We start from the raw sequence: 72,089 nt of genomic DNA, 5'->3' as shown, positions 1-72,089 counted from the left end.
GTATATGTACCGAGAAACATGTTTTCAAATGTTGAATGGTAATGGAGACATATATAAAATCCTCATTAATTGTAAATATGTCCAGATTACTACCTATTTGTAGAATTTGAATAATTTCTACCAAATTTCAATGAATGGCATAGAACAGTTCATACATATGTAATTTATGTGAGATGTAATTTATAATTTACATAATTTATGCAAGATGAGAAATAAATGGACAAAATAATAGTAATATGTTTTTCAAAAGACAAACATCTCAATGAGATGTACAAGTCGTTATGTCGAGAAATGAACTTTACAACTTTGGGGGGGATCGGGTGGGAGTTAGGGGGTTTGGAAAGGGATGGGAAGGGGAAACAGAGGAGGAGGCAACAATGCTTGATAAGAAATGTACTCATTATCTTGCCCATGTAATTGTAACCCCTCTGTACGGTATTTTCACAATAACAAAATAAAAAAAGGAAAAAAAAGACAAACATCTTTATTTTATGTATTTGAACAATTGAACTCTTTGTTTTATCTGAGTAAAGGTGAATAGGAGAGAAAGAAAGAAATGTAAAATGGCAAGAAGAAAGCAGAAGTAGAATTAATGATGGGAGTTGGGCAAATAACATTTATCCACATGACAAAAAAATGAATGATTTTTTGGCAGAAATATTTCATTAAGGTAGGACTGCGCCTTTTTTTACTCATTTATATTAGGTTTAAATGCCAGAAAAATGTTATTATTTTGCCTACTCTCATTTATTAAAATCACTTTTAAAATGCAGTTCCCAGACATCCATCTGTCATATCAGGAAATAAGCTAATTTTCTCTTTGTTTTCTTGTGTTTTTCCCCCCAAATATGCCAGAAGAAATTAGATAACACTAATGTAATGCAGTTAATTGCATATTTTCTTATAGACGTCTTAGAAAAACATTGAAAAGCAAAGGGGAAATAACCTATATTCCAACACCCAAATTAAAATATTTTTATGAATTTGAATCCTTTAATTTTTTCCCCTATCACTACTTATGGGTTTAAATGAACAATTTTGAAGATTATTAATCTATTTGGAGTTCACCAATTATTGAGTGCATTCTTCTTCTTCTTCACTGCTAGAATTAATAGAAGCAACAAAAAGTTTTAAGAACCCTTAGTTTGTGCATCTTGCTCCAAGTCCAACAGAAATACTGTTTTAGTCTAAACTGAGTTAATTTCAACCTTGCATCCCTCACTGCATTTGATGTACCCCACCATATGTGTGACAGAGCAGAGACAGTATATACTATTCCCAAGTCTTTCTCCCAAGTGCATTGTAACGATGATGAAACCCTGGAAGTATTATCAATGAAGAAATCCCACAATTCAGTGAGTGTTGGTGCAGAATAAATCTAATGAACTGAATGTCTCAGCAGGTGTCTGTTGGTTCCCAAATTCAGACAGGATCTGAGAAGAGTTTCTTCCCTAGAGACAACAGTTAGTGATACGTCTGTTTTGATTTTACTAGTTAAGTGTAACTAAGCTCAGCTTCGTCAAGTCTATTAACTTAGATTAAGGTGCTCTCCGCACTATCTAATCTTTTACCAAAGAAAGATGAGAAAAATATAGTCTACATAGTCTAAATGAAGTGGAAAATGGATGATTCTTTGTGAAATCTGAGTTGTATCTTACCAATGCATCTCCATGCTTTACTCCACTTTAAGTTATTACTATGTGACCCATTGCTTGAGGACTCAAGAGTTATCAGAAGTTTTGGTGAGAATAACTAGGTCTTCGAGTAATACACTGGTTCTTATTTCTTTGTCTGCAGCTGAACCATAAGAAAAAATGACATCTGGGGCTGGGGAATTCATGTTAAGTGATGTGGTTTATAGACTTCAACTTAACCAACTCAAATGACTCATCTATGTTTGTTTAGATGTTGGTGTTCTGTGCCTCAGTAAATGGGTAGCCTCCCCTAGGCAGGAAGAAATGATGGAAGGTTTAGTACCTTTGGCAGTTATTCCATTTAGACAATGAATATTTTCTTTAGGAAGGTGCTCTGAATTATATATAAGCCTACATGTATTGCATGTAAGATTATATATCATATACATTTATGCGTATATCATATACACATATACTCTCAAGAGTATATATATCTTGAGAATGTGCTAAGAACTTGATCATCCCAGAGACTATATAACTCAGTTCAGAATATCATCTAATAATTTTCTCTTGGTAGCCTGGATGATCTAATGTAGCTTCATAAGCTTCTCTGGAGTTCTTCACCTACTTGCAGATAATCAGAGAAGATCAGGTATGGTCAGGGGGCACGGCCATAGCATTTATTGCTGATCAGAAAAGTAGATTTTGCTGACTTCTGCTTTCTCTGACTTATGAATAATGTCAATGTTTGGATTGCACAGACAAATTCATTTCTTAAGGGTTTTATCACTGTCTTGGAACACAGACCTATACAGTAAAAAGGGTGGTGATCCTAGCTCTCCGTGGCCAATAGTTAGAACTGTATGTTATTTGATTTCCCTTTGAGAGGGCCCTTTCTTTGGCCTCAATTAAATCAAGTGCTGTTTATTCTTTGATGTAGTCTTGCTTGTATAGTCATTTTATTTATTTATTTACTTTTAGCAGGTATTACTACTTCTTTGGCTAATTAATGAGCCAAGGTAGTCTCTCAGAAAACTTCTTCCTCCAGTAAGTCTCCTTGGTTTCAGTTTCATTAAATCCATCCTTAGTTCCTTATATTCTCTTTATAGTTTGAACAAGATTTGGCAAATATTTTCTATACTGGACCTGATAATAGCTATCTTAGGTTTCACTTGCTAAGTAATTTTAGTCTCTGTTGCAACTTCTCAGTTCTTCCGTTATGACACAATTATAGTGTAACTGATATGTATATGAATGGGGAAAACTGTATTCCAATAACATTTTATTTGCATAAAGAGGCAGTAGAATGAATGTAACCTTCAGGATGCAATTTGCTGGATGATCCCCTGCTAGGACATGATCACTGTTGTTTGATGACATTTTGGGCTCATTAATAATTGAATAGTATTTATATTCAGAGTTACTTTGATTATGAGTCATAAGGAAAAACTAACAATAATAATATTTCTCATACACTTATTTCTGTTAAGTGTGGTACAAGATTTATCTCATTTCATGCACTCAAAGGCCTTAAGAGGTACATGATAGTTAAACTTGTTAGTTGGAATAAGAAATTCCTAGCGTCTCATTGAGTGATTTCCTAAGGTGGACTATAAGGCCTCTGATCTAATCAATACATGAATTCCTTGAATATGATAACATTATTGGGAGGTGGTCAGGGAAAAACAGGAAGTGGGGCTGATTGGAGGAAGTTGGATACTGGAAGTGTGCCGTTGGGGCTGAATCTTGCCCTGACTTCCTGTGTCCTCTTTCTCTACTTCCTGTTCTCCATGATGTGAACTTCTCTATAAACCACATCACTTAATTAACATGAACTCTCAGCCCCATAGCTCCCTTTATACAGTGACCTGAAGCTATTGAAACAAAAAGCAACATAAATAACTCCTCCCCTTAATTTGTTCTTTCAGGCACTTTAGATGCATTGACACAAAACTAATACAGGAAGGATGCTAATATTATCATACCTTACAAATGAGAAAACGAGGATACAGAGAACTTAAAAAATCTTCTTGAGGAGTACAACCCTAAGGAATCCAAATAGTGTGCCTCCCTAGCCTATGCTAGGAAGTATTGCTTAGTTATGACCACGTGTGCTGGTGCATATGCACCTAGTGGGACCACCGCATCACCATCCAAATGGGCCTGGGAATGTGTCCTGAATCACTATAGCCAAACAAGTGTCAGAAATGACATTGTTGGCCAGTCAATCCTCAATGATCAGAAAAGGTCAAGTGTGACTACCTTAGAAACCATAAAACATTTTAGCCAAGTTGCCTTTTGTTTATCCACAGAGATTTAAGGAAAACTAGACTAGCTGCTAGCAGAGAACATACTTTGTTCTTTGGAGTGTTGAATTCACTGCCCTCACTTTCCATTGACATGATTAATGTAGGAAGCCAATCATATGACTTCTGGTCGTAAGCCTACATTTAGGGGGGTACAGAGTATAAATAGTATATTCCTTCCTTGTAGAATACTGACACAAGATGAAGGGCAAGGTGTCCATATTAGATCTCTGAGGGTTCTCCCTTGTCCCTGTGATCAACAAGTGCATCATTAAGAAAAAATTTTAGTCTGCACAAAGAAGCTTACTCTTAAGTGAAATAGTTCAAGCACAGGCTGTTTATGGAAATGCCCTCAGACTTTTCAAGGCAATCTTTTAATGCAAAAATGAATAAATGAATGAATATTCTCCAATCATGTATTATTCATGAAAAACATTTATTCATTGCTTAATATGTAACAGGCACTGGGTAATAAAGGATAGCCAGTTTATCATATAATTAAAAAAACCAACAACCCTTGAAAAAAACCTAATTATATATATTTTTAAAGTTTATGCCGAAGATATGAAGAAGTAAAAGATTGTAGAAGAAATGTCTTAGAATCATCTTTAATGTCTCATCAAAGAACTATTGTTACTAATTTGATGTAGTTCCTATTTTTCTATGTCTACACTGTGTAATTACTTAAAGAACTTAAAATCTTGCTTACATCCTTCTTGTGCTATTTGGCATTATAAAGTGATAATTTATTTTGTATTTAAATGCCATGCAAAAAGTATCATTTTATTAGACAGAATTTAAATTTCACTCTATATTCTATTCCTGCCCTTTACATTAATATTTCCTGCCCTTAGGAATTCCTCTTCAGAATTATCTGCTACTCACTTAGCATCTTCATCAAAAAGTTTCTTAAGAAATGAGGAACCTTGAGACTTTTCCATTAAAATTGTTAAAATAACAATTTCACGGATTTAATTTTGGTTATCTGGAAAATTCACTTATGCAAAATTTATACTGGTAAATAAATGAGCTGTTAATGAATGTAGATCAAGTCTTGTCCAAAAATGTCTAGCTACATGACAGAGTCTAATCACTATTCCTTTAAATTCATGCAGACAGAGAGGCTGCAGGGTCAATAAAGCTGCCTTTTAAGAAGAAAATCCAAAGGGCTATAGGTACAGAGGCCAAATAGAAACAGATTTGATTACATGTTAGCATTAATTAAAATGAACAATCACAGTAATTAAGTTACTGGAGAACTTTTTTTATCATATTAACATTTTTAATTTTGCCATTCCTTTCCACATAAAAAATATATATTCACAAAATGCACACACAACTCACAAAATACACACAGAACACACATCACAAAGACATGCACACTGATATCCCCACACTTATATTCCTAAGTAAATCAATGCACCCGTTAGCTACAGAGTTTCATCATAAGATTTAGTGACAGCTTTTTTTTTTTTATCTTGTCATATCTAGCTTCAAGAATCACGTACATATGGTGAATTTTGGTGCAGAACCATGACCAGATTTTTCAAAAACACCAATCAAAACATTTTGATCTTTCACTTAATATAAGCAGTAAATCCTCTTACTTTACCTCTTTTTGTAACTGTTTTTTTTTTTCATGTAATTTGGGCGAAAGAGGTCTTCCCTGCATCAAAAACATCTTGAGTCTCTCTTTTTTCCTGTTTCCTTGAAAGTCCTACTTGAAATTCAGCTTAAATTCTGAGTCCAACTAAAATTCAATTTAGTAGTTAATCCCATAAGGAGATGCAATGGTTGTTACACATTCTGCCAGACTCAAAAAAAAGTCTACAAATTTTTTTACTTTTAATAATGTTTTCCGTGTCTCTAATTTCCTGTGTAAGAAAACATTCTCTTGGACAATTACCCCCGTAATGACCTTGTCAGAATCAATTTCAACTTTAGCTGTCTTAGAGAGTTCAGTACCAGTCTGTGACTTTTTCCCCCTACAAGTTTTATCTTGCTGCAGAAGAAACCTAAGCCTTTTTTTTCCATTATGATCTCACATGTTCCCACATATCAGTAAATACACATAGAAGATGCATATGTATTACAGCACAATATTCAGTCTGTCTCCAACTTACAAATGGGTTAAGCTCTAAAAACTCATTTTAGCAGTTAGTCATTTGAAGTCTGCTATATATTTCCCCAGAGAAAATGTGGTAGCACTAAAGGGAAGATTCAAAAAAAATTTTTTAAGTCAATCCTAATGCATCAGCATAGATCACTTTAAGCAATATTCTAATGGCACCCAGCTCCCAATGTTAAAGAGAAATTCATCCTGAATTCCAGTAACAGATCAGGAATGCATGTCGATCATTCAGCCGCTTCTCTGTGGAGGCCATAGGAAATGGCAGCGGGGTTGAGGGGGAAGCATGGGCACAAATAGTTCCAATTGCCAGTATCTCATTAACACTCTTCAACGTGAAAAGGAAACACATTTCTCCAGATTGGTCACATCCCAGGGGCTCCAAAATGAGGGACAAAGGATAACTTTATACAGAAGAAGTAGAAATTGTAATCAGCAATGTATTTACAGGTTGATAACTGATCAATATCAGTTTTCGATTCTTTTTTTCCTGTTTTCCACTGAAAACAAGGGGCAGGCTTAATCCTAGAAATGATATGAAGTATGACCTCGATGATCACAAGGCCTCCAAAGCAGCTCTTGTAGATTCATGTTGCATGTGTGAGAATTTCCTAAGTAGGTGTGATACAAGCTGGATGCACAATGGACAGAAAAAGAAAATATCACTAACTAATCACTTTAGTGAATACTGCACCACTGAGGGATGGAATGACTTCAGGGCACCCAAGCAGATATCCTCTGTTCTTGGGCCAGCATCATTTAATAACGACCACCGTTAACTGCTGAGCCACACTGAGATTTCAGGACCCTCTCCCCTTTCTATTAACCATATGTATAAAAAAGAAAATCATTGTAATTTACAATCTAAGCACCATAAACAAGGAAAACCACATGATAGCATCAAGTCAGGCAGGGGGAGAAAAGCATGTGATCTGTTTACTCATGAGAAGAATTTAGGAATAGGCGGAAATGTCCTTAATACAATATGATTTACCTAAGATAAATGAAAATGAATATCCATAGAAAACCATATATATATATATATATATATATATATATATATATATATGAATGTACATTGCAGTTCACGTGTAATAAACAAACACTGGAAATAACCCAAATTCCTGTTACCAAATGAATAGATAAACATACTTCAGTACAGCCACACAATGGAATGATATTCAATAGCAATAACATAAAAAGAATGAATTACCTGATGAAAAGGGACTAATTTTAAAATGATAGTCCTGAAGGAAAGAAGCCATACCCTAGTAGTACACATTGTGTGATTTCCTTAATATAAAATTCTCAAACTTGTGGACTATTCTAGAGTGACAGAAAGTAGATCTATGTTTTCCTGGGACCATGGGGTAAGCCATGGTAGGAAGCAATTATAAAGAGCTACAAGGAAATATATTCATTTGTCAAGCATTGTCAGATCAAATTGCATGTGCTAAACATGTGCAGTTTGTTGTATGTAAGGTATACATCCATAAAACTGTTAAAATACTTTTAAAAAGTCAGCATTAACTTTTCTCCAAAGCTTTGGAGAAGAAACCAATCAAATGGGCAGATTGTTTCCAAACAATCAGTACTCTAGAAAAGTTTCTACATGGGCATGAGGTTAAAGACTTTAAAAATCCTGTCTGATTGATCCACCACTTTTATATGTGAGTGTGTGTGCCAGTCTTAGGGCTTGAACTCAGGGCCTAGGCACTGTCCCTGAGCTTTTCTGCCCAAGACTAGTGCTCTACCACTTGAGCCATAGCTCCACTTCCATCATTTGGGTGGTTAGTTGGAGATAAAGAGACTCACAGAGTCTCCTGCCCTGGCTGGTTTCCAACTACGATCTTCAGATCTCAGCCTCCTGAGTAGCTAGCCTTACAAGGTGAGCCACTGGCACCCAGCTTAAGTCACTAAATTTGACAAACTCTATAGATCATTTTTCTTAAACTAAAGGAAAATTAAACAGGCTATTGTTAGCCATAGTGAAGGAAACGGTAATGGTGCAATGATCCATCTGGGCCTCCTCCCCTATTCTGCTACTAGAGCTAAGGAGCATCATCCTAGGATTCCTAAGACCTACAATGGATGCCTTCCAGAATTCTCAGGAGACTTCTCACCTCTAGAATGCTGCAGAGGCTTCCTCTAATATGCCCACTCTTTCTGATCTGTCAAATCCTAATTGTTCCCTCTCATAGAGCTTCTCACCAGCTAAGCTGATGATAGTGAAAGCTATTGGTTTGTATTTCCCTCATCCTTCCTTGGGAGAATTTAATCAGTGTATAAGTCCCCACCAGTTCTACATCTAATCCTTGCTAACCACCACAGAATTAGAACAGGTCAACACTCCCCGAATGGTCTCTCTTGCCAGTCCTGAAGGTGATTTAAAAACCCTAGGCAATACACTATAGCAAAGTCCCCTAGAAAAGCTGAGCCATCTCTTCTTTCCCAATCCACCAAGGGAAGATGAAAACTGAATTTTAACAAGTTTTATAAACACAAAATGGCTGTATCAACTTGGACACGTCACAACTTGTCAGTCTTTGACGTCCCCAGCTGTAGGAATGAAAAGATTATACAGAGTGATCTCAAAGGTCTCATTCAATCCTATGCACACACATATGTTCCCAGGCCTTAGTGGGTTTTTTGCAATCTGGTAGGAGCTGAAGACTAACCATCCTGAAAAAACAGCAAGCATTACTAGAGAAAATATAATTAGGTGTTCAATTATGTGGTGCAGATTCTGAGTGTTCTAAGAATTTCGCCCACAGTAGTTTTTGAGGTTGGAGAAACACATGAAGGCTTCATGGAGCAGGTGGTTTGAGCTTGGTCTTAAACATGACTTATTAGCATTGTGCTTCCAAAATCCATTGGGGCAGTGGCTAATTTTCAGGGCAGGAACTGTATCTTCTTAATTCTTGTACTTTTCCTCTCTGGAGCTCCTCATCTACACCATTGGGTTGAGCTCCAAATCCACTCTATCTTATCCTATTTACTGTGGGCTCATGCATGCTAGATCAACTCTACTGGAATTCTCCTTTGTCTATGTGCAGAGTCACCGAACCTATGGTTCAACTCAGGACTCCATCATACTCGTTATGATGCAGCTGTCTCCAAAACCTCCTCAGAGAACTTAGTGAAATTTGTACTCCAGTATACTTTCAAAGGAGAGTTACTCCACTAGAGAGGAGTGGTGGTAATGATGGCTGTGTGGATATTACATGAACAGCACTCAGGGATGAACGTTTGGATTGTGGGTTGACTGTAAGAACTGGATTTCAGGGTTTGTGATTGTTTTATTTTTGCTATGTTCATGTAAATACTCTACCACCTTTCTTGTATATTTGCATTTTCGCCATTGGCTCCACAATTAACTTTGTCTCATGTTATTAAACATTTGTAGTTCATTGATAACTGGGTCTACCATTCTTCTCTCCTTCCCTCCTTCCTTTCATCCCTTCCTCCTTTCCTCCCTTCCTCCCTCCCTCCCTCCCTCCCTCTCTCTCTCCCTCCCTCCCTCCCTCCCTTCCTTCCTTCCTTCCTTCCTTCCTTCCTTCCTTCTTTCCTTCCTTCCTGCAGGTCATGCACTTGAATTCAGGGCCTGGGCACTGTCCCTGAACATTTTTGCTCAAAACTAGCACTCTATCATTTGAGCCACAGATCCAGTTCAGCTGTTTTGGTGCTTAACTGAGATAACAGTCTCATGAACATTCTTGCCTCAGCTGGCTTTGAACCATGATCCTTAGATCTCAGCCCCTTGAGTAGCTATTACAGGTGTGAGCAACCAGTGTCCAGCTCTCTACCCTTAGTTAGCCTTCAGCGTAAATTGGGCATAGAGTAATGAAATTGTATTTTATCTACTTATTTGTCCCTTAAATTTATTTTCGGTGGGTAACCGAAATGTATTAAATCTTAGTACAGAGTCTTACAAACCAGGAGGAGAAAAAAGCTTGTTGGGTATCACTAAGATTTTGAGGTCAAGAGATACACACATTATTATGATGATGACTGATGCTAGGGGCTTCTCTGCAGCCATGGAAAAATGAGACTCATCTCGAGCGATAGTTCCAGTGGTCAGTCACCTCTGCTATAACAATGCTGAGATCTAAGTTAGGCTTTTTGTTCAGATTTTCTGACTTCTCAAGTCCCCTCTCCTTGCTATTTGGAAGCCCTGATGAAGTTTAAGAGCTTCTAGAACAAATGGTAGTGGAAAGTCCTCTGATGGAGACACTATATTTCCACCTAAAAGGGAGAATTATGGGAGAAATTATAGAGTTCAAATGACCAATTAGAAATGAAAGGGTTATGGGTGGGAATAACCTTCTAAAGACTTTAGTACCCTATAAGAACTTCATTTCATCCTTTGAGAGAGGATGGAGGCCCACGGCAGGTTCTGAGTGAGATCATAATCTGTGTGGTCTGAGGAAAGGGGGTAACAAGGACCAGTTAGGAGACAGGTGCACAGACCCAGGCTCCAGGCAGTAGCTCAGCTACCATGCTGTAAAGAGGCATGGGATAGGAAGGACCGAAAGGATTTTGTTGATTAATATATGGGGGAGGGGTGAGAAAAAGACAGGAGTTAGGATTTTTATTTTACAAATACTTACATTTACTTTCAATCATCCAATAAACATTTATCAATAGAATACTACGAGCCTGGCGTTGTGCTAGTTCCACAGGGCCTGAGAATTTTTAAATGCCTTCTTCTCATTTTGTAGCAGCCTGTCTAGGGGCAGTAGGGGGTGGGCAAGAATGCAAAGGGAGCCAGTGAATAGGTGAAACACCCACCACAAGACAAGTATTACATGGTAACTGACAGGCTCAGCAAATTGTTGGGTGATACAACCCAATGCATTATCTCTTCCTTCTTTTCCAGTACTAGTGCTGGACATTTATTGTGGACATTTCCTTGAGTTCTCAGGAACTTCTCTCTGCTATCCTACCAAGAAGCACTCATCCAAGGATAGTGGGAATGCAAATTCATGCAGTCACTAAGGAAATTGGTATGGAGCTTTCTTACAGCACTGAAACCACCATGTAACCCTGCTCTTTGGCACTTCTGGGCATACTTCCAAAGAAATGTAAGTCCGTATATAGTAGAAATCGCTGAACACCTGTGTTTATTACGGCACTATTCATAATAATGAAAGCAATGAAATCAGCCCAGTGTCAAATAACTGATGCAGGGATAAAGAGAATTATGTACGCAGATACATCTACACATTTACAAATATGTGGTTATGTAAAGGGCTATTATTCAGATATGAAGAAGCACAAAATCTGTATTTTATAGAAAAATGAATGGAACTAGAGATCACCATGTTAAATAAAATAAACTAGACTCAGGTGGCCACTGGTAGTTCCTGCCTATAATCCTAGTACTTGGGATACAAAGATCAGAAAGATTATGTTTCTATGCCAGCCTAGGGAGAAAAGTGCACAAGACTCAATCTCAAGGAGAGAAGCTTGTCATGATGCCACTCCTACCATCCCAACTATAGTGTGATGTATAAAATAGGAGGGTGGAGATCCAGGAGCAGGTGCGTGATCAGTCAGGAAGCAAGATTTTATCTCAAGTGCAAAAAGGTATTTGAGGCATGGCTCTGTAGTAGAGTGTATGCCTAGCAAGCATAAAGCACTTCACATAGATCCCAATACAGAAAGAAAGAGAGAAAGAGATGGAAAGAAAGAGAGAGAAGGAAAGAGAGAAAGAAAGAAGAAAGAAAAGGGGAAAAAGAAGGAATAGAAAAAGAGAGAGAGAGAAAAAGAAAGAAAGAAAGAAAGAAAGAAAGAAAGAAAGAAAGAAAGAAAGAAAGAAAGAAAGAAAGAAAGAAAGAAAGGAAGGAAGGAAGGAAGGAAGGAAGGAAGAAAGGAAAAAAAGAAAGAAGGAAAGAAAGAGAAAGACAGACTCAGAAAAACAAATGACAAGTTTTATCTCAAATGACAAGTTTTATCAGAATGAAGACATTATATATGTTTATTAAGTCATATATAACGTTATAATTATTAATTTATTAGGATATCTATGACATGAATGCAAATAAAGAAACTGAGGAGGAACCAGCAGGAGTGGAGGGAAAAGGGAGAGGACTGTAGGGGCAAATATGATAAAAGTATGTCATATGCCTGGATGAAATCAGCACAGTGAAAACCATTAAAATTATATGAGGAAAAAGGAGGGGGGGGGGAGAGAACACAATAGGAGGTAGATAGGATCAAAGTATTCCATGTGCACATACAAAAAGAAATATCACAGAGAAGCCCTCTTGTACAGGTAATAGATGAACATTTTTTTAAAAAGGAGAGAGATACTGCTTTTTTTCTCATAGTTGACAGGTGAAAATGTATGATTAAATATTCACAGTTTCTGAGGTTTCCCTTGTAGATACCAGTTATTTTAAGCTTTTAAACACTGGCCACTAGTTTGCATTCTGGTGAGGGGTGTTGCTTTATCAGTCAGGTGGTGGGAGTGAGTGGCTTCTCAGAACCATTGGCTCTCTTCTTCATGCCAGGAGGACTGGGTCTCTCGCTTGCTTTCTCATTCAGTACAGGACATGATCTCAACCCACCCCAACACCACATTAGATAAAATGTTCTGTTTGTGGCAAATTGAAGACTTTGAAAACATGCATCCTGCACTCAATCCTTAGCCACAGCTGGGGACCAGGCTATGATGAGTTACCTAGCTGCCTACACCTTTGTTTCTTACCTTGTAAAAAGGAAGATGCTCTCAATACTTAAAACGTTGCTGACAAGGATCACGCAGATACACTATGAATTTAGTCCCATGCTTGCACAGAGTTGTTCAATAGCATTAAGCACTTGATCATCGGATGTTGAGTTTTGATTTTACAACTCGAAGTTTGACCAGTCTGGAGCCTAGGGTGATCACATGACAGGTAGGCGGTGACATCTAAGATCCGGTCAGCTCTGTTTCATGATGCTTAGTATGTAAAGTGGATCAGAGAATTTAACTGTAGACGTTTGGTGAAGTGTCCACTAGGTGGCAACATGTTGTCATAGTTACCGTCCCCTCTCAATTCGTAACCAGGATCCAGAGATCACATTCACCTTCTTAAGACACTGAAGACTTCTGTTATTGCAGACAAAAACAACCACCACCACCACCACAACAAAATTATTATCTGAAAAAAAACTCCAATTAGTGAGTTCTTGTTTTAAAAAAACGTTATTTGTTATTCACATGTTAGAATTAGTTTAGAACTCCTTAAAGTATAGTTGAGAAAACTGGAAACTCGTGGTTTAGCAAGGACAAAGTGTATCATTGTTCATTAAGCAAATATTTAATGACTTCCTGATTAGATGTCAGGGATTCAGCGGTCCAATACGCTCCATCTCCGTGCTCAGGATTGCTCAGAAGAACATATACTGAGCAAACTGTTGTACTGAGTAAAGTCATGAGGGAAAAAGCAGGTTACTTCTGGAAATTTGAAATAAAAGAAGAAAGTTTTCCCAGCATTGGTGGCTCACATCTGCAATCCTAGAAACTCAAGAGACTTGTGATTTGAAGATCATGGTTTGAAGCTTGCCCTGAGACTTTATCTCCATTTAACTGCCTATAAAGCCAAAAGTGGAGCTGTGGCTCAAGTGGTAGATCAATAGCCTTGAGCAAAGATGCTAAGGGATAGCACCCAAGCCCTGAGTTGAAGCCCCAGTCTTGAAACACACACACACACACACACACACACACAAAGTTTTTACCAGAGTACACACTGGATTTAAGTTTAATTAATAATTGCTACACAGCTATCACTCAAACAAACCCAGAATCCCATATGATTTAGTGTAACTAGTTGCTATTTTTTCAAATAGACATAAACATATTATATTGCTAGTTCTCTAATATCCTGCTATGCTTCAAAATATCAGAGGCTTTGTAAAAGGAACTTTATCTGATCCTCATTGAGCTGGTAGCACTGAATTCAGCCTAGCATCCATTCTGTGGACAGCACCTGTAAGGCCCTACTACTCAATGCTGGCAGTAGGCTGGGACTAGGACTCCAGCCCCATTTTTCATATCGGTGAGTAGTGTGCTTATTAGCTATCCACTACATCGTTTTCAACTCATTTATGAAAGTTGAACTCTACATTTTCGTTTTGTAATTTATTTAAATACGATCTAACCTAATGATTAATTTAAAAAGGGATTGATGTATGAAAAGAAAATAGAGTACTCTGAAGATACTCAAAGAGGAGTTGCTACATAATTTTGCTCTCACGAGATATAACAGGCTTTTCAATCCTATGTGAAATCTGAGAATGTTCGTCTCATGAAAGAACAGAATCCAATGGCAATTACTAGAAACAAGAAGGGGTAGGGAGGAGGGAAGAAAAGAAAGCTCGGGGAATGGGTACCAACACATAATTAGATGGGAGAAAGAAATTCTAGTCACCAATAGCATAGTAGGGTGACTCCAGTTTACAGTACCGTATTATTTATTTATAAGGAACCAGACGAGCTCATAGATTCTAAAGAAATGATCAATGTTGAAGAAGATGGAAATGGTGATCACCCTGACTTGACCATTAGATGTTGCATGTATGTACTGAATTCTTACACTGTACCCTCCAAATATGGATAATTAAAAGTACTTTGCTCTCCAAATAGGAATAGGTTTTTAAAGTAATAGATTAGGAGTTCCAATTCAACATGTCAGTTTATATATACAATGCCTCTTGATCACCTCTTCTATCTTTTCCCCTCACAAGTGTGTTTAATTCTTCAAGATTATTTTCCCCTAAAAGAATCGAGGCTGGACATTAAAGCCACGCTGTGTTCTGTGTGCTTATTTAGATTGAAGATACATACGATTCATGAATGTTCAATCACTCAAAGACCTGTCTCAGAGAACTGGATGGTCAATACACACTTATGTCTTATGTTAAAGTCAAATATTTAAACTATTTATATATATATACATATATGAATATACATATATTAAACTGTTTATATATAAATATACACACATACATATATATAAAACTTTTAATAATTCGACCACTGTGGCTTCCCAAAATAAATTTTAAAAGATTCACCCAATACAGTCTATTATCATATTTGAACCCTTCTTATTTCTTAAACCCATGAGTCAAGACTTCAGAGATCTCAGATGAGTCCTCCGACATCTTAACCGCAGGAGTCCATGTGTCTGCTCTTCCCCACTTCCATTTCCTTTGCCTCCTCTCAGTTGCCTGTTGTGTCTACGTTCAGATAGAAGCCTCCAAATGGCCATTGCCTGCAGTCTGCCTGCAGGGCTGCTAGACGGTCTTCCAGTTGTGGAGTTCTGTGGTTGCCCAAGTCCTGCTTTGAATGTGTGTGGGGTCTAGGGGAGGAATGTCGGTGAAGAAAAGGAGGCAGAGGAGAGGGGGGGTAGGAAAAGAAAATGCATGAAAGGGTTCCGGAGACAGGTTGAACCGAGCATGAAGACCAGATTGGTGAAGTTAGAAGAAATTTCCAATGACTGTTAATGGAGATTAGGGAAAGTGTTCAGAAGTGGAGATGAAGAAAAGGAGGTAAAAAATAGACACGTGAAGAAATGCTCAACATCTCTCACCATAAAGGAAATGCAAATCAAAATTGCATTGAACTTAAACTTCCCCACCATGATAATGACCGTTATCAAGAAAACAGACAATAACATACGCCAGAAGGACGTAGCCAGAAGGGAACCCTAATATAATACACTGTTGGTGGGAGTGTAAACCTGTTCAACCACTCTGTAAGGTAGTGTAGAGGTTCCTCAAAAAAATTAAACATTGAACTATCTTATGACCCAGCAATTCCACACCCAAAAGATTGCAAACCAGGATACAGTAAAGCCACCAGCAAACTATGTTTAGTGAAGCATTATTCACTATAGTCAAGGTATGGAATCAGCCCAGGTACCCCAAAATGAATAAATGTATCAAGAAAATATGGTATATATACACAATAGAAATTTACTCATCCATTAGAAACAATATTGTACCATTTGTAAAAAAAAAAAAAAAAAGAGAGAGAGAGAGAGAGAGAGAGAGAAACTTGGAAAAAAATATGTTCAGTGAAGCAAGTCAGGACCAGTGAGACAAAGGATCCATAAACATTGTATGTATCAAATTCTTAAACTCTACCCCCCAATATGGACAATAACTATATGTGTTTCCTTATATGTGGAAGCTAGATTTAGCTTACAAACTCATAATTAAGTATGTTGGGTGGTATGTAAGTGTATACAAATGTATTAACTAAAATACAATAGATTCAAGGGAGGTCTCAAATAGTGTAATTCCTTACAAAGTCAAAATCCAAGTTCAGCAAAAATAAAATACACCAGGAAGCAGGTACTCAAATGGGGTGGGGTGGGTCAAAGGGAGAAAATGCAGGTAATAGTCTAATGTATATGCAACAAAATTAAGATGAGTGAGGGAAGGGATGGGTAGGGAAGGGATGGGTGGGAAAGTTGAAAGGGATGACATTCAAGATGACGGGATTCATAAACTGTTAAATGACAATTCCTTTGTACAACTACCTAAAGATAATCTTTAAAAATAGTAATAATAAAAGAAAGATGATGTGAAACGGAGTCAGAGGGTGGAGAAAAGAATGCAGTATTGAATAGTATTGAATTTGGTGTAAGGAATACATAGCTCGGAATATCAAGGCCAATTGGGGCTGGCTACTCCCAGGTGCCCAGGCTTGGAACTGAGGTTGTTGAGTTTAAGAGTTGTGATACTTCCCTGGTCATATACTTGCCTGTAGATATTCCTTTGCAAATGATCTGTCCACACAGCATGTTCTTTTGGTGACACTGTTGACTGAGAAATTCTTCTTAATTTAGGCCAAATGATGAGCATGTGTAGACCAATAAGGTGCTTTCTCTTTTAAAAACCTAAATCTAGGATAGAGAGGGAAAAAAAGCAAGTAGAGTTGAATTACTCTAACATCAATGCCTTGAAAAACATCCATGGGGTCTTAGTCATTGGTCGGTGGTCCTTACTCCAGTACAAGATCTATTTCTCCTCTTCCTCAGCCCAGGTTGCTCAGCTTTTTCTTTGATTCTACGAGCCCCTTTCCAATGAGCTAATTCAACGAATTCTGTTTGTGGGATAATTTCTGTTGCCTACATTGCAAGGCTCACTGACTGTTTCTCCAACATCAGCACTATCCTGAGCTGAACGCCCTGCATTTACAAAATTATTATTATTATTAAGTAGTACAAAAGATTTCGGTTCAACATGTCAGTTTATGAGTACAATTCATCTTGTCCAAAGTCACCTCATCCCTCAGTCTCTCCCATCTTTTGTAACCCCCCACCCCCTCAATGCTCTTAGTTCCATTTTTACATATTGTATCGTCTATTTTTTGTTATGTATACATTTAATATTTCCCCATGACCCCAAAATGAAGTGTCTACTCCTCACATGGAGCCTAAGCCCTAAAAAATAAAACATTTCAGTGTTTCTTGACTTACGTTCTCTGTCCATCAATTACCCATATTCTCAAGCTGTGGTAAATCATTAAAAGAAGGCAGGCTGTGACTCATGGTTTTGGGTATGCACCCTTTGTGTTGTGCTTTCTGCCTTTGTGCTGGCTTGGCCAAGTGATTTGCTTTGGTGAATAAACCTTAACACGTAATGATAGAAGCAGAAGTTTGCAAAGGATAAAATATTTCAGGTAGAAAGAGTCAGTCCCATAGAGCTACAGCCAGCCAGTGACTATAGTTAGTGACAATGTGTTATAATCTAGAAAATTGTCGGGAAAGTACATTTTAAGTGCCCTTATCATAAACAAAATAAAGATAGGGGTAATATATACGATTGGACTGTGTTTATCTGCCAATCAGAAGTCAACAATAAAGCAACAAGAGCAGCAGAAACCATTGGAGCTTGGACTCTTAGAACATGACTACCACCACTGAGAGTGAGTGAGGTTCAGCTATCCTAGATAGCTTAATAGGTCCTTCCTCTCAAGCTTCAAGAGTGAGCAGATTTTAATCAGGAGATCAATCTGATCAATCATCTTTATTTTAAGCTACTAGCCGGTGGACTAACATTTTTTGTTGTTTAAACCCAGCAATAAATAACTGAAACAGGTTTTCTTCTCCTCATCCCTAAGTTCATTATTTTTAAAGACCTTGAAAAGTATTTTTCAGGTAGCAGTTGGGCCAACTGTTCCAATGTCATGGATGCGGATCTGCGGGAGATCTCGTTTTTCACTTTTCAACTGGAGTTTCCTCCTCGCTTTTCGAGGTTCTTTTAGTCTCCTCCATGCAGCTCTAGCCTTTGCCAGCCATCTGATCAACAGGCTAAGGCTACTTGATTTCATGTTCTGTTGTACTAACACCAGCAGTTTAAAGGCTCCAAGTGTTGTCTCCGTTGCAAAACATTGTAATCATGTTTTAAAGGTAATATAACAGGTCTAAAAGGTGATAATAAATGTCACTTCATCCATGCAGCCTGCTGCTGGGAGGAAATTCACATGTAACTGAACAGCCTAGGTTTTATCTTCTAACTCTAGTGTTTAGCTCAGTGAGATGGTAGTCAACTCTCACATAATGTATCCACTTGGGGCATCCATTATCAACACTGAGTCACAGGCCTCAACTTTCAGTGTTTGTGATTCGGGGAAGCTGGGTAAGGCACAAGAACCTGCTCTTCAACCAAATCGTAAGATACCAGTGTTGTCCTGGGAACTCCACTGGAGGACTCCATTGCATTATTGTCCCATTTATCTCATGGTCATCTCTGGTTATTGCCAAAATCAGGAATTAGAAGAAAACTTATGAGTAGACTCTATACCTATCTTCCTTTGCAATATTGAAAACAAGAAAGCCTTGTCATGGAGATGAGGGTTAGCTCAAGGTCAGGTACATGGGTAGGAAAAAAAAATAAGTTTCTCCAATGGGTGCCAGTGTCTCACACCTGTAATCCTATTTATTCAGGAGGAAGAGATCTGTGGTTTGAAGCCAGTCTGGACAGAAAGACTGAGAGACTCTTACCTCCAATTAAATCACAGAACAAGTCGGAAATGGTGCTGTGGCTCAAGTGGTAGAGTGCTAGCCTTGAGCAAAAGGAGCGTAGGGATGTCGCTCAGGCACAGAGGTCAAGCCTCAGGATTGGCAAAGAAAAAAAAAAAGAAAAGAAAAGAAAAAAAAGAAGTTTCTCATTGAATACAACCAGCTTCAGTTACCTATAGGGCGCATACCCCTCTCTTTTGGAACAGTGGGAAACTTGGCTTATCTCTATAAGACTATGGCTCTAACATGGCTGTCCCATGGAAACATGACATGAGCCACATATGCAATGTTCAAACATTTTAGTCACTGCATTAAAATAAGAAAAAGATGAAATGAGTCCAACGCCGGTGGCTCACGCCTGTAATCCTAGCTACTTAGGAGGCTGAGATCTGAGGATCACGGTTCAAAGCCAGCCTGGGCAGGAAAGTCCATGAGACTCAACTGCAATAAACCACTAGAAAACCAGAAGTGGCACTATGGCTCAAGCAGTAGAGTGCTCACCTTGAGCTGAAGCATGCAGGGACAGAGCTCAAGCCCAGAATTCAAGCCCCACAACCGACAAAAAAAAAAAGATGAAATGAATTTTAAAATATATATATTTATTAATTTATTATGTAAGTCAACATATTCAAAGTACCACCAACTTTTCTATAATCACTATTTTAAAAAATAATGAAAGCATATGTGTTCATTATCCCATCTAAATCTCTGGAATCTGGAACCTATTTTATAGGTACAGCACATCTCAACTCTGATTAGCCACATTCCAAATACTCATTAGCCACACGGGTGGCTCTTTTTCAAGCGTGCTGCTTGACACCGCTGGTTGACCTTGAACTTGAAGGTACAGGAGATATCTCCTGTTCCTCTTTGAACACAGACTTGGACTGGTACCCAGGTAACTTCTCCTGTGTTACTTTTCTTTTCTCTACATTTCTCAGCCCATTCTCTGCTTCCTTACTCTTGTATCTTTGCTCCAGGTGAAACTTGTAACTGTGAAGTAGCAGCCCAATCAAGGTGACTTGTAAATGTGAGCGTAAGTGCAATAAATCTTAGCCTTGGATGGGTTTTCCTGACACCCATGAAGTTTAACTGAAGACTTGGTCCAAGAAGCCCCAGTGAGCTATTGTTCAATCTCGGCTATGAACCTTGAGAGCCAGACAGACTTAACATTCCCCTAGAATAGTTATCTTCAAACTCATCATTTTTGTTTCTGAAGAAAATGGCTCCATTTAAACAATGCAAACAGAAGAGGAAGAATTACCCAAGGGTTAATTGCTCAAAGTCTTCAATTCTTGAGTTAAATAAATAAATAAATAGATAAATAAACAATTGCTTTAATTGAAGTCATTGTTCATGTTTTATCACAAGGACATGGTAGAGTTTCACATTTTGGAAACATTTTACTTATGAAAGTAGCAAACTGTTCTGTAAGTTCATAGTTGTTAGCAGAGAAGACATTCCTTATTAAACACATTACTCTATGGGACAGAAAAGAAATCTGCACAGATTGGTCTGTCTTCGCAGTCTAGGAAGGTTCAGTTAAGGTCAGTGTAGATGCATTGATCAGTGAGACCCTGGGGTTTGGCTATTTTAATGGGCAAGTATTGATGGAATTCTAAAGCTATAAACTCTGTAGTCATCAGATTTATGTCTGAGGTCGTAAGACATGAGTTAAATTTAACTTAGATCATTAAACAGATGAATTTTAGACTAAGATTTTAGCTGTAAACAATCTGACAGGGTGATTGGCAGCTTCTCATTATAGAGGCGTAGTGATTAATTAACACAGAGCTTAATTAATTTTGTAAGGCGAGGAACAGTATTTCTTTGCAATGAAAATCAATATTTGAATACTTGGAACCTCTGCTTGAAGCTAATTTCACTCAAGGATTTAACCTACTTCAAATTCTCCATTTTATGTTCCGTGGTTCTCCACTATTAAGGTAATTGGGAATACTTATGATATTCCAACCTTGAGTTATTTTTGGAAGAATGTGCAATGTAAATGACTATATTCTTTTATTCTTGTTTTGATTTTAAAGGCATGTTTGTATTACTGCATGGTTCAAGATGCTAAACTCCATAGTAAGGAAATAATGTACATAGAAATGAGTAGGATAGGGGCTGGGAAGGTGGCTCAAGTGGTAGAGCGCTAGCCTTGAGCTGAAGAGCTGAGGGACAGCACCCAGGCCCAGAGTTCAGGCCCCATGATACCCCACACACACACCCGCCCCTCCCCCCCAAAAAAAGAAAAGAAAAAAGAAATGAGTAGAATAGCTCTGCCTCTGCCTCTGTCTCTGCTAGGAATTATATCGTTGGTATACTCAATGTTCATTTAAATCATGTTACCGTTGTCAACTGGCAAATTATTTCCTTACATATTGGAATGAGTTTGAGGGATTCTGCAGGAAGTTCATTCCCTTGGCATTTTACTTAGCAATAACCTTTACTTGCAAAGGAATGAGATGTTTCTTATAACTTGGGAAAACAGTTTACTGTGAAGATCCAAAGCGAACTGAGAGGTTAGAAATTGAGTGGGAATGCTTCCAATGGCTGCCCATAAGCTCATGTTGTAGACTGAGCAAGGTGTCTGTCCCCTGAAACATGGAGTCCTGAGCTCAAAGCAACAAAGGCAGATAGATGCCTTGCTTCCCTGAAGAAGACTACTGTGAAGGTGACACCAGCCAGTTGCTTGGCACAGAGGCACAGAGAGAGATGAGGGAATGTGGGAGTGGCTCTCATGAGAGAAGCATCTTAGGACCGAATGTCCAGTGAGCACACATGGGTAGTGGGGTATCTTTTAACTTTTCCTTTCTGATCAAAGAAAGATTTGCTATAGCAAATTGCTGGTCCCTAGAAGGACAGAGAATAGAGAGCAGAAGGTAAATAGTGTCCCATTGGAGAGTCCAGAAAGGACCTTGGGGACAAAAAATAGCTTCCGAAATAAATTGAGTGTCTTGCCACACTTAACATTCATGGCTTTCTAACTTTCCCATTGTTAGAGCTACATTATCTGTGAGCGCTCAGAACCATTCTCCCCAAAGTGAGGAGTTCATTTCCTGGCGAACAGTTTCACCTCCTCTCTCATTCTCTTCCAGTTTTTCCCCTCCCACCTTCCCTTCCCCTTGTGTTGCATAGTTCATTTCCAAGGTTTTCTCATTCCCTGGATCACGGAACTGTAACCCCTCTGTATATCATCTTTAAATAAAAATTTTAAAAAACAAAGTAAGGAGTTGTTCAGTTTTGAAGTCATTTTTATGCTTTTCTTCTTTTGAAAGTAAATGCCACTCTTTTCAACTTTCTTCAAGGTAAGAGAAAAGGGGTCAATGGCGCTTAACAATAAAATATCAAGGTATCAGAGAGTCTAAAGCCTAGAGAGAATCTGTGATGTGCGAGAGAAGGAGGAAGGTAGGTCCTGCAGGGAGAGGACAGTTAGACCCAGTTAGAGCCCCGATGCTCGCTCCTGCTACCAGAGCCAGCTGAGATGTGACCCCCAAGCACCAGGGACAGCTTGATTCTATAACACACGTCAGCGAAGTGTGACCTCTGGTTACACTCTGTTTTCAGGAACAGGATGGAAACTATATTTCTTTCCAAATTTTAAACAGATTCACTTGCTCAAATATCCTAAAATTGTCCTTTGGAGTTTTAATAAATTATTATTTTATAATTCATCATCAGGATTGCATACATGCACAAGCTTTTAATGGTTACTTACTAGACATATTAATCAATGGTTCATTGGACTTCTAATCAAAATTTTCTCTACTCTGGTATTATGAAATTTACAGAGACAAAAAAAAATTTCCTAGCTCCATTAATCTGGATTGGGGCTGTTTTCTTTTTTATGTCCTCTTGTAACAATTCCTATGTATACTCATTCTCTAGTTTATGTCATCCATATTCCATCTATTCTATATTCTCCCATACACTCAACAATTTACCCACACACACACACATATACCATTTGGAACTGTAGCCATATATTCAACTGCCTAATTGCTATCTCTCTCCAATTAGACACCTAGAAGATATTTCAGATGTAAAAGTTTCAAAACAAAACCCTGGATTTCCCTCCTAAAATCTGCTCTTCCTTCTGTTATTCCAATTTTACAAATTAATTCATTTGACAAACATTACTGAACATATCTCATATGCCAGATTACTGCTTAAGATACATCAGCAAATACTAAGCGTTGGGGACATAGATAAAAAGCAATACATTAAACTAAGGAAATTACCTACCAGGTTAGAAGGTAATATAAGTGCTTCATAAAAAAGGAAAAAGCAAGTTGGATTCCAAGGACAGTGGAGAGGAGAGCTGGCATCACTAAATAAGATAGTCTAGAGATAAAACTAAGAAGGTAGTATTTGATTAAAGACTTGGAATTGGTCAAGGTGTTCAGCCTACTGGTAGCTAAAGAAACATTTGTGGGCAGAAGAAACAATGCAATCAGTGGAAGACAGGAGTATGTCTGACATGCTCAAGGAATAGCCAGGGAATCAGGTAGGTAGATGGAGGGAAGAAGAGTAGAGCTAAGATCAGAGAGGGAGTAGAAGCCAAAACTCTGAAGACCACTGCAAGAACTTTTTGGGGGCAGGAAATGGAGAACCACTCCAGAATGATCCTATTCATACCTTCAGTAGCCATTGAGCTCTGTCCAGGATAAGTTTTTTAAAATTTAATTTTATTGTAAAGGTGATGTACAAAGGTGGTTACAGTTCCATAAGTAAGGTAATGAGTACACGCCAGTGACAGTATTGGTTAGTAGGTAATCTCTGTTATTAGAGCAAGAAACTTCAATGATGATGCATGCCAGGATAATAGTAGAAGTATGGGTATGTTTTCAAAGAGGAGTTTATAACATGTTCGGATAGGCTGGATATACAGTAAAAATTAGATAGGAAATTGAATTGAAAGAAAGAATGGAAAGCTGATGTTGTCAAGATTTAAGGTAACTGGAATACTAAAGTTGACTTCTACTAATTTGTGAAGATTGCTGGTAGAGCAGGTACATATTAAAAAAAAAATCAAGAGTTCATTTTCAAGTGTATGGCACAGAGATGAGAGACTGAATAGGACATTAGAAATACGAGCCCGATCTCCGAAGAGAGGCCCTCAGTGGGAGATTCCTATTTCCTGATCAGTAGAATAAAGATGACATTTAATCAAGGCAGTGAGGTTAGACAGAGGACCAAAGTAGACTAACTACTGAATAGCTAGGAAATTACAGTGAAAAGTTCAGGAGATGGTGAGAAACGGTGGATGGAGACTGAGCAAAACTGCCAGTGCAGTAAGAGCAACAATGGGAATGCGCTGGCTAGGAGACAAGCAACACCCCTTTATACAGTAGGGTAGAAAGACACTGGACCAACATTGCAGATTGTGAGGATTGAGAATTGACTTCTGGGCTGAGCAATGTGGGCTTATTGGTGTCTAGGGCAACAAAAGTTCTCTTGGTATAATGGGGGAAAACCAGATTTGAATTGTTTTAGGGAAGAGTAAGAAAAGAGAAATTTAGAGATAAGTCATTTTAGGAAAAATAATATACAGAATCACCCCAGCTCTCATACTTCCTTCAGCTTTCTTTCTGCTTCTTTCCTTTGAGGAATGAGCCTCAAATTGCAAAAGAAAACAACGTTATTAGTCCAGTTCCTGCCAAGGTAGAGAGAACCAAGGTCATCAACAAACAAAACCTGTGAAGCTCAAACACACTTAGCCCAAAGGACTTACTATCCCACTGGATGTTTTGAAAGAACAATTCTGAAGGGACATCCAGTTTTGTGAAGAGAATAACAGTAGTTTTAACTAATAATGTTTAGGGTGGACTTGGAGCTGGTTTATATGAATTCATCTATAACAATGGCTCATTTTGGCAGGCAGGTTTTCTGATTGATTGATGCCACTACTCAACCAACAAGTACATATTCTGTATATCACCCCTGGTTAGGTCATGGTTTCTATATTGTTATATAAAAGGAGTCTTCAAAAAAGATTTATGTATCTAGATAGACTTGTACATACAAGTAGACACTTACATTGTTCCAGAATATATGCTGGATGTTTTAGTCATGAGTAACAGAATAGTAACAACTATGTAACCACAAACAGAGTTTCAGTCCCACAATGGTTCTTTCTTTCCTTTCTGAGCAGAGATGAATAAGAAAAACTATTTCCCGGACGTTTTGTCTGTTATTCAAGGCTTGCTCCCTCTTCTTGGCCTTACCTGCCTTTGTGTTTTGTGGTCCAGCTGTACTGTTTTTCTTAATAGCTCCTCAGTTAGATGTCTGAAAGATTATGTACGCAAGCAGTACACAAAACCTCACGCTTATCACTGACCTTGCTCATTTCTTCTGGGATATCATTTTAGTCAGTCCTGGTGGCTGTAATGAAATAACCGTAGACTGAGTCTACATTGTTCTCTCAGCTCTGGAGGCTGAGAAATCCAAGGTCAAAAGTCATCCACAGAGATGAAGTTGGGTGAAGGCCCTCCTCCTGGTTTGTAAATCACTGCTTTCCCTCTGTTCTCCAATGCTAGAGAGAGAGCCTCTATTGGTTAGTACAAGGACATTAAACCCATTCATGAAGACTCTCTATCTTGATTACCTCCTAGAACCCCTGCTTTCAAATTCTATAACATTGTGGATTAGGGCTTCAACAGACAAAGTTTGGCAGTGGGGTGGGGGAGGGGGGAGCAGCTATACCATGACAGAACTGGTAGCAATGAAATACAAAATATTTGTCCAAAGTAGTTGAGAAGTAGATCATGTCATTCTCTGGATTGCCCACTGTCCCATCCATTCCGTGTTTGTGGGCCTCAAGTTGGGTTCATGAAGAAGTAGATTTCGTGCTCTCGGATTTTTGCCAAGGCCTCACAAGACACAAGCTCAGAGAGAGGAAATGTGGTGTTTAAGAAACTGACTTGCAAATGCAAACATGAGCAATGGAAAGCAAAATAACAAATGATCCTTCACAGCTGCATTTCTTCAATGTTTAAGCTAGTCATAAACATCCACTGCTATTTTGAGAACACGATCAGTACAAACCTCAAGGATTAGTTACCCCCAAATTACTTAGGGAGAGTTTCACTTGTACAACTCCATAATCGGTTCGCTAATCTGTTTGGGGAAAGAAAGTGAACTTCCCTGTGATGGGTGGGAACCAATAATTGGAGGTTTCCAGGGAAGGTTCTGTAAAGCCCCTAGATATGAGGAATTTGGGCTGTGGTTTCCCAAATCTGTTAGATGTGCAAGATGTTGGTGGAAGTATTTATTTATTTGTGTATTTATTATTTTTAATTCAAAATTCTAAAAGCTCATGATCTTTCCAAAGATTGGGGAAAAAATAGCCTGAAGTAGTTGTAAGTGGGACAATATGAAATCACATAGTATGGGATGCGTGGTAGATAAACCTGAAGGACACAGATTTAACCAAGAGATCAAGGTCAAAATCATCCATCATCTGTGATGGTTTGTGACTCCGCGGACCTCTCTGATCCCCTCCCTCCAAGATGAGAGGAGAGGAGCATTATGTTTGTGGCTCCCTGCCCTCTCCATTTGTGTTAATATGAGAAAAATATCAGACAAACCAAGTGATGTCTATCCATGGGGTTTTACTAGTGTCCTGGGCCAGAATTCTTCAAACCTCTCAAAGCCTCTAAGAGCAGACAAGAAGAAGCTGTCACAGATTTAAGGAGATAAGAAGATGCCACACGAATAGGCCGACCTCAGCAGGAGGGAGGGAGGGGGGTGAAAATCATACCAGCCGTAAGATTAGTGAAATGTGCATAAAGTCTGGAGCTTCCTTAGTAGTAACAGCCCAACGCTAATTCGCAGTTTCTACAAATACACCATGGTTATGTAAAGTGGGGACAGAAGGAGGATGGGCTGGGCGTGCTCTGAATTCTCCCTACTATTTTTTGCAACACCCCCCCCCCCCCCCGCCCAGCCCCGTCTCGCAAATCATCCCAAAATAAAGTTTTACTAAAAACGTCAAAAGAGGAATCTTTAACTCCCGTTTCCTGCGTGGAGAGCAGGAAATGTTTCCATTTTCTGTGCCTCACTACTTTAACCCTGTTAGACTAAAATAAACCTTTGCTAGAACTTAAAAGAAAAAAAATCAAAAGGAAAACAGAAGTCTCTGAACTTAAAGAGTGGCAAATAAAACTTTCTCGAAGTGCAAGAGTAGCAGGCTTGGCTAGAATCCCGGCTCCTCCCGGCCCCCGAGCCGCCCGGCGCCCGCTGGACTCTGCCCTGTGGTCCGGCCCGGTGGGGCGGAGCCCAATCTGCAGACGGTGGCTGAACCCCGCACCACCCCGGAGCCAAGCCTGGCCACTCGGGTGGCCGGAGCACGCAGGGCAAAGCCTAGGCCTGGACCCCCGCGGTGAGCGCCCTGCCAGGTAAGGCGATCCCCCGGAGACCTGTGCGCCAGCCGGGTGGACCGGTGTCCAGGTCGCCTGGCGTGGGGAATCCCCAGGGGAACGCCACTCACCAGGCCATTTCCTGGAAAGGGATCTTATGAAAGCCCGTATTCCTTCCCTGATGACCTCTGATTCCCTGGGCCAGAAGTTCCCCTCCCCCCGCCCCTCCAACTTTGGGAAGAGTCAGGAGAGCTGGTCCCCACTCTCCATCCCCTCCAGGAACCAAGTTCTCCTTAACACCTGACTCCTGATGACTTATTTAGGGTTTTGTAATACAATCCCTTTGTCTAAGGTTGGGGAGGAGGGGTGGGCAGGATCTCAGCCTGCTCCTTTTAACAGCCCTAGAGAGAAACCCCTGGGGGAGGGGGCGTGGGGGGTGTGATGATGCCACTGTTAACTCCAGAGGGGCATTCACTGCGCCTGGAATTTTCTAGCCTCACAGTTCAGTGGAGGTGCGACGCTGCCCTTCCTTGTGCCCGCTGACTCTGGTAGGCGCATCGCAAATTCAGCCCACCTGAGCGCTTGCCGGCTGTTTCTGTTGAGTTGGGCAGAGCCCGAGGCAGCTTTGCAAAAGGAACAACTGTTACCTTAGCAAGGACGCAAGCGTAGATTTTAGACTGGCAGTGACTTTTCAATCTCCCCCATCCCCACCAAGGACAAGAAGAAATAAACGCTCGAACACAAACACTAGAACATGCAAGCATCCCCGGAGCTCTGTCTGTTGTACCATGCTCTCAGAGCTCTTCCATTTTGAGGACTCAAAACTTTCCTTTCCCAGTATAATGTAAGGACTAGGTGAAGAAAAGTTAAACAGGGAAAGCCTGCATTTGCAACAGGAAAAGGATGATCCTTCTGATTTTACCTCATGCTATTAAATATTCAGCTGTATGGAAGACTGGTTTTCCAGAAACTTGAGCTGGGCTGCTGTGTCAGGTGCCTGGGTGCACACACAATTGGTGCTGTTGTTAAGGAGGCTGGCTGCCTTCCACCCCCCCCCCCCCACCTCGGCCCTCCCCTCCTGGATTGACAGGCCCCCAAAGCACCAGGAATTTCTGCTTCTTGTGGCTTCTCCACTACTTACTGAAGGAGTGAGGACAGGTAGGTTATTCTTGCTGCGGACAACTTCACAAGACATTTTTACTTTCTGTAAGAATTACGAAATAACTTGATCTCCTTTCCTCACCAAAAAGGGACTTATTTTAATTACAAAATTATTTTGTAATTAACACAGACCTTATTTTGTTAATTACTAATAGGCGTGTTGTTTGTTGGTGAATTACTAAGACTATACTCAAGAATGGACTTGAGTCACAATCCAGATATCAGCCAACGCTTTAAAAATGTAAGCAAGCCAGAGTTGACCTAGAAAGAAAAGGACTGAAGATTTCGCAGAGAATAAGGAAAGCCTTTGAAAATCGTGTTTCAGATCCTTTAAACTGTGATATTTCCATTAACATTATATCTCTATTGAACGACTGAAGAAATTTGCAATGGAAAATTTTTACTCTGAATTTGATAACATGTTTAAATAAATTTATTTTAAAAATTAATCCCAAACACAGACATCTTCACAAGTGAAGCAAACAAATGTATTAGAGGTGATTGTAACCGGAAGTTCTAGGCCACAGGCCTACGTCTATGATCAGGTCTGGACTGGTCATTTCAATATGTCAGATAGAGACTAGTGATGACTAATGTCAGAGAAAGGGGATTTATTACGCTGCTGGTGCATGTGTTGGGAAGTGGGAAAGTAATAATTTCAGCTTATCTTTGGTATACAGAGATCATGTTTATAGAGGAAGAATTGGAGCAGGAAAGTGAAGCATATGGCCCCAGGAGTAGTATAGTTTGCTTATTTGATCTTAATTTCAGCTCTTTGAGGGGGTCTGGGGAAATTGCTTTTGAGGGGAGCAATATGGTCACACAAAAAGAAAGTCATTGTTGTCCATGTGGCAGCTTCAACTCTGTTGACAAGAGAGTGTACTAGTCCTGTCCTTTCTAGAATTCAAGAACTTCTGGGTAACTATAGGTCAGAATAGTCAGAGCAAAGATGGATACAAAATGAAGGAATGTAGGCTTTTATCCTGCTTTTTAGTTACTATTTTAGACCCAATTTAGTGCTTTTTCAGCAAAAGCCATTTGTAATTTTTCTTGTAGTATGTGCATGCATCTATAATTACAGGAAACATGTGTGGATTTGTGGGTTTATTTGTGGGTTTATTCATTGGGCCAGAAGTTGTGGAATGTCTGTTGTACAGAGCCCTGTATTCTATGCTGGAGACACACTGATATCTTGTCACACAGCACTAGCGTCTTCCAAGACATTTCAGTGCTACAGATTAGAACTATATTAGTGACCATCTCCTCAATTATGGCTGACACCACTAACTAGACTGGTTTCAAGCCACATATTCCCTTACATAGATTTATTTTTTATGTTTTATTTTATTGTAAAGGCAACATACAGAGGAGTTGCAGTTACATAAGTAAGGTAATGATTCCATTTCTCTTTGAACAGTGTCACCCCCTCATTTTTCCCATACCCCACCCCTGATATCCTCCACCCCAAATTGTAAAGTTCATTTCCAATATAGTATCTAGTGAGTATTACTGTTGCATTGATTCATTCTTTGTCCCACTTTTTCTGTGATTCCCCAACCCTTTCCCTATTCAGATAAACTTACATACAAGACAAACGATACAGAAATGCAAGAAAAGCAAAACAGTGACAATAGGCAATAAACTAAAGGTGGCAGGGAGAGAAAGAAAAAAGAAATAAAAAAGAAAAAAACAAAAAAGAAATAACTGCAAACAGCACACTAAAAAAAAATCTTGTTTCCATTTCTTGGAGTTCATTTTGATAAGCATCATTTTATATACCCATATGCACATAGCTTTTGAGTTATTGTGATCCTCTGCTAAGAATAACCTATATTCTAGTTATTACAAATGAGGGAAACCATGTAGCCTATATTTCTTTGAGACTGGCTTGCTTCTCTTAATATGATGTTTTCTAAGTCTTTCCATTTCCTTACAAATAAGGAAATGCCATTCTTTCGGATGGAATAGTATTCCATTGTGTATTTGTTTATTTATATATATATTCATTCCAGTGTGTATGTACATATATACATATTTTTTTTCTGAGGGCCATCTGGTTGATTCCATATCTTAGCTATGGTAAATAACGTTGCAATGAACATCGCCGTGTTGTAGCTTTAGTGTGGCCTTGTTTGTGGTCTTTTGAGTAAATGCCTAGGAATGGGATTGCTGGGTCATAGGGGAGCTCTATATTTAGTCTTTCATAGCACCTCCATACTGCTATCCAGGTGATTGAACAAGTTTACATTCCCACCAACAACCTTTACATGATTTAGTCATTTTGTTGTTGTTGTTGTTGTTGTTGTTGGTCATGGCACCTGAACTCTGGGCCTGAGTGCTGTCCCTCAGCTCTTCAGCTCAAGGCTAGCACTCTACCACTTGAGACACAGCACCACTTCCAGCTTTTTTTTTCTGCTTATGTGGTGCTGAGGAATCAAACCCAGGGCTTCATGCATGCAAGCGCTTTACCACTGAGCCTCCTTCCCAACCCTAAGTAGTCAAATTTTAAAATTGTGAAACCACTCTTATGTTGTTCTAATTGGTAGTTTCATTTTTTTGTGTGGATCGTGTGAATAATTTAGAAATCATATTTAATGCTTAATATTATTAAATATTGAAATATTAAACTTCAAATAGCTATTACTTGTACACCAAATAAATGAAAATGGGATTTGTAGTTGTGAACATAGGTAATTTTGGGGAGAAGGGAAAAGGATGGACAAAAGTCTTAAATCTGTCAAAAATTCTACCTATGAAATTATTTTTTCCTTTAGTTAGAAAAAATATGCCAACAATTATATTTACTCCAGAGAAAGATTATCCAAATATATTTACTTTGTATTCTGTACTTTTTTCCTTTAAAAATCCCCCACCTTGCTGGAGGTATAATTTAGCCACCAATTCCACCTTCAGACCCAAAACACTACGAACCTACTTTCTGTCTCTTTATATTTGCTTTCCTGTGCATACAAGTGAAATCAAACAACATTTAGTCTTTAGCACCTGACTTCTATCACATACAATAAAGTTTTTGAGGCTGATTTAGATGGTAGCATCTCTCCCTTTTGTCCTTTTTATTGTTAACCAGTATTCATTCCATGATAGCTATACCACACTATGTTCTATACTTGGTGGGCATTTCTGTGATTGCATTCAAATGGACAGCATTTTGTTCTGGATCCACAATACCAAAATTTGAAATGACTGATATGAATCAACTTCTTATTCAATTTTTTGATTCTCCTTGATGGCAGTTTTAAACTACTGGATTTCATAGTTTGTGCTCATAAATGCTGTTTGAACTATCAACTTTTGCCCAAAGTGCCTGCATATTTTTTTTAATTGTGAAAATACTGTACCGAGGGGTTACAATTACATGGGCAAGATAATGAGTACATTTCTTATCAAACATTGTAGCCTCCTCCTTTGTTTCCCCTTCCCATCCCTTCCCATCCTATCCCCCACCCCCCACCCAATCCTCCCCGCTCCCCCCTCCCTCGCACCAAAGTTGTAAAGTTCGTTTTCAACATAACGACTTGGACATCTCATTGTTGCAATGGGTCCACCTGTATCCCTATTTAAACGATTTGTTTTTCCCCTTCCCCTCCACAAATTATAACAACATCAAATACAGTGAAAGCAGGGGTTATACTGTGGGGGAGGGACATACATAGCAACAAAGAAATAATCTTATAAATGTGTTAGAAACAATCACATGAAAGAAAAAACATTTGAATACATATCTTAGGGTTCATTTCCCTAGTATCACTTTATCTGACCTTTTCTGCTTGACTCAGACATATACTAGATATTGCAAATAAGGGAGTGCCTGCATACTTTGTATTCTCCTCAACAATAGACATGAGTTCCAGCTGCTCTGCCCTCATTGATACTTGCATTATTGTTTCCTTCTCTGTGGTTCATTTTTTAAAAATAAAAGAAATAAGTTGCAGTTAAAATAGTTCTGGGAAGAGTCTAAAAAACTATAGATATTTTATGATTTTTAGGAGCTGTTTGCTCCTAAAATATTTTGTAAACCCACACAAGAAAATTTTCAAAAGGTAGTGTGTAAATATTGCAAGTGATAGTGCTATGTAATAGATATAATATATATTTCTGTTTTATATAAATAAATCTGACATCAACTTCTTGTTATATTTTCCTCACTGACAAAGCATAATTAGCTTTTGGGTTTATCCAATTCTTGAGAACTTTAGAGCAGCGAAAATGATCACTTGAGTCCAAGAGGAAGGATTGGTGAGGGGCAGCTGAGTTTAGGCATTCACCTTCAAGCAATATCCATGCTGTGATATAAATATAACCACTACTTTTAATATACACTATGCAGATACTCTATGAAGCTCTTTTATTATTATTATTAATTGTTATTATTATTACTATTATTATTTTTGGGTGCTGGACCTGGGGCTTGAACTCAGGGCCTGGGACTCTCCCTACAATTTTTGCTCAAGGCTAGCATTCTACTACTTGAACCATAGCTACTCAGGGCTTGTTTGCTGGTTAATTGGAGATAAGAGTCTCATGGACTTTCCTACTTAGGCTGGCTTTCAACCATGATCCTCAGGTCTCAGCCTTGTGTGTAGCTAGGATTCAGGTGTGAGGCCACTGTACCTGGATATTTTTTTTTATTATTTTAAGTTCTATTTTCTTATGAATCAAGGATACTTTTAAAAGCCCAAGGAGTGCATTCAGCCTGTGTCTGTATTTGCTTGGTGTTTACTAGAAGTGGAGCTATGGCATACTGATGAAATACTAGTTCCTCAAGGCCAGGATGATTTTTTAGCATATATTAGTTGTTTAAAGAGGTTCTGTTATGATATTTCTACATATGCATGCAGTATTCCCCAATCAAATTCACTACCTGTCTTATCCTTGTTTTATCCTCTCTCCTTTTAAAAATAATTTTAACAGGTCTCATTGTACGTTTGTGTAATTTGTACCTCTTTGTGGGTTGGTCACCGAATTTGGGATTGACTGACACTTTCATATGCTTTTCAGAGTTTCAGAGACACAAAGACATCTGGAGTCAGTGTGTCTGGATGTTTCAACCTTGAAACATTTGTATCATTTCTCTGTGCCTTAGGGGCATTATAGATGTACTGAAGGTAGCATTCTGACAGTACTACAGAGGGTTAGTTTTTTGGTAAATGTCACAGTGAATTATCAATGGTATATATCCGACATTTCAACCCTTTTTCCTCCAAGAAAGTAGCTTTTGTTTTATAAGGATTTTCTATAGGACTAGCTACCATGGGAATTGATGTGTGCATATAAATGAGTGGTATATGGTCAAATAAAATTGAGTTTTAAGACTATTTCAGATAATGCCTTGCAAATAGAAGTGGAATTTGAGTTTGCATTCATGTCTTTGGCGGTCTGTGAATCGTTTTCAGGTAAGCTGCAGTCACCTGAGATTTAGCCAGCTGACACTGGATGTCACCATTGTGCTGTGCAATGCAGCTGCTGCAGAACAGGTGTGTAACGCAATAAGCAGGACACAGCCTTTTTCTCGAAGGGCCTGGAGATATGTTAGGTCCCCCACTCCTCCATTGCTTAATCATCTGTGGTATTTCTGTTGTATTTTACAGTTTCCAATACTTAAATCCACAGTATGATAGGAATCATTGCAAAGAAACAGCTTTGTGCTCAGTGAAAACTCAGGCCTGTGCTCAAACCAATCAAGGATGCTGTTGAAAACCAGTATAGATGACCAAATGACTTGGCAGATAGCTCCCAGAACTGATGGGAGTTGAATAACTAGACATGGAACTTGCCAAGAGACTCCTTGTGTCAATCAGCAAGACTAGGCCTACAAGAGTAAATAAGGGCCCTCCTGTTGCTGCCACCCCCCCCCCCCCCACTCACCTTGCTACCATTTGACAAGAAGTACCCCTCTATGCCAGACTCTCCCTTTTCCCAACTGGTAACTTGTTTTCACTTCTCCAGCTTCACCAACACAGATGGCCGGCAGATCCCCAGGGCCATTACTAGAGGGCGCTCTCAGCTGCTGTGTCCAGGCACTGAGCTGGCGGTGCCCCAGCTAATGGGACTGAGGAAGCAGCCACGCATAGCAAGACTTCTTTCAACATGACAAGCTGGAAGCCTTTGAATATTTCAGTCTACTTTGTGGGGGAGAGAGAAAAGGGAGAACCTTATGCCATAAAAAAATAAGACAAGGCTGCACAGGGGGCCATGGCATTCTCAACAAATTCCAGCCTCTCTGCTTCTGTCTTTCTTGGAGCCCACTTTTCTAGTTAGTCGCTATCTAGAATATCCTTTATCTCTCTTCCTTGCATAGCCTTCCTCCAGTGTCCCCTTCCCCTGCCAGCTTCCTTCACATCTCTTCCTTTGATCACACTGCCCTGATTTGCTTCTATACTCACCCTGATGGCTACCATATTTGTTTATTCTGCTCCTGTCAGTCTCTGCCTCCTCTTGGACTGAAGTCCCATGGAAACAGGGTCTTCAGAGGCTCTGCTAGCCAAAATCTCACACAGTGGTGATCAGTAAATATTTACTACAGGAAAGGATGCATCAGGGCTAAGGCCAATGTCTTTGTTATGGTCTCTGGAGTATAAACAGTCCTTGGGCAGTTTCCTGCGCTGCACTAGTTACATCTACAATGCCCCTATTTTCTAGACATTTACCATGGTGGTCTGAGAGTACTTCTCTGAACACATTCCAACCTCCTTCTGAGATAGTGGCCTCATTTGCTCCAGTCACATTCAGAGACAAGCTGATGGAGCTTAGAACTCCAATCTATGAATCTGAAGGGAGATGGACACAACTCACCTTCTAACAAAGCGTTCTATGTGTATAAGTCTAAAACTATTCTTATGCCATTTAATAGTAGAGAAGGTTTAGTTACAGTATCGCAGATGTCTAGTGATGTGTTGCTTGATCACCCAGAATACACTTTACAATGATACATATGCTTCACTTTATAGATTGTAAATGATTCATTAGATGCTTGTATCCTTGGTTAGGGATGTTGACAAATTATCAATGCATTAGCAATAAAGAATCATTACTATGGATTTGTTAGTCTTAAAATCCCCTAAAGCAAATTTTCCTTTATGGCCAAACTCAGACTGCAGACTATTGAAAACATTACCTGGTTTTCCCTGCAGGAAGAAAACCATGCAGACTGCTTGTCAGTGTTAATTATGGATAATGGTCTCATATTTTATTTACTCATTTGACAAACATGTGCAAATCATTTATTATGTATTATATGTGCTTAAGTACTTGACAAATATTAACTCACAAACAACCTCATGTTGGTTATTATTGTTAATAATTCATATTGTCTGAATTTTACTGTGAATATAATGGAGGCCCAGAGAAGTTAAGGAACTAGCTTAGTGTAATGAAGTTAACTTCCAACAGAATCAAACCATGAAACTAGGCAGGCCACCTCTAAATTGTTTAGCCGTAGAAGCTTCTTTCTTTGAAGAAAGCCTCATGGAATGACTCAGTGTGTGGCAGAGCATAGAAGAGCTTTTTGCTGAAGTTAAGGGGACACAACCCTATTGGAAGAACTCCTGATGTAGGAAATACCTCCTCTTGGCTCAATGCCACCATGTGTAAGCTGTCTTCAATCCATTCTAGCTTAAAACAAATAAAGTCTTTCTTCACTTTAATTAACTGATTTGTGCCTTATTTTGAAAATTTTATCTGCCTAATCTACTTCTGGCTGAAATAAAATGCTAACAGAGATTTTCCCCAGGATCGTACTGCCATATGGTGATTTGGACTTTGCTGCCTTGTGCTCCCCTTGGGTTTTTTTCCCTACAAATCAGGAGCTCTGGGCACAAAGGTTTTTCTGAACCAGAATGAGATGTGGAATGTAATTTTACAAGGATACAGGATCTAGATGTAAAACTTTGTAACCAGATAGGCCTGATCTCCATGCTCTGCATGGGCTGCTTGTCTTCTGTGGTTAGTGAGAAAATAAAGAGGCAGAGTAATATTGTAATTTATGGTCCTTCTGCAACTAGGCATTAAAAATATACTTAAAAAAACTTCTGGGTTTATTAACCCTGTGTTAACAAGTATGTAAACTGGGGCTAAGGTTTTATGCAATCTGTTTAACCAGTGAGGAAAAAAGTGGTGAAATTTTTAAGAGGAAAAAAATGTTGAGAATCTTTTAGTAGAGAATAAGAAAAATTCTTTAGTATTAAGAATAAGAGAAGCCTGATGCTGGTGGCTCATGTCTGTAACCCAGTAACTTAGAAGGCTGAGATCTGAGAATGGAGGTTCAAAACCAGCCCTAGAAATGGAGATGTGGCTCAAGTGGTAGAACGTTAGCCTTGAGTGTGAAAGCTGAGAGACAGTTCAATCCCTGGAGTTCAAGTTTCAAGTTCTACGAGCAGCATGGTGCATGTCCCCCCTCACCCCCCCCGCCCCCCGCACACAAAGGTACACACAAAAGTACAATATATTTTAGGATGCATCATACAAGGACCAAGTGATGATCAGCTTATGAAGGATTGGGTGAACACAATAGGGAGTTTTCCAAAGAATGATTCATTTCCAGGCTGAAAATGTCTCTTCTTATTTGTTAATGAACATAATGCATTCCATACAAAAAAGAGAAGAAAAAGAAAGTAAATTTATCATATGAGCTCCAAGATCGAATAAGAGAAAGAAACTCAGTCTAAACCAGATTTATTTCTTCACTGGTCTCTAATTTACCATGGCTCAACTCCCATTCTCTGTCATTCATTCTCTAACTCAGGGATTTGGTGCTTTCCTGGAAAGCACCAGACAGTAAATATTTCAGGCTTTGCTTTCTATATTCTGTCTCTGTCACAATCACCCAGTGCTGCTGTTTGTAGGGTCAAAGCTGCAGGGGTCATATACAGATGTGGCATGGGTGTGTTGGAGTACAACTTCATGTATGAATACTGAACTGGAACTTCATATTCTTTTCATGTGTCGTGAAGAGTCATTCCTTTTTGAGCCATTCATGAATGTAGGAACAGTCTTAGCCTAGGTTGTCAAAATAGGTGTGGAGTCAACCTTGGCCTGCCCATCCTCCTCTTAGCTTCCCAACGTATTACTATTTTTTTTGTCTGAAAGGGTGTTTTGTTTGCTTTGGGCATTTAAATGTGGTTTGGGACCTCGTTTTCAATCCTGAAAGAGACATCAGGAACCAAAGGGGATTAGTTCTTTCCATATGTTCGGCACAGGAGTACTCAGAGTTGCTCTGCCAAGGCAAAGTCAGTGGAAACAAATAGAAGCCGTAGCTACCAGAAAGAGGATTTATAATGAAATGGAAAATTCCTGGCCTGCTCTGTCAATTTCGTTGAAGATTAAAGGATAAGTGTGGGATTCTGCGGTGTCCCCCGAGGTTCCCTGAGGCTGATGTATGTAAAACTTCTCTGTGTCTTCAGCATGGCTAGATTGTATTTGTGTGTGTGTGTGTGTGTGTGTGTGTGTGTGTGTTTGGTTATTTGTTTGTTTGTGTCTGGGAAAGCCAGCTTCAGTGGGATAGAAACAATCTTGAACTCAGTGTCAGAAAAACCAAGGTTTGAATTTATGCTCTTGTTAGTTTTCACTCTAATCTGGGTAAGTTAACGTCACTTACAAGAGTGTTACCTTTCTCATCAGTAAAGTGAGCTTAATAATTCTATTTTACATGCTCTTTGTATTACAGCTTATTGCTTTTTAATTGTAAAGTTTCAAACAAAACCAAATAGAGAAGTATGAACACCACTTGCTTACCATTCCACATAAACAATTACCTGTATTTTGTGGGACTTCTTTTTATCTTTATTATCCTAACCCCAATATTTTTCTGCTTACCATTGTTAAACAGCTACTGATGTTCTATTATTTAATCTACAAGCATTGTAGTATGAAAAATTAATAAATAGGTTCTTCTAACAGAAATTTGGAATTCCATTATCAGACAAGTGAAATTGCAGGGATTCTACACTCTCAGCTTTTTCCAGTCAGTCTTAGAATGTCTTTATATAATTGGTTTATTGAAGGCAGAATCTAAAAAGATTTATGTACTGCATTTGGCCATAAGTCTCTTAAGACTCTTTATTCATGTTAGATTTTAGTTACACTAAGATCAATTAATGAGGTCTTTCTGATTAATGTGTTTGTCATTAAACTTTCACCTAATGTTTCTAACTTTTGTAGATGATTGTTGCTTAGAGCTATTGTTTCCTAAAGTGTTGGAAATGTTAGGTTTTTTTTTTTTTTTTAATTTTATTGTATTTTATTTGAGAACATACTGTACAGAGGGGTTATAATTACATGGGCAGGATAATGCATACATTTCTTACCAAGCATTGCAGCCTCCTCCTTTGTTTACCCTTCACCTCCCTTCCCAGCCTCCCCCCTCCCTCCCACCCAATCATAACCCCCCCCCCCACCGACATTGTAAAGCTGGTTTTGACATGACATTTTGTACTTCTCATTGTTGCAACAGGTCCACCTGAATCCTTAAACGACTTGTTTGTCCCCATCTCCTCCACATGTTATACTGACATCAAATATAGTGAAAGCGGGGGTTACACTGTGGGGGAGGGACATACAAAGCAACAAAGAAATAATCTTATAAATGCGTTAGAAATACATGCATGAAAGAAACAAAAACATTAAAATACATATTTGAGGTTTCGTTTTCCTAACATGACATTATCTGACTTTTTCCGCTTGACTCATACCTATACTAGATATTGCAAATAAGGGAAACCATTGGACCTATGTTTCTTTGGGCCTGGCTTACTTCACTTAATATAATTTTTTCCAAGCCTTTCCATTTCCTAACAAATGGGGAAATGTCATTCTTTCTGATGGAGGCATAGAATTCCATGGAAATGTTAGGTTTTTAAAGTCCATCAATCCATTTTAATTTCTTAACTTTAGGAAACTTTCTCTTATCAGCTGAAATAAAATAAATGCTTATTGTTTCCAATTTTCCTCCCTCCCTCCCTCCCTCTACTTTCCCTCCCTTCCTCCTTCCCATCCTTCCCTTCCCTCCTTCCTTTCCCTCCCTTCCTCCTTCCCTCCTTCCCTTCCCTCCTTCCTTTCCTCCCCCTTTCCCTTCCTCTATTCCCCTCTCCCTTTCCTCCTCCCTCTTCTGCCCTTCCTGATCTCTCTCCCCCCTTCCTCTTCTCTTTTATTTTTAATTTTTTGTTAGTTTTTTTTTTCCTACAACTGTGTTCTATTTTCATTCAGGTGGTGCCTTATCAACTTCCTGGGGCAGACAAGAAGAGCTGTGGTGATGGTTTTCACCTATCATAAATTCAAAGATTAGAGATTTTTGATATATCAATCCATCACAGTCTTTTTTTCCCCAAGATAGCTTTCATGTCTTGATTGAGCAATATTTGTTCCATGTTTTTGGTTGCTAGTATGATATGATAGCTTAGATTTACTTTATAGATTTGTTGCCCTGGATATTACCTAGACAAAAATCCTTAGTATTTTATAGAGGGATATAGTATACAAATTATCTGGGGTGTTAATTACTACCATTTCTGAGTCTTCAGTGGATGGTGGTAGACTGAATATACTTTAAGGACAAGACATTATTTTATACTCATAAACCCAGCTCAGATCACAAAGTTTTTACCTAAGAATTTCATTTTATAATACTGGCACTAGGATTTGAGCACAAGGCCTTATGCCCTTGCTTGGGATTTTTACTCAAAGCTTGTCCTCTAACCTCTTGAGCCATATTTCTACTTTCAGAATTTTGCTGGTTTATTGGAAACCAGAACCTCATAGACTTTCCTGTCCAAGGTTGGCTTTGAACTACTATCCTCAGCCTCCTGAGTAGCTAATGTTACAAGTGTGAGTCACCAGTGCATGGCTCTTTTCCTTTTATAATTTTGTTTTACAGTTATTTCAAATATTTATATGGCTCTGTGTCAGAACTATATGATTTTCCTCTCCTATTCATATTTGGCATTTTTCTTTTTTTTTTTTTTTTTCTTTTTGCTTATGTGGTGCTGAGGAATCGAACCCAGGGCCTCAGGCATGCAAGGCAAGCGCTCTACCACTGAGCCACCTTCCCAGCCCTTTGGCGTTTTTCTTGTAGAAAGTAAGATGTTATATATTATTTACTATGCTTTTAAAAATTGAATAATACAAACTAAAGATGACTCCACAGAAGTCATTTATTCAATCTCTTTTGTGTGTGTGTATGTGTGCATGCATGCGTGTGTGTGTGTGTGTGTGTGTGTGTGTGTGTGTGTGTGTGTGTGTGTGTGCCACTACTGGGCCTTAAACTCATTGCATGGGCACTGCCTCTGAGCTTTTGTGCTCAAGGCTAGCACTCTACCACTTGAGCCAGAGCTCTACTTGCAGCTTGCTTTCTTTCTTGTTTTGGTAGTTAACTGGAGTTGAGTGTCATGAACTTTTCTGCCTGGACCGACTTTGAACCATGATACTCAGATCTCAGGCTCCTAAATAACTAGGACTACAGGCATGAGCCAGCAGTGCCTGGCTTTGCTTTGGGCATTTGAATTTTTACAGTTTTTGGATATTATCTTCAGTAGATAGCCTTAGTGTCTGTCTGTCTGTCTGTCAGTCTGTCTGTCTGTCTGTCTGTCTCTCTCTCTCTGTATCTACACACAAACACATACACACAATGAAGTATTATTGCTATTGTAATTTTTGGTTCCACACATATTTATCAAACACAGTGTGCTAAAACATGAAGTCACAGCTCTGACACTTGAAATTCAGTAATGCTGAATACAGAGAAATTTCACATTTTCTCACTTGGGTTATTTAATTTTAATTTAATTTATTTTTTGCTGTACTGAAATTTGAAATCAAGGCCTTGTGCTTGCTGTGTTTGCTTGTTTGGTTGGTGCTATACCACTTGGATGATATTGCTTTCACACTAAATTGACTTATGAGTATAAATTGATATCAGTACACTCCCCGCCGCACCCCCCCCCCCCCCCAGTTCTGGAATTTGAACTCAGAAACTTGTGTTTGTGAGGCAGGTGCCCTAACACAGTAGTCATGCCTGGGTTCTTTTGGTCTCCTTGGTTCTCATTGGTCTCATTTATGCCCAGATCAGATCAGATCCTCGATTGGGTGACAGATTCATGCTGTACCACCTCAGCATTTTATTGGCTAAGATGAGGTCTTGAGAGCCTCTCTCTTAGGGTTGGCCTTGAACTGTGATTGTCCCAACCTCTGCCTCTTGTGAACGACTTAAATTTTTTGTCCTATATTTGTACGGTACTTACACATGTAAGTTTGTGAACCACATGATTATACAATAAAAAAGAAATGCTTTTGTTTATTTTTCCAAAGCCAGAATTCACAATGACAACAGTAAATGTGACCACAGAAGCTCTGCCAACAAGTATAATAGAAGATAATGCTGCTGTGTATGAGGCTACATCAGCACACATTATTGAAGAAACTGAATATGTGAGAAAGGTGTGTGGGAATGAGAAATCATTTTGCGTGATATGATTGCTGAAGATAAATTCTGATAGGAATTAATGGGCTTGTTTCCTTCTCTATGGCCCATATTTATAAAACAACAACTGGATCTGGAACTTAAACACATGCTTGGCCATTGCTCTTCAAGGTTTGAATTTGATCCTACACTTGAAACAAAATGATTTCATTCAATCACTCTGTAAAACTGAAGAATGGGCCAGGAGCGTGAGGCACACCCATTGGTCCCACACAATTTGGGGCTGGATCTGCCACTGGTTTGTAACCTTTCCCACTGGTTACTGTATTCCCAAGGTGATGTTTACATTTCTTGCTGAATCTCCTTACCTTGCTCCTCATCACAGTTCAGGGTAGCTATTGCTGATGGCTGCATTTTGGCACGTTACCTCATTAAAATGTGAATCTTTGGAGAGAAGGGTTAACAAAAGAAGGCATTCATATTAACTCTTCTTTATAACAGATGGAGAAATTCTGTTATTGCTAATTCATAATTCAGTCAGGTCAACTAATTAAATTATATTTGAGTGCCATACAATTCCATAGGTCCTTAAGACCTGGGGCTGATATTTCATGCATAAATCTATATGATCTCTTCTTAGTGATTATTCTGTGGTAAATTACTTAATAGTAATTATTTTCTAGTAATTAGTAGGTAGTAATTATTTTGCAGTAATTACTAGATAGTAATTATTTTGTAGTGATTACTAAGATAGTAATTGTTTTATAGTAATTACTAAACAGTAAATTAGTGCTAAATTACTATATAGAAAAAATTGGACTTAATGCATAGTATTAAGTGCTAATTACTGAATAATAATTACTTGGTAGTATAATATTAATTTAAGTTATTGTATTTTACGTTTGTCTGAAAAGAGATACAAGGACTAAATATTTATTTTCAGTTATCAAAACAATGTTAACATAAATGTAATTTATGTTGGTGGCAGTTACTTAAACCTGACATTAAACTATATGTTTTGCTTTCTAGATAAATTGAGTAACCTGTAGCTGGTATAAACAAAAACAACAACATTGCCTGTCCTACCAAAAATAAAATACTTTTCTCCTCTAGATTCGAACTACTCTGGAGAAGATCCGAAATCAAATGTTTAAAGATGAAATAGGACATAACAGCACAAATCACAAGCTAGAGGCAAAGGTAATGAATCCAGCAACAAAAGTAGCATAAAACCATATCCCTTTTCTTTACCATATACCCTTTCTTTAAATAATTCTTTTAGAAAATGTCATTCTTTGAAGTTTTGAAGGATCAGTGATAAAAACAGTTGTGTGTAACTAAGGGTGTTACCATTCTATGTGTGAAATCGTTAATGAGATTAGTCTGTAAGGGATAGAACTTGTTTGGATATTTTCAACAGAACTTAATTATCCAATCCGCCAGGACACATGGCAGCCACATTTCCCGGGCTATTGCAGTGGACGAGGACTGAGGCATTCCAGCTTGTTCCCTGTCCATGGGTGAAACTGCGAGCTGCTCCTCAGCTTTCAATGGCAGGATCATAGGCACCTAAGACGGAGCAAACTTGACTTTTCCTGGTTGGGATTGTGCCAGTTTAATTTCATCTGAGGCAAAGCATACCTTGTCAGAGTGTCTGTCTGGTGTGGCCTCAGAGTACACTGGGACATGGACACGATACATCAGCACAGTCCTCTCTCATTCTCAGCTTTCAACTCTAACATTAATTTTCTCAAATTTAGTGCTCTGTAACCAGGGAAAGTACGTTGGGGGATGATACAGAAGATCAAAATGCAGTTATGGCCTTGCTGAGTTCTCTGTTAGGCCTAGGAGGAGCGGAGATGGTACACATGATCCCGGAGCTGATTGAGGCTGGTTTGATTAGTGGCCTCCAGTGCTCACCCCACACCTCTTTAAAAAAAAAATAAGTTTTTTATTGTGAAAATACTGTACAGAGGGTTACAGTGACATGAGCAAGGTAATGAGTACATTTCTTATCAAGCATTGTTGCCTCCTCCTTTGTTTTTCCCCTACCCTCCCTTCCCTCCCACCTCCACAACTATACTCCCCCCACCCCCCACCCCCACCTAAATTGTAAAGTTCTTCTTTCTTTTTCTTTCTTTCTTTCTTTCTTTCTTTCTTTCTTTCTTTCTTTCTTTCTTTCTTTCTTTCTTTCTTTCTTTCTTTCTTCCTTCCTTCCTTCCTTCCTTCCTTCCTTCCTTCCTTCCTTCCTTCCTTCCTTTCTTTCTTTCTTTCTTTCTTTTTTTTCTGTTTTTTTTTTTTCCTGTTGGTCGTGGGGCATGAACTCTGGGCTTGGGCGCTGTCCCTCAGCTCTTCAGGCGCTCTACCACTTGAGGTACAGCACCACTTCTGGTTTTCTGGTGGTTTATTGGAGATAAGAGTCTCACGGACTTTCCTGCCCAGGCTGGCCTTGAATCGAGATCCTCAGATCTCAGCCTCCTGAGAACCTAGGATTACAGGCGTGAGCCACCAGTGCCCGGCTAAAGTTCGTTTTTGAACATAGCGTCTTGTACATTTCATTGTTGCAATGGGTCCACCTGTATCCCTATTTAAACAATTTGTTTTTTCCCTTCCCCTCCCCAAATTATACTGACATCAAATACAATGAAAACAGAGTTTATACTGTGGGGGAGGGGCATACAAACAACAACAACAAAATCACATGGTACCTTATAAATACGTTAGAAGCAATAGCAAGAATACTAATTTTCCATGATCTACCCTTCATCATGGCTGTCTATGAGCTCCTGCATTTAGTTGCTATGCAAATGCAGGTCTGGTCCTCAGGTTCTGTGTCCTTTCTGTGTCCTTAAGGTTAAGTTGGACGCTCTCTAATTTCCTTTCTCTCATCATATGTTTACGATTTCTGATGAGAAGTGTGCTCTAGGAATATTTTCAGCAAGCATGAGTTCACAGAGTCCTAACAGCTGCAAGACTCAATTCTGAGTGGAAATTTAATATGAAGCGATTGTAATGAAGCATCGTTGAACCTTGAATATAAAGGATTCTGCCATTAGATCAAATCATATATTAGTCTGTAATGCAAAAGTGCCAAAAGTATTTATGTGCATAACTTTAGATGGTAAAAATATCTCATCTTATGGCTATTATTTGTCTCCTAAGATATTCCTAGTGATAAACCTGTGGGAAAGACAAATGGCATTGAAAATCTAAGTCTAGCTCTTTTAATAGAAGAATCTTAAAATTTGAGAAAATGTAGATATCAGTTGTTTCATCTAAAATCTCCATTGATATTTGAGATCCCAAAGATGTATGTGTGTGTGTGTGTGCATGAACTCATGCGCATAGACATAAATTCTCATTGCCATGTATAATATGGAACGATGACATTGTCCAATTTCATAGAACAAAAGTGACATTCTGTTTCATGTTTGTCCTTTTCAGCTCTATGAAAACATTCAAAATGGCACTGATGCTAAAATGGACCCTTCTTGTGGCAGCTTGGACTTGCTCATGCAAAAAATCAGAGGAAAAGACCTGCAGCTCCTAGAGATGAACAAGGAGAATGAAGTCTTGAAAATCAAGGTAGAATAACTCGAGGAAAGTTCTGACTTTGTATTTCTACCTATTGAGATAACAGATAGATTGTTCACATTGATGGATGGGCAGAAGCTGAGGCATCTACACACACGCATTGGCCAACTCATGTGTCCACGCACGTCGGGATGTGGGTTCATGTTTATAAGCCTCACATTTACATTTTGGAGATGATTTTCGTTATTGAAGAAATCTCACAGAAGTTCGCTCAGTAGGTTTTTAAATTTTTTTGGTTTTTTATTGTCAAAGTGATGTGCAGCGCCGTTGCAGTTACATAAGTAAGGTAATGAGTTCATTTCTTGTCAAACTTGTTACCCCTTCCCTCATTTTCTCTTACTTTCCCTCCTCCGCCTACCCTCCACTCTCCAAGTGGTACAGATCATTTCCAACATATTGTTCAGCATTCTTACTCATCTTCCTTAAGCTACTTATGAGTAAGATCTAGAGGCCCTCCTTATGCTTCTAGTTAACAGTGTTATATTACATAAGTAGCTTCTTTAAAATAATAAAAATTGAAAGGCATTTGCATATTTCATTAATATTAAGTATAGCCTTTATAGTCAAACTTATCTATTGTTGGACGCTTCCTATCTTCCTTGTATGGTATTATTTTCTATGAAGCCATACAATGACTGTCTTTGTAGCCATCCTTGATTATTTCCTCAGGTTAAATCCTTGAGTGTTTTAAGGACACTTGAACATTATTACTCTTACATCTCCAAACTTGTCCCTCCTGTTAACACTGAGGTGGACAATAACAAATTGCCATGTTGAAAATGAACTTTACAACTTTGGTGCGGGGGCGGGGGGGGGAGAATTGGGTGGGGGTGGGGGGAGGCTGGGAAGGGATGTGAAGGGTAAACAAAGGAGGAGGCTACAATGCTTGATAAGAAATGTACTCATTATCTTGCCCATGTAAGTGTAACCCCTCTGTACAGTATGTTCACAATAAAAAAAGAAAAAGATCAAAGGCTTGCACATGCGTGGGTAAGTGGATGGGGGTGCTGTGGAGTTCTCTGAAGGATGTGGTCCATCCTTCCAAGGCACCTGTGTTCACAGAGCTTTGGGTTAGCCCACACAGATATTCCTAAATTCCCTGCCCCACAAAATAAAGGCTTTCTCATTTTTTCACCTTTCTCCTAATAAATATCAAAATGTACCAAAATGGACTCTCTTTAAAAAAGAAAAGAAAAGAAATGGACCATCCAATTGTTCTGCTTTACACGCTCTTTATTGGAAATGTCAAACAAGCAGAGTGACCTTTTTCCCTAGCTGGAAGCCTCCAGAGAGGCAGGAGCAGCAGCTCTGAGAAACATGGCCCAGAGGTTATTTGAGAACTACCAGACACAATCTGAAGATGCGAGGAAACGGCATGAGGACAGCAAGCACTTACTCCAGGTACCAGCTAGCAGTTTACTAATACAGAACCGACGCTGCCCCTCACCTCACTGCCCAGTCTCTCTTGCTGGAAGACATAGATGTGCCATAAGTCATGCTTAGTGGTTTCTCCAGTTTGGAAACAAGGCAGAGACCTGCTTAGCCAGCACCACAGATCACTGTGCTACTGTGCCTGCCTGTCTGTCTTGCCCAAAGTCCTGTACAGCACAGGTCGGGAAGACAGGCCATGCGGCCTGGAGGCCAGGACTGGCCCCACGGAGCATTGCCAGCAATTCCGCCCCTGTATCTTCCTTTGACTAATAATACATCTAGATAAAGTTGCTTCTCCAGATCTGGGTGTCTTTGTCTCCAGAAGGGAAGAAGCAAGGCAGACAAATAGTTAAAAATTATTTGACTCCAAGGATACATTAATCATAATTTTAAAAATTAATTAAAATGTGAACAGCACATTTCTATATGTTTATAAACATACATGCATCTAAAATAAACATACATGTATTTAAAAGTATATACATGCAAGCTCACACACATATGCGTACTGTTTTTATTTGCATTTAAATCTGAACCATTGCATGAGAAGACCAACCAAGAAACATTAGAAAAATTAATATTAGAGAACTAGAAGAAGAAAAATTGTGCTTGTGTGTGTATGAGTGCATGAACGCACATGCAAATAGATGTGTTTTTGCTGAGACTCAGAATATGAAACAGATAGAAAGGGCGTTTGTTTATGCTGGGTAAGGGGCTTGGGTCTCCCCAGATTGGGCTGTAGGAAGGCCCCCAGGGATCACAGTAGGAAATCCACTACCCACATGACTCTCCCAGGCTTCTGGCTGTGGTGCTGATCGTTACTAATTCACTTGAGCACATAATGCATGGGAATGAAGGGCTTAAGTGAGTGAAGGGAACTGGTTGGTGTGGTTGGCCAGGAGATGGCTCTGGGCAGCATGGGAGCTGCAGAGACAGGATGCTCCTGTCCCTGTAAGCACTATAGCCCTGGGCTGAATGGTCTGGCAGAAATGCTCATGTAGTGTGGTGAAGGGCAGATATTCACATTTACCCTTTACTGAGGACTCTTGAGTTGTGTTAAAGACGCACAGTCATGCATGTGAGTATCAGGTAGAAGTCTGATGAGACTCTCACTACCAAGTGACACTTTGGTGTTGCTAGATGGACCCTTCTTCACCCTCCCCCCCCCCCGTGGCTTTTCATCTTCTGCTACATGCCTAGCAAGTAAGTCATCCCTTGAACACTGTGGAGATTACTATTCTGCTTTTATGATACTTTCTGATTTAGAAAGGAAATATTGTTCTCACTGAACATGAGATGACATTTTCTTGATCAAGATGTTTTTGTTTTTTGTTTTATGCTGCAAAACAATGAAATCTTTCACTTTTCTTAAATGAGTACCCAGTTTTTTTTCCACTTAAGAAAGTATGTTTATTGGGGGCTGGGAAGGTGGCTCAGTGGAAGAGTGCTTGCCTTGCATGCATGAGGCCCAGGGTTCAATTCCTCAGCACCACATAAGCAGAAAAAGCCAGAAGTGGCGCTGTGGCTCAAGTGGTAGAGTTCTAGCCTTGAGCTGAAAAGCTGAGGAACAGTGCCCAGGCCCAGAGCTCAGGCCCCACAATGGACAAAAAGAAAAAAGAAAGTATGTTTATTGTAACAAAGGCACACAGTCTTAGTATTTATGTATTATTAATTCTCTGTTGAATTAGTGTTGAGTTCATCATGTTTAGTTTGAAGCAAACATTACAATCAAGAGCAGTTCTAAAGTGGAGAATGTTGGTGGGAAGATCCTGGGGGCGGGGGGGGGGGGCAGGTAGGATGGGGGAGGATGATGGAGGAGATGATCCCGATGAAGAAGCACTGGACATAAATGACATATTAAGTTATTACCTCTTTGCAGCCTTCTGAAGATTCAAAGACATATTAGCAACAAAAAGGAGTCATTCTAGACAAATATGAATACTTCCTTTCTTGGCTAGTTAGCAAATTCTATTGAGAGATAATTTGTATCTGGTTTAATGAAAACAAGACATCTTTTTTCTGACCCCAGGTTACCAAGCTTGAGAAAGAACTGACATTGAAACAGCATGTTGAAAGTCTGAATCAAGTTGCTGAAAAACTTGAAGAAAAACATAAGCAAATCACAGAATTGGAGACGCTTGTGCAGAGGATGGAGACGGTAAGGGCCCCCGGAGAGTGACCCAGATTCTTCCTGGTAGGAAACCATTGGGAATGAAAACGAATAGTGCAGGAATAGATGGGAGGTGAAATCCAATGACATGACATGGAAGTGAATGAACCTGCACGATTCCCGTTCCCAGGGGACCTCCATCATGCCAGCTTCTTCCTCAAACACTTGGTGTGACCTGTGCTATTGTTTTTGGTGAATTATTGTTATAGTAGTTGATTAGTTATTGTGATCATTATTTTTCTGTGAGTACTGTGGAGGTATTGTGTGTGTCACTTTCCATTTCTGCTATGTCTTAGGTGAGGGTATAAATGAAAATATGATGGAAAAAAATGACAAAATCTGCCTTCCTAGTGCAATAGCAGAGTGGATTCCTTTAATTGAACATTTGTATATGGTAGAATCAATGGAGAATCTCTCCATTTTGGGTCATACGAGACTACTTGGGGTTTAGAAAAATCAGTGGCTACAGTCAGCATCAGATAGCTCACAAATAAGAGAGCCAGTCAATGGAAATTGGAACTTGCAAAATATATATATTTAGGAAAGAGTAATAGTAGAATACAAATTATAAAATATTAATGCTGGCTTCCCTTCCCTTAAGTTACTGCATGTTGAATACATAGAGAAGGTAAACACATAAATTCACCTATGTTTGACTTAGAATTTAGGATTCAGACAAAAGAAGTGATATTATTTTTTAGTGGCAAAATGAATAGGAAATGGACTGAACAGAGAATAGGTACAAATATAAGCTTGTAGTAAATTTTGCCTGATACATTTTGGTATTTGTTGCATTAATTCTCCAATTTACCTCTTTTCTTTTCAACTTTAATTTTTTTGAGTCTGTCTGCCTGTGTTTATGCCACTTAAGAAATATCATTTCAGAAGCGTCATGTGTCAATAGTATGTAAGTTTACTACCAAAAGAAACATTGAGTAGATGCAAAAATATTTTCTTAGACTGTGATTCTTTTTTTCTGGGGATTTACTAGGAATTGATCCCAAGGCCTTATTTGCATGCTAGTCAAGTGCTCTTCTATTAAGTTCTAGCGTAGTGCCTAAAGCTTTATAGCTACTGTGAATTTGGAGCCATTTATAATCTTAATAAAAATTCTTTGAGGTAATAAAAAAATTAAACAAAGTCCAAACTAGTCAGGCTCTAATAACAGCAGCAGAAATCATATCTTGGTCTTGCCATGGATCACTGACTGTTTCTTTCTAGCAAAATCACTGAACTATAATATCCCAGGGGTATTGGTTTATCCCAGGATGCTACTTGATAATTATGCTGATTTGGAAAAGCTGAGCTATTTGGTTGGGGGCTTGCCAGTGTTCATCTTATAATAAGTAAACGGTATTTAAGAGAAGAAGACAGCCCTAGAGAGAAAACAGGGTTATTTAATCTAACAAGTTGATTAAACAGTTTGGAATTTAATTTACAATCAACCTGTCTTAATCCTAACACCACCAAGTCAGGTTACTGCTCACCTGTTAGTACCTATGTATATCAACAAAACACAGTGGAAAATAATTTTCATTGCTTAGCAACCCTAGACATACCTCTACTAGACATCATTTCTGAGGCATTGTCTAGTAAGTAACGCTAGACAATCTCTACTAGACACAAACTGCTCTCATAGCTCTGGCATATATTTATATGACTGCTCCTTCAATCCACTTAAGGACCTACTAGGTGCCATACAGAGATGGGGGCAGAGAAGTATTTGTGAACAAACTAGACATAGTCACTCTTGATGGAGATTATAATGCATGTATATGGATTATGTGGGGCCCAAGGAATTTCCCAGATTTCTTGCTTAGAGCTCTCCTAGAGGTCCCTGGGATGCTGAGTTCAGGGATCAGAGCTTTCTGGACAGACATCTTAGGAAGTGATGGCTTCGCTCCTGCCTTGATACTGACCTATAACTGCAGGCTCTCCCAGGTGATCCATGACAGAATGCTCTGGCTCATCAAGACCATGTAGCAACTTTCCAGAATGTTCTCACTCAATGATTTCTAGGGGGGAAAATCCTATTAGGCTATTTCTGGACAGTAGAGGTGAATGGGTTGGGGGGTAGAGAAGTAACGTGAAGTGTTACTTACAAAAAAAATTAGCGTTGAAACACACATTTGTTTAAAAACATATTAGTAAAGCCAGGCACCAATGGCTCATGCCTATAATCCTAGCTACTAGGGAGACTGAGATCTGAGGATGGTAGTTTGAAGTCAGCCCAAGGCAGGAAAGTAGGAGACTCTTATCTCCAATTAACTATCAAAAACTAGAAGTGGAGCTGTAGCTGAAGTGGTAGAGCTCTAGCCTTGAGCAAAAGAGCACAGGGACAGTGTCCAGGCCCTGAGTTCAAGTCCCAAGGTTAGCACAAACACACTCACACACACATGCATGCACACATATGTACACACACAAGTACTAGTGTTCAAAAAATAGCATAACAACATCCAATATTTGCAAACGAAATAAGCAAATAAATGGAAGTATAAAGAGCATGGTTTAAGCCTGTCGAGAAGCCTCTTGGGTAGACAGAACATAGCAGAATGAAGGAGAGACCTGGAGCTTTGGGTATCAACAGTCTCAAGACAGAAGTTCAACCCGGAAGTGAAACTGAAAAACACACATTGTCACAAAGGTTGACAAATGCCACTCTGATGGAGGAGGGCCCCCAGAGAAGGAGTCATTGGAACAAGGCCCTGCTCCAGTAAGTAGCCATTAGTGGTCTGAGCTCTGGTAATGAACACATTACTTAAAACCCCCACCATCTGTCCCGCTTTAATCAAGAATGCAGTGAGAACCAGTTCCGTACACATGGCGCTCAGCTAGCAAAAACGCCCAATACGAGCATGTAAATATGGCATATGTTCCTTTTGCTAACAGTGCAGTTCTGTGGCATCATACTTGTTTTCTAGTGTCATTGATTTAGCTCCATTAGAAATTCAGAGTTCAAAGACACTTTGGAGACAGACTACTTTCCAGATGAGGATGGTGTGAACAAGACACCATTCCATAATCCCCCAGCTGCTAGTTCACGGTGCTTTTTGCTGTGTTGTTCTCCTCTAGGAGGCTGGATCAAAGTGATACGCTGGGTTCCAAGTCATTTGGATGTTAATGAGTGAAATTGGTATCCACTGAGATCAGGCGTGAGGGATATTCTGAGCTCTCAGCCATGTGGCCAGGGAACACAGGGCTGCCTATGGCCAGGTGCTGTGTGTGCTCAGAAGCCCCTGCTTGAGAATGGCTTCTCTGTAGAGTGTGATCTTCTGTGCTCCCAGAGATCTATGAAGAGCCTGGGGCCAGAGTAAGAACATTTTCTTGTTTAATTGTCTGGTCTCTTTGCAAACTGATTACAAAAACTCATTCATCAACAGTACATTTATTAGAAAGGGTATTTGTTAAACACAATTTCTCTTCCCAGACAGATTCAAAATATGCTATCTGTGATGTATTTCTTTGATAGTCCAAGAACCAGTATATGCTGCCTAGGTGTATCTGTGACCCTCATCAGAAATCATTTGCACACAGCTATGGTTGCTCTGGGACAATTTCAATGAGTCAAGAAAGCTATATGCACTAAACATTGACTAAGTTAACACAGCTTACAAAATGGCAGATCAAATAGGACATGAAGCAATTGGTTACTTAAATTATTACCTATTATGGTCCAACTCTCACCTAGAGTAGAAGTCTGGCCTCTCACATGCTATCTCTGAACATCCCAACATTTCATTTTAAGGATATCCATAGAGTTAAATATGAGACTATACAAATACTCATTAAACACTTTGTCCAACCCATTCACTAACATAGGAAACAATAAAACTGTGATGATGGGTTAAATAAAGTATTGTGAGGAAACTGGTTATCTATTGGCATTTTGGAAGGAAGAAGGAATATAAACTAGGATTACTGAATTCAATGTAAAAAGTAGTTACCACTCTAAAGATTAGTTCTTATTAGTAACTATACCATTACCTACACATAATCTTTGGGATTATCTTTTATATCAGCCAGAAGCCTATACATGATTAGAGTCCGGGCTCTATTCAAATAATAATAATGGGCAAACTAAGGCCAACTGCAGTGGTTCACTCCTGTAACTACTTGGAAGGTGGAGATCTTGAGGACTGTGGTTCAAGGGCTTACTAGATAAAACGTTAGAGAGACACCCCCCCCCCCCCCATCTCACTTCCTCAACCAATAAGCCAGGCAATCTGGATACAATTCCAGTTATATGGGAAGCACAAGTAGAAGACTGCACCTGAGGCCAGCCCCAATGCAAAACCCTATCTGAAAAATAGCCAAAAAACAAAACAAGAGATGTATTTCAGGTGGTTCAGATCTTGTTTGCATGCATGAGTTTAAACCTTGAATTCAAACCCCAGTCTTAACCACAACAAAAAAAAGGGTAAAACTGAAGCCAATTCTCTGAAAGGATTAAATACTGGTTGGGTTGTGGTTGGGCTAGAAGATTAACATGATCCAATTTAGCATGAAAGTCACACACTATAAATGACTTTTATTTCCAACTTTTGATGACATTTTCTTAACAATCATAAAGTCCAGGGAGGTTAAACTCCTGGTCAGCATTTCTAAACCAGATCAATGCACACACAAAGTACTATTTCTTATGCTTCTGCTATAAGGAACTGCCCACATAGTACCCATAATATGCCACAGGAAATGATTCCGAACAGCATTGTAGATGTTTTCAAAACATTTTTCCCCAGTGAGTTCCATCCACAGGGCCAATCCCAAACCCTGCTTATTTAAGAGTCTGCTTCCTCCAACTTAGCATTAAACCAGTAGCCCAAACTCCAAATCCCTTTTTTTGTCAGTCATGGAGCTTGAACTCAGGTCCTGAGTGCTATCTCTGAGCCTTTTTTTTTTTTTTTTTTTTTTTTTTGCTCAGAGATAGTGCTCTCTACCACTTTGAGCCACAACTCTATTTCCAGTTCTCTGGTGGTTAATTGAAGATAAAGGTTTCATGGGCTTTCCTGCCTGGGCTGGGTTTGAACCACAATCCTCAGATCTCAGCCTCCTGAATAGCTAGGATTATAAGCACGAGCGCCCTGCTCACATCCCTTATTTTTTGCATGCCACCATCAAACGCACAATGAACACAACCATCCATACTTGGGTCTTCATGAGCAACTCTGTTTTTCCTTTGGGAGGAAGAGTTTGGTTTAATAATTAAAATTATGACATTTGAATGCTAATCTTTGTTAGTGTCACAGGTCCTCCCGGATCCTAATCAGGAAGTCACCGTGGCCTTTATCCTTTATTAAAAATGCATCTGCTACTTTCTGCCAGATGCCACGAGAGCAGGTAGAGGAAGCAAGGTGCATGCAGTGGTGTCCCTGGGTACTAATAACTCGGTTACTGTATGAGAGGTGGGTGCTGTGGGAGAGCCTGTGCTGAGGAGGTGGGGCTAGCCTGATGTTCACTTGGGGTGCACTGGGGGAGGCAGATGGGAGAATTCGAGCGGCACTTGCTCCTTTTCAGTGTAAGTGCTGGAACAAACTGCTCAGGTAGGGAGGCGTGAACAGGCTCTGGCCCTACCGTTGACTTAGTTATAAAGCACACAGGTGAAGATCTGACCAAGACTGATCAGGGCACATTGTAACAGCTAGTATGATATGAGCTCTGTCACACAATTTACATTTCTAAGTTTGTAAAGAGCATCTTTTTATTTTTGGTGAACACGTTTGCAAGAATGCCTTACTAAACACATGTATGCACCTTAGACATCCACATAAAAATAGTATGCAGAAATCGTCTGTTATTTTTCTTCTAGGAAAAGAGAACGCTACTAGAAAGAAAACTATCATTGGAGAGCAAGCTTCTGCAACTCAAATCCAATGCTACATATGCTAACAGGTTTGCAAATCAACCTCTCTCTCCTGGAGAGGTCTCCAGATGACACTTCCATCCTGGGTAAAAGGATATCGCTGCGAGGGGAGGAGGAGGGAGAATTTTTAAGAGTAATAGTCACGTGCCTCTGGTTCCTCACCAGACAGAAATCTACAAATTAGCATACAACTTCAGAGAATCAAAGTTCCCATCAAATAATAATAATGATCTAACTGAGGAATTAGGTGTGCGGGGAGGGGTCCGGTGAGGAGAGTTCACTGGCGTTCCCAGAGACCCAGTGGGAAGTTAATTCTGAACCACTCGTAAGTATAAACTGTATAAACCTGGTATCAAGGATGCCAGAGATGCTTTCATCCCTCCCCCCACCGCCACACTTTTGTGTTTTTGTCAATGAGTCTTTTCAATAGACCTTCCCTTCATGCCTAGCGCACAAGTGAAACTGAGATCGTTTGTGTTGCGACTAGCTCTATTGTTCCTCCTCCATGATGAAGTTCATTTCAAATTTTTATTTATGTAGAGTGAACTTTATGGGTGGGGCTTTCTGAAGGATCATGTTAGAAAAAAAATATGAAAAAGATTGTCATGATTGATCCGGTAGTCTTTCTTTTGGTTTGAGTTGATGATCTGTGATTTTGTTTCCATAATTTCTTCATCTGATAGTTGCTTAACCTAGTCAGGTTGGGGAATGTGGGGTTTAGCCATAAGAATTAGTTGTCTAGATGTGAGAAGGTTTGTAAGGATGTACATACCCAATCCACGCACTGCTGCCTTTTGTGTGCTCTTCCCTTCTTTTCCTCTTCCCTTATCCCTTCCTTTTCTTGAACCCCGCATTTGTTTCCTTTCTTCTCCAAGACCTTGTATATCTAATCTTCCCTACACTTCTCCTCCAGTGTATTATTGAGATAAGTCCAAAGCTGGAGTTTTTGAATGCGTCTAGAAATACTGTCTTTTTTTTTTCTTTCTAAAAGCATTGGTTGTTTGTCTTGAACCAGTTAAAATGTTTTAATGACAAGGTTCCCACTACCATTAGTGTATTTGTTTCTTATATTTGCTCTGTTTTGTTTTTGTTTTGTCAAGTCATGGAGCATGAACTCAGGGCCTGGTTGCTGTGTCCCTGAGTTTTTTTTTGCTCCAGGTTTGTGCTCTACTACTTTGAGACAAAGGGCTACTTCCAGTTTTCAGGGGGCTAATTGGAGATAAGATTTTCACTGAATTTTCTACTGGGGCTGGTTTTGAACTGTGATCCTCAGATCTCAGCCTCCTGAGTAGCTAGGATCACAGGTGTGAGCCACCAGCACCCAGCATCACACACTGTTTATCATCATCATCATCATCATCATCATCATCATCATCATCATCATCATCATCATCATTTTCTAAACTGCAAAAGGTTGTATAAGAAAGGGTTGCAATTTAACATCTTCATGTGACCAGTGCTTCTCAGCTAGAATCACCCCTTCCGTTGCTCTCCCCATTTCACATGTGACACCTTTTAAATTATATATGGACAGTGAAAGTTCTGTCTGTATTTGAATTGTGATTGCTTTTCAGTTACAAAGTTATAAGTTCAAGCCAGGCACCAGTGGCTCATATTTGATCCTAGCTCCTTAGGAAACTGAGATCTGAAGGATTGCAATTCAAAGCCAGCCTGAGCAGAAATCTCGAAACTCTATCTTCAGTTAATCAGCAAATGCTGGATTGGAAGCATGGCTCAAATGGTAGAGAGTCAGCTGTGAGCAAGAAAGGTGATAAGTGTGAGGACCTGAGTTCAAGCCCCAGTACAGGGAAAGTACAAGTTCATTGACTAAAAGTATAAAATAGTAACCTTCAAAGATAATGAGGAGTTCTCCAAAATTTATGCACAAATAAGTTCTATAAATTGTCTGGCCTGCATCTCCCATATGTTTATTCCATTTAAAAAATATTGACTTGGGCACTGGTGGCTCACTCCTGTAATCCTAGCTACTCAGGAGGCTGAGATCAGAGGATCATGGTTCAAAGCCAGCCAGCAGGAAAGCCTGTGAGACTCTTATCTCCAATAAACCACCAGAAAACCTGAAGTGGAGCTGTGGCTCAAGTGGTAGAGGGCTAACCTTGAGCTAAACAGCTGATAGACAGTGCCCAGGCCCAGAGTTCAAACCCTACAACCGACCCAAACAAAATTGAAAAAAACATGTCAAGTATGTCAAGTATGATGAGCAAATAGAACATAGATATTACATATGGTTTAATGAATTCTATTGAAGCAAATATTGGTGACCTCAATAAAACTGAGGTCACTTCCTGGGATGACCTTGAATCTTATATTGCCAAGTTTCTTCCAAGCATAAAGAAGCATAAAGGACCTGTTGTTCAGACCTTTATTGTAATACTTTTCTTTATGTGCCCCTTAACATACTAGCTGGCTTTTCCTTAGTTTAGACTGTCGCATTTGTATGTATCGCTTGTCTTTTCCTCCTTCTTATGTTTGAGGGGTTTATTCATGGTGCCATAGTTTTCTGCACTTCTGTTGTATGTGTGTGAGTGTGTCTGACTTTTCATTCTATCATGGATGGATATTAGTTGGTCTCTAGGTTTTGGCTCGCACAATGCCTCCATGAACACGTTTTATCTGTCTCTTAATGCATATTTTGGATATATGCTTAGTGATGGGATTACAGCCCATCTGTTGATTTTAATTGGAAATGTTAGGGCTTTTTTTCTTTCATTCATTCATTTTTAAAAGAAAGAACAATTGGGAAAGTCAATCAGATTTGGTGCAGTGTGAAATACGATGGTGAAAGTTTTTTGTGTAATTGCTATACGTTAAATATGACAGGAAAGTTGCACATATTTTGTTGAGGGCAAGGGGAAAGAAAAGAAAGAAAATGTCATTCACTTTATATCCTCAGGTCAACAGACTGATCTCAATTAGTAGCCAAGTCAGGAATTATATCTCTGAAGCTGAAGCTTGGAGCTGCAGGTAGCTTTGTAAGATCATAGTACTTTCCAGAGCTTGGTGATCCGTCCCCCACAAACATGCTCCCATTACTAATGGCACAAAAGAGAAATAGGCCAAAGATCAATTCAAGTTACGAAAAGAGAGCTTTGGAAAAGTAGGAATAATCTACATGTAAGCTTGACTCATCATGATTTAGGCAACTAAAAAAAATATTCACTGAGCCTGGTGCCATAGCTCAGGCCTGCAATCCTAATTACTTGGGAGGTAAAGATCAGAGGTTGAGATTAAAAGCCATAAAAGTTCATGATACTGCTTCTCAGCCAATAGCTGAGTGCAATACTGCATACCTGCCACCCTAAGCTATGGGTCAGTGGTACATATCCATCATCCCATTTCCAAAGGAAAGGACCCATAGGAGGATCACAGTCCAGTCTGGGCTGGCATAAAGTGAAACCATAAACTTGAAAATGACCAACCAGAAAAGGATTGGCTGAGTGATTCAATGGTTAGAATGCTTGCTTAACAAACACAAGGTCCTGAGTTCAGACCCTACAACTGCCAAAAAATAAAAATAAAATAAAACAACTTAGCGGAAGTTTAGTTTCTTTGCCCTATTTCTTTTTTTTATTAATAAGTTTTTTTATCGTGAAAATACCGTACAGAGGGGTTACAATTAAATGAGCAAAGTAATGAGTACATTTCTTTCTTTCTTTCTTTCTTTCTTTCTTTCTTTCTTTCTTTCTTTCTTTCTTTTTCTTTCTTTCTTTCTTTCTTTTTCTTTCTTTCTTTCTTTCTTTCTTTCTTTCTTTCTTTCTTTCTTTCTTTCTTTCTTTCTTTCTTTCTTTCTTTCTTTCTTCATTTTGTTGGACATGGGGCTTGAACTATGGGGCTTTGGGGCTGTCCCTGAGCTCTTCAGCTCAAGGCAAGTGTTCTATGGCTTGAGCCACAGTGCCTATTCCAGTTTTCTAGTGGCTTATTGGAGATAAGAGTCTCATGGACTTTCCTGCCTGGAATGGCTTTGAACCACGATCCTCAGATGTCAGCCTCCTGAGTAACTAGGATTACAGGTGTGAGCCACCAGCGCCCAGCTTAATGAGTACATTTCTTATCAAGCATTGTTGCCTCCTCCTTTGTTTCCCCTTACCATCCCTGTCCTACCATCTCTTTTTATAAGTAATATATTTTCCAAAGATAGGACTCTTTAAAAAAAATAAAATAAAAGAGAAAGTAACAAAGTGACAACCTACAACATATACTAAAATGACATCACTGGAAGTTGGTTTATGAGTGTTATATACATTATGCATTTCTGCTTCCATATTCTGACCCTCTATCTACATGTAATTAACTGTGAGTTTTGATGGGGTGCTCATAAGTCAGAGGGTTTAGATGAGTGCTTGCCCTGTTTCAATTCAACTTGACTGGGCTACCTGCTGGAGGAAGTCAAGAATGGCCAGAAAAGAGCTTTGTGGACTTGAACTGCTACCGATTCTAGCTCCTATCAGAGCAGATTACAGGCTGCTCCTCACCCATGTATGGTGATATCAGTGGGGTCCTGGGTCTTACCACACAGTGCTCTGTAGCGCAGGGTGTGTGAGGCTGGGCTGGCAGCATGGGCAAGAGAAAGAGCTGCAGAACACGTTAGCAACCCCGCCCCCACTCTCTTTTCCTTTGTATGCTCAGTTGCCAGGATCTTCAGATGGAGATTTCCATCCTCCAGGAGCAGATCTCTCATTTGCAGTTTGTGATTCATTCTCAGCATCAGAACCTACGCAGCGTCATCCAGGAGGTCAGACTAAACCAATTGATGCACTCCGATAGATGATTTGTTTGTTTGCAGTGTGAGGACCAAGTGTGAGCGACTGGTGTGGCTTGTCTGGATTTCTGAAGCCCAGACTTCTTTCCCTGCTGACATGTCCTTTTGGTTTTTATGCCTTCGTTAATTTATTACACCGTCAGGTTCCCAGAGAAGATATTTGGGAAGTTGTATTTAATGACTTTTTAGCCATTTCAGTGATTTTTTAAAATGTATGTTTTTCTACTCATAAACTGTTCACTGTTATTTAGAATATTTTGTAGCCCAAGAAATTCTGATTTTTTTTTCCAGTCTGGGTAAGAAATTGTTATCTGTTTTTAATGCCATTATAAATACTAGATTTATGTAGAAGTTGTTTTAGAATGGGAAATAGTCTGATTATTCTCTAGGAACATTCTAGCAGGTGAGAAGGAAGAAATAATGTGGTAGCAACCAGCCATTATATCTGCCTCTGTGTGTGTGTGTGTGTGTGTGTGTGTGTGTGTGTGTGTGTGTGTATGTGTGTGTGTATGTGTGTGTGTGTGTGTGTGTGTGTGGTGCTACTAGAATGTGAATTCAAGACTTTGCACTTGTTAGACACGTTATCTACACACCTCACATGAGCCACAAGTATTGGGTTTTATAGGCACGTAACATAACACACAGCTCAAGATATGGATTTAAAATCACACCTAATGATTTCATTACCTAATACTTGTTTTCAAAGGTGTCTCCCCAAATAATTCTAATGCCTTCCTGGTATAAATGCACTATTTGTACGTAACTGGTTATGGCTTCACCAAAGGTCCAGAAAAGTTCAGTAGAAGGATTCAAAGACTAGGCGGGACCTTGGGGCTTCCCACGGCCCCCAATGAGGAGAGGGAAATAGAATGCAGTTCAGGGGGGAGCTGCCGGTGGCAGAGCTGGCTTTTGAATCCACAGATGCCTTCTCTCCCCACACCTTCTGCCCCTCATCACCCGACCTCTGTGTTCCCTGTGGCCTTTGATTATCCTGTGGCTGGGTGACAGTGCTCTCATCTCAGTGAGACTCTGCATTCTGGGCCTTGTCCTATGTCCCTAGAAGGTACATACAGGAGGACAGGCAGGAGATGGCCAGTGCCTCTTTCTATACCAGGCATGCCTGCCGAATCTGGTGTAAACAGGTTCTCTAGAGATTCAAATGTGCAATGGCACAGGCTGAGTGTTTTCCACCTCAGGTGCCAATTTGTCCTGTGATTTTTCTGTAGCCTGCTGAGCCGGCTGTGGGATTTCATGTTTCTATTTGATGAACATCGTCTGACCACGGAAAGCCGTACGATTTCTAAGTAAAAAGTAACCTTTCCCTGCGGTCTGACAAGAGTTTTCCAACTGTGTTTCCTAATTCTTAGATGGAAGGATTAAAGAATAACTTAAAGGAACAAGATAAAAGAATTGAACGTCTGCAAGAAAAAGTCAGTGTACTTGAAGCCCAGGTAAGAAAGGAATCTGTGTGTGTGCGTGTGTGTGTGTATAGGAGGTTGTATGTGAATGTGTGTTTATGATTGTGAAGGTGTGAACATGTAACATTATGCCACATGTGTTTGTGTGTGATTTCTTGACTAGGTAAGTATATGCACGTGTGTGAGCCTACACAGGTGTCTTTGTAAATGCGTGCATCTTCTATGTGTAAGAAATTATAGATCGAGGGCAACTATAATAATTATGAAAATGTAATAATTGGGAAATTATTGTTACATTACTAATCATATTGTATAGTCAAGTTATTTATGGTAACATTATCTATTAAATAAATACTAAATAATTACTAGAATTCGTTCACATTTTCCAGAACACTTGACGTATTAGTATCACAGGCAATGGCTCTCTATAAACTGTAATGACTGCTTGGTCAGGGCTACAGTTGTACAAAAAAATTCCATCCTCTCTAGATTGCCAGGCTTCCTTCCTCCTGCCCAAGATGGCTTCGTGTTCCTCTGTCTTCACCCACATCCATGCTCCTAAGCCTTGCCACAGGCCTTGCCTACATCCAGAAGCCTGCTCAAAACACCGTGCTTTGCCTTGTGTTAAACCTTATACTTTCCAGTTGTCTGTGATAGGAGTGGTGAGACATGCTTCCTCAGCTTCACCCCACTTCTGGCTTTCAGAGGCCCTCCAGCCCCATCTCACAGGAGGAATGAGAAAGCCGCTGCTAGGAGGAGGCCCCTCAGAGGACCCCGAGGGCCTCAGCCTCCAGCTCTGCTTCTTGCTATGCTACCCACTTGTCTCTGTCACCTGGCTCCTCTCCAGCTGCCAGCAGCTGAACTCGTTTCCTGCTTTATCTCTCAGTAGTTTCATCTCCCGCTTTGTGTCCACCTGCCAGTGGGACCGCAGAGATTCTCTGATTCTCTGTGGAAACTGCTCAGCTTTCGGAACTTTCTCTCCTCAGAATAGATTAGAAAGGAGCATCATGATAGTTCCCCTGGGTCAGGGTCACCATTTTATCTCCGCCCACCCAATCAGAAGAAGAAAACACAAAATAACTTAGAAACGGCTGTGAAGATTTTTTTTTTTACATGTTAAGATTTCTAGCTCCATTCCCATTTCTGTCTCCATGAGAACCACTGTTCTCTTCTTGTTCTGGAGTGGAGACCTCACTGAATGTCTCCTAAGGTACCCCATCTCCAGGGCGGGTGGGACTGTTGGATTGATTTATTACCCATAGTTCTGCATGAACAAAAATGCACGGACTGGTCCTCTTGGCTCAAAATGAGCGTTCCTTCACCTGCCAAGTGATGGCTGATTCAGTTCTGTCAGGAACCTCCAGGTTCAGTGATTCACAGCAGCTTGGCACCACTTCCTCCTCAGAAATGCTCTGCAAAAGCTTCCCTCACCTTCTTTCTTGCTTGGTAGTCTTTTGGCAAGTGTTCTTTGATTTTAAAAATTGTTTTTATTACTATTACATATGCAGTTATGCAATCTACCTACTTTATACTCTAGCTAGTTGATGTATCTATTACATTCACATTGTTACATGTATTTCTTATAGATTATTTAAGAGATCATGATTATTTATTCATTCCATCATAGTTAAGACAAAGAGATAAGTAATTAGAAAGTCACTTTCAAAATTACCATCTGGAAGTGGAACTGTGGCTCTCAGTGGTAGAGTGCTAGCTTTTGAATGAAAGAGCTCAAGGACAGCACCCAGGCTCTGAATTCAAGCCCCATGACCACCACCACCACCAACAACAACAACTACAACAACAAAAAGTCAAATAACCATCCATGAACAGTCACAAAGAATGGTTATGTAAGAGTGTGTGTGTGTGTGTGTGTGTGTGTGTGTGTGTGTGTGTGTGTGTGTGTGTGCTGGTTCTAGAGATTGAATTTTGGACCTCATACTTTGCTTTTTCACTCAATGCTGCGCTCTACTGCTTGAGCCACAGATCCACTGCTAGCTTTTTTGCTGGATCACTGGTGACGGGAGCCTCTTGGATTTGTCTGCCAGACTGGCTTCAAGCCTTGGTCTTCAGATCTTAGACGCCTGAGTAGCTAGGATTACAGATGTGAACCTGTAATTGATGTAAAACCGTATTTCTATTGGGATCTGCACCTGATTTTATTAGTTTGATTTCTACATGAGTTGCATAATTAATTCTACAAGGGCTTATTGAGTACACACTACTATGCAAACACTAAGTTCAGAATAATGCTGCAACAAAATAGAAATAAGCCCTGAATCCTAGAATTTACTGGTTAATTGATGAACTTGAGACACGCACATATTCTAGACTGAATTCTCAGTTGGAGATTATCACAATGATGTATCGACCTATTTTTGGCTCCAGCAACATATTTTAATTATTATGTATCTATAATTCACTTTAATTGGGGAGGTTATTTTTGATTTGGCATCTTTTTATGATACATCATTTTTACTATTGTTCTGGGCTCTGAAACATATCAGCTTTCTAAACCATGAAGACCCTATCACTGTCTCATCCATAATGAAAATTATTTGCCTCATTTTTTAGGCAAGCTACATGCTTCCTTTTTATAATCTTCAAAGTGACTCCAGGAAAAAATATTTATTAAATTTTGCAACTGATAAACGTGGGATTCAGAGAAATGAAGAAACTTGTTTGAAATCACTCAGTAGTAGGTGGCAGACTACTATGCTTGACTTTAAAGCATATGACTTCTCCCAAGCACAGTGCAGCCTCTACTTATCTGGATGATGTATATGTGTGTGTGTAAGTACATGTGCAAAACACATGTGTACATACATATTTATACTATATCTAGAAATGTATAGCTCTGATACCAAATTTGCACAATTAGTTTTATTTATTTCATTTATTACTACCATTACTAATTCAGCTATTTCTATTTTAATCTTAGTTTTTAAAGTCATGGGATTTTTTTTCTCCTCTGTAGTGCTTTATTCTATCTTAGCTGTTTTCTGTTTTGTTTTTCCCTCCAAATAGAGACTGAAATAAACTCACATAGCTCTTTACATATTTTTAAGTCTTTTAAATTTCTTAAAATTAAGCAGAACATTCTTGTTTTACTTTACCTAAATCATTTACTTTCTTCTTACTGTCATATCTTTGGAAATGTGTATGTTACAGTTCATGCATTTCAAATTTCTTCTCTATCTGCTCCAATGAAAAGGCATTTTTTGAAATTATTCCATTTTCTAAGCTTGGAGGATTATTCAACATTGTATAATTATCATGATTCTTGAAGTTTAATTCTTAGATTATGGCAAATGAAATATTAAATATGCAAAATTTACATTCTTTTGGGAGACTGGGTCAATAATAGAATCTACATGGCAGATGTATTCTTGCCAATGAGTTGTAATTTTTCAGAACGGTTTTGTAATACAATCCATGCATGTGGCTGTTCTGCTTAGAATGAGCTTTCAATCAAGACCGCCATGCTCCAGAGGTTCACACTTGTCATCCTCCTAGCTACCAGGGGGACTGAGGCCTGCGGATTGTGGTTTAAAGCCAGTGCTGGAAAGAAAGTCCTCGAGGTTCTTATCTCCAATTAACCACCAAAAAGCCAGAAGTTATGGCTTAAGTGGTAGAGTACCATCCTTGAGAGAAAGAGTTAAAAGAAAGCACCCAAGCCCTGAATTCAGTTCTTAGCTGGTAAATAAATAAATAAATAAATAAATAAATAAATAAATAAATAAATAAATGTCCTAATCTGCTGAATGAAATGCAACAGCATGGAAGTTGAAGTAGAAATCAGGAGTTTATTTATCTAGTGTATTTGACATACAAAGAAACTAGGTACAGAGAGTTTAAGAAACCCTACATCAAATCACTTAGCCTAGTGAGTGATTATGCTAAGATATTCTTTTTTAACTGAGAACTTATTCTCTGAACTGTTATTACTGGCCATTCCGTCATTTCCTAGAATTACAGCATCCTTACAGAATTCGAATATTATGATCAGATAGTATTTTTTTCCTTAACTAAATTGGCAAGCCATGTATGTGTCATTTACCTTTAGTACCCAGGTGGATAATATAAAACTTAAGGAGAAAACTGAGGCTAATATATACCATGGACTATAAAGAAGAGATGGTATGAAGGGGTTTATAATCATGAGATTGTGCAAAAATGACACTTTTATAATCAGTGTAGTGGGTATCTCTGATGAAATCCTTTAATATGCTTATTTTCATATATTTGTTTATTTTCATATATTTGTTTTGTATATATAGGTGTCTGTAATATATATATATATATATATATATATATTTCTGTAAAAGCAAACATAGATAGGTCAGCTGTTGAATTTCAGAGTTTAAGTCAGAACAGCATTTTTTTGGTACTATGAGCCAATACTGGACCTTGAACTCAGGGCCTGGGCACTGTCCCTTAGCTTTTTCACTCAAGTCTGAGTCACATCCTCAATTCTCCCTTTTTGATGGTCACCTGAAGACGATTCCTATGAACTTTCCTTCCTGGGCTGACTTTGACCTACAATCCTCAGATTTCAGTCTCCTGAGTAGCTAAGATTACAATCATGAACCATTAGCCCTTGATGGAAGCATACTCATATTTTAATCCTTTGGTATATTACACATTTTCATGCTGTATTTGTTTCTTTGGAGCTATTTAGTGACTCTTAACTAGCTTTTTCCTGTTTTCTAACAGAATGGTTTCAGCAAACTTTGTACAAAGGCATGAGGCAGGTAGTGTGTTGAGCAGAAATATTAAAGATAGGACTAATCTGTGTTAGCTATCTGATTGCTACACTTCTTTTTTGTTAATTGTAGAACAAAGAACTAAAAACCAAGGTGGCACTTTGGCCTGAAATGCCTAGGACAAAAGCATCTAAATCGGTCTCTACAAGGTAAAGTCTTTCCCCCATCTTCACGGGCTCTGTTAAATAAGGTTGATGTGAAATCCACTTGTAAATTTCTCCAATTTGTTAATATGTCTGTATTCATTTGCTTATTGTCTGTCTATCAGTTCCTGTTCAAAACTGTGTTAATCTTGCTCATTATGAAATCACTGAAACCTGGCATGTTATAAGTACTTGCTGAATAAATGAATGGATAACTTTTGATACACTTTCCCTTTGCCGATTCTAGACTTCAGCACTATTTCAAATCATTGCATGCCATCTCCTGAATTGTCCCACATCTTGTGGTCTAGGTTTTATATCATTGATGGAAATTTTAATTATAAGTTGCTTGTATTTACTGAAATTTCTGTATCATCTTTGAAAATAAATATCACCAAGATGAGACTAATACCTTGTATTAATTTTTCTTTTCTGCATTGAGAAGAACAACTATCATTAACAGTTATGCAGTCATGAATGATTTCAAGCAATGATCATGATCTTAGAAAGCAACTGAAATGATGGGTAAAACTATGGAAGTCAAATTTTTTAGTGCTTACTCTTTGTTGTTGGCTGAATCTGAATCTGAATCTGGGCGCAAGTGTCATTTGCATAAATTCTACACAATTATCACTTAAATGAAACATAGCCTGCAATTACATGTATCATTTAAAAAGTGATTAAAAACTTCCTGTTCTAGCAGCTTCTGAATTTCCCTGTCTGGTCCCTGTAGGGCAGAATCTCATTTTCTGAAACTTTTCAACACAGTGCCTGAGGTGGAAAATCAGACTCACTGTGATTAACATCAGTCTAGGAATTCAGACAGATTCCTCTCCCTCTTTAAAACTCTTTGCAACAATGTTTCACTTTGCTAATGATATATATAATTACAGACTAGAGATGGAACCAATCATAACGGTTTCAAGTCCTCTTAAATCTTTGAGCTTCCAGGTGCTAAGTTTTCAACTTTGTGGCCACTAGCATCACAACTTCTAAACAAGAAAAAGAAAGTTAGCTTAGTTCTGGTGGTTCATGCTTGTAATCCTAGCTACTCAAAAGGCTGGTATCTGAGGATCTTGGTTCAAAGCAAGCCCAAGCAAGAAAATCTATGAGACTCTTTATCTCCAAAATTCTGGAAGTGGCACTGTGGCTCAAGTGGTAGAGAGTCAGCCTTTAAGTTGCTAAGGGATAATGCCCATTCCATGAATTCAAGCCCAGGTACAGGTATATATATATATATAATGTATATAACATATATTATATATATATATATACACACACACACACCACACACACACACACACACACACACACACACAGTAAAACAATTAATCCCCGAAAAGTTTCCGAAGAAATGGTGAGATGCTTGCATTTCAGTGTGGGAAATGACAAAGACTTAAGGGACTTTGCTTGGAAGGTCAAGGGAAGGGATAGTAGGAGAAAAGGAGGTAGCAATGCTCCACAAGACATGTACTCGTTAACTTACTTGTGTAACTGTAACCTCTCTGTACAGCATCTTTACAATAAAATAAAATTAAAAGAAAGAATGTCCTGGAAATAAAGTCTTTGCTTCCTCCCATAAAGATACTTGTGTCCAAAGCATGGTGAGGCAGGCTAGACTCAGTGGCTTTGACCCTGAAGGAAATTGAACTGGTGTAGATGAATAAATGTCTGCATTTACACTGTAACCTCTCCAGCACTGAATGGTGTGTGTCTGGCTGATAGAGAGATGTGCTCAAGAGAATGGTTTCATTGACCAGTTTGTCTAAGCTGCCCTTAATTAACAGTTATAGTCTAGTGCTTAAAAGATCTTTATCTTGTCCCTATGACTTGCAAAAAAGGCCAAATGGAGGAAATTTCCTACTTGCAATGGCAAAACTGGACTGACTCTATCTCTCCTTTGTCTGATCTTATGTTAGGACATAAAGATACATCTCTCATTGGCAAGGTAAAGCATGGCTCAGGGGCAAACTGGTTAGGTTAGCCTAGACTCATCAGTATACTGTCGAATCCTAACTCCATTACTTTGGAGTAGTAAAGTATGAATGATAACTCTATCAGATGCAGTATAAAAGTAGTGATTAAGAAAGTCATATGCCTGTAATCCCAGCTACTCAGGAGGCAGAGACAAGAGAGAATCTCAAGATACAAATAAAATGGCTGGGGTCATGGAAGAGAGTTGAATACTTGCCCAGCACATACAAAGCTCTCGGTTCAATCCTCAGTAAAAGCAGTGATTGAATTATTCCCGAAATATAGTTTTGTGCTGTAGAACAAGTTTTTTTCTTTTCTTTTCTTGCTAAAATGCTTTCTTTTTTTAAAATAAGTTTTTTATTGTGGAACAGTTACATGAGCAAAGTAATAAGTACATTTCTTATCAAACATTATTGCCTCTTCCTTTGTTTTTCCCCTACCATCCTTTCCCTCCCACCTTCTCAACTACACTCCACCCCCCCCCCCCCCCCCGCCCCGGCCACTTTCCTAAATTGTAAAGTTCATTTTTCGATACAGCGTCTTGTACATCTCATTGCTGCAATGGGTCCACCTGTATCCCTATTTAAACAATTTGTTTTTTCCCTTCCCCTTCCCAAATCAAATACTTTCTTTTGTATTGAATACTGGAAGTGATTGAGATTAGAAACTATATTCTTATATTTACATAAATATATGGCATATATATATACATAGAATATGCATATGTAGATACATGAATAGTTTAGATTCTAACTGTGTCAGAAAAGAAGTTCAGGCTATGAGAAACCCATAAAGCTAAAACATCATGAGGGAACAAGTGTTTTCTCATCTTCAATTTTATTCCGATGTGTTTTTCCACTGAGTGGAAAAGCAAACCAAAGCTCAAACTCTCTTTCTCTGCCCCCGCCCCAACACCTTGTCCTATCAACTTAGCTACATTTTCATAGGTTAAATGCTTTCTTCAGCATGGTTCTACTATGTCTCATGGAAAAACTGACCTGGGTTTATCGATTAGTGTCCATTTCTTAGATCAAAGCAGTTGGTTGAGGGATGGCAATATGGTGGATATGGAGGTGATTTTGGTGGTGGAACAGCCATGGAACCACTAAAATCTGATCTGCTGAATTTTGATACTTGTGTTTCCTGCAGTGAATTGAAGACTGAAGACACGTCTCCCTATTTGATGTTGATTAGGCTACGGAAATGAACTGGCTGGATAAAGATCAGCTTGAGAGAGACTATGTGGATCTTATTTATTCCTTTCATGTTAAAATGGCGACATGTCAGTGTTCATATGGACTTTATTATACATCAAAACTCAGCAGGAAGGCAACATTCCAGAATTTCAAACAAATGTGTATTTGAGTGAAAGAATTCTTTCTTTAGAACTTACTAAACACACTAAGAAACCAGGTGATTTCCCATAAGGGAAAGTCAATTCCATTTTTAACTTAAGGAAATCTGTGTCTTATTTTTTGTTTCATGATCAAGAAACATAAGGTTTTCATCTTCACCCTTTGGATAGTAATGTTTTATGTATACTGGGAACAATGCAATATATATATATATATATATATATATATATATATATATATATATGGACACATGGATATATAATTATATATGAATAAATGCTATATTGTAAGATTGACTTTTAGATATGAAACAGTTCTTACCATGTGTAATTTCACCTTCTCTTAACCTGTTTGTTGTTAGTGGGATGGTTGTTATCTACTGAATTATGGGGAGACAAGCAAGAGGTCCATGAAACCTAGTTCCTCCAACCCATAGTGTCTTCCATATTGAAAATCATGATCTCCTCTCCCTACCCTAGAATGTCATTGTTCTTTGGTTATTTGGTGGTAAAAATGAACATTTTTGTTGGAGGCTAACACCATACATGTAAGACAGCAGGGAGTGTGCTCTTATCTTCGTGACAAATATTTTCTTGCTGTTCATTAATATAATCTAAGTAAAATAATGTGGGAGGAAAGATTGAATGTAAGGCAGTCAGCAGGTACTTCCATAAAAAAAATAATGGATTCTGTACAGTTGAAAGGAATAGAGGCTACTATCCACATCCACAAGGAACCTCGATTCCTAAGTTTGAATGGCATGTTTGGGGCTTGAGTTAAAGTGTGCTTAGATTTGGGATCTTGTTTTCATTACAAATAGAGTGTGTTATTGCTACAAGTAAAACCAAACTCTGACTGGTGGAAATGCAAACAAACTGGAAGAACACAATTTCAATGAAGTAAATAAGGAGAGGCTTTATTCACCCTCAGAAAAGAATTCCCTTTGTGCCTTTGGTCACCATATTTTTCTCAGGAAAGATGTTACCAGCTTTTCAATACAGAATGTGAAATATCAGTATTATCTAGGAAATGTGTAAAGGTATATATACAATACGGTGAAATACTATATTTGTACATTCACCAAGTACTGTAACTCTGTGTTCTGGCAAACTTTCTCTTTTTTTTGGTGGTGGTACTAGGGTTTGAACTCTGAACTTCGCACTCTTGCTTTCGCTTTTTCTCTTTAGGATGGTGCTCTACTACCTGAGTCACACTTCCAATTCTCACTTTTTGCTGGTTAACTGGAGATAAGAATCTTAGAGACCTTTCAGCATGGATTTGCTTTGAATCAGGATTTTCAGATCTCAGCTTTCTGAATAGTTAGGATCGTATATGGGAGCTAGCAGCACTCACTCAGCATTGCTTGTGAGTTTTTAAGGTATAATTATTTAATAATGTGTAGGGCATAATGATCCTATGCTGGAACAATTCTAAGCACTTTATTAATTTCTTTCATGTTCCTCTCACAGGGCTGAAGAATGTCCATTCCTCAGGCCATATAGAAAGCTTGAGACATGATTTGGTTTGTGAAAGCACAAATGTATGAGGTACTTTGTGTCATCTGCCTGCATATCATCTGCTGGTACAGATGATTTTGTGTGGCCTATAATGTTATTACTGTCTTAAGAGTCTTTGGCAGAAGAAAGGTTCCCCATCTTTGAGAGCAGGTCACATTGCTATTTGTGTTTTACACAGGAAGAGATATTGAGTTAGCAAAGGAATTTCCCCAACTTCTCATGGTGAACAAGGATCTGCAGCTTTTGAGCTGGTTCTGCCTGTTCACTTGGTGTTCTGACATATATCCCCAATTGTAAATATGCCTCCTCTCTTGCTACTTTAACAAGACACCTTCTTGATAGCTCTCTGTGTTATCCTGCCAATGCTAGCCAGAGATCAGATTTGCTGACAAAAATCAAAGATTAATGAAATGAGTTCATGTCACCACATGAACCTACCACCACAAGATCTCTAAAGACAATCTTCTCTGCTAAGAATCTATGCATTTTACTTCTATTTTTCATGACTTCATGCTATGTTGAGGACATCTTTGTAATACAATTTCAGGTACATTTGTAAGGAAGCTAGGAACGTGAATTTTGCTTCAAGCCTTTACAGTATACCAAGAGAATTGATCTTCATTTGGGGATTATGCAACATCTTCTTATACCTCATGAATTACACTGGACTGTAATAAATCTGAGATTTTGGAATGATCTCGCTTAACTGGTGTTAATCATTTAAAGTCTTCCTAGGAGTCAGAAAAAAATCATCAGTACTTATTGAAATACATACATACATATTTTTCATATTTTTGTATTTTCTCCTTTGAATTCCTGGCTTTATCTCTGATCTACAACTAAATACAAAATCTTCATTACTACCCAAGTAAGTCCAATCCACCCAGAACTGAAAAAGCGCCATACTGATGATGAATGCCTCCTTCCCCTTCTCCTTAACCTAAATGTGTGCGATGTTGTTTTATTTAAATAAAATCATCTGAAAAGAAGAAGGGAAAGACTATACCAGGTTATATATTATACCAAAATACCTCCTCATTG

General features: G+C 39.0%; 1 protein-coding gene across 5 annotated transcripts; it reads left to right on the top strand.

Annotated features, from left to right (window-relative positions):
* The first annotated feature begins 27,394 nt into the window (after nucleotides 1-27,394).
* Nucleotides 27,395-71,744, top strand: Ccdc68 (coiled-coil domain containing 68). Of its 5 annotated transcripts, none has more exons than XM_042675340.1 (11): nucleotides 27,395-27,489; nucleotides 41,929-42,057; nucleotides 43,154-43,240; nucleotides 45,485-45,625; nucleotides 46,910-47,035; nucleotides 49,095-49,223; nucleotides 55,042-55,124; nucleotides 59,743-59,848; nucleotides 61,243-61,326; nucleotides 66,132-66,208; nucleotides 69,326-71,744. In XM_042675340.1, the coding sequence occupies exons 2-11, from the start codon at nucleotides 41,941-41,943 to the stop codon at nucleotides 69,381-69,383; spliced, it is 1,008 nt and encodes a 335-aa protein (XP_042531274.1). In that variant the 5' UTR covers nucleotides 27,395-27,489; nucleotides 41,929-41,940; the 3' UTR covers nucleotides 69,384-71,744. The 5 variants fall into 5 exon arrangements, with proteins under 5 accessions (XP_042531274.1, XP_042531278.1, XP_042531275.1 ...); XM_042675341.1 differs by having other exon boundaries at nucleotides 27,403-27,489; nucleotides 41,933-42,057; XM_042675343.1 differs by lacking the exon at nucleotides 27,395-27,489 and adding an exon at nucleotides 28,585-28,608.
* Nucleotides 71,745-72,089: the final 345 nt, after the last annotated feature.

This window comes from Dipodomys spectabilis, unplaced genomic scaffold (genome assembly GCF_019054845.1).
Source record: "Dipodomys spectabilis isolate Male_0828 unplaced genomic scaffold, ASM1905484v1 ptg000024l, whole genome shotgun sequence".
NCBI lineage: Eukaryota > Metazoa > Chordata > Mammalia > Rodentia > Heteromyidae > Dipodomys > Dipodomys spectabilis.
The sequence above is the reverse complement of the archived record's forward strand: the minus strand, read 5'-3'. Positions and strand labels throughout refer to the sequence as shown.

Coding starts and splice junctions, on each gene's coding strand:
- Ccdc68 (XM_042675340.1), top strand. CDS start 41,941: ATGACAACAGTAAATGTGACCACAGAAGCTCTGCCAACAAGTATAATA. Junction 49,224..55,041: donor TTGTGCAGAGGATGGAGACG/GTAAGGGCCCCC, acceptor TTTTTCTTCTAG/GAAAAGAGAACGCTACTAGA. Junction 66,209..69,325: donor TCTAAATCGGTCTCTACAAG/GTAAAGTCTTTC, acceptor TGTTTCCTGCAG/TGAATTGAAGACTGAAGACA.